The 71,608-nt window shown below is 41.9% G+C and overlaps 4 protein-coding genes across 7 annotated transcripts in view; 1 reads left to right on the forward strand and 3 right to left on the reverse strand.

Moving 5' to 3' along the window:
• Positions 1-6,317: 6,317 nt before the first annotated feature.
• Positions 6,318-8,861, reverse strand: smim24 (small integral membrane protein 24). The gene is made up of 3 exons (XM_079642275.1): positions 8,703-8,861; positions 8,107-8,248; positions 6,318-7,223 (listed from the first exon to the last, which is right to left on the reverse strand). Exons 1-3 carry the CDS (start codon positions 8,764-8,766, stop codon positions 7,145-7,147), a joined length of 285 nt encoding a protein of 94 aa, XP_079498401.1. The 5' UTR covers positions 8,767-8,861; the 3' UTR covers positions 6,318-7,144.
• Positions 8,862-9,947: 1,086 nt separating this feature from the next.
• Positions 9,948-35,280, forward strand: lrrc40 (leucine rich repeat containing 40). 3 transcript variants are annotated; one of them, XM_079642251.1, is made up of 15 exons: positions 9,948-10,095; positions 10,713-10,894; positions 12,419-12,492; positions 28,725-28,854; positions 28,951-29,074; positions 29,220-29,359; positions 29,571-29,743; positions 29,962-30,052; positions 30,273-30,318; positions 30,545-30,647; positions 30,721-30,828; positions 30,940-31,050; positions 32,951-33,028; positions 33,138-33,323; positions 34,848-35,280. In XM_079642251.1, the coding sequence occupies exons 1-15, from the start codon at positions 9,963-9,965 to the stop codon at positions 34,978-34,980; spliced, it is 1,812 nt and encodes a 603-aa protein (XP_079498377.1). In that variant the 5' UTR covers positions 9,948-9,962; the 3' UTR covers positions 34,981-35,280. The 3 variants fall into 3 exon arrangements, with proteins under 3 accessions (XP_079498377.1, XP_079498376.1, XP_079498378.1); XM_079642250.1 differs by lacking the exon at positions 9,948-10,095 and adding an exon at positions 10,102-10,283; XM_079642252.1 differs by lacking the exons at positions 9,948-10,095; positions 30,940-31,050 and adding an exon at positions 10,102-10,283.
• A 10,589-nt stretch (positions 35,281-45,869) lies between these two features.
• On the reverse strand, positions 45,870-69,933 carry pde6d (phosphodiesterase 6D, cGMP-specific, rod, delta). 2 transcript variants are annotated; one of them, XR_013808446.1, is made up of 5 exons: positions 69,646-69,933; positions 51,490-51,578; positions 50,028-50,184; positions 48,108-48,213; positions 45,870-46,951 (listed from the first exon to the last, which is right to left on the reverse strand). XR_013808446.1 is itself a non-coding variant. In XM_079682849.1 (5 exons), exons 1-5 carry the CDS (start codon positions 69,693-69,695, stop codon positions 46,870-46,872), a joined length of 453 nt encoding a protein of 150 aa, XP_079538975.1. In that variant the 5' UTR covers positions 69,696-69,928; the 3' UTR covers positions 45,870-46,869. The 2 variants fall into 2 exon arrangements, 1 of the variants encoding a protein (XP_079538975.1); XM_079682849.1 differs by having other exon boundaries at positions 50,059-50,184; positions 69,646-69,928.
• A 1,295-nt stretch (positions 69,934-71,228) lies between these two features.
• rpl36 (ribosomal protein L36) overlaps positions 71,229-71,608 on the reverse strand; it is a 2,646-nt gene continuing 2,266 nt past the window's right edge. Inside the window, exons 3-4 of the mRNA XM_079651832.1 lie at positions 71,537-71,608; positions 71,229-71,353 (exon numbers count right to left, since the gene is read on the reverse strand). The exon at positions 71,537-71,608 is cut by the window's right edge and continues 63 nt beyond it. Of these exons, the coding sequence (XP_079507958.1) occupies positions 71,264-71,353; positions 71,537-71,608 (162 nt within the window). The 3' untranslated portion in view covers positions 71,229-71,263. The remainder of the gene's footprint in view (positions 71,354-71,536) is intronic.

Here is a 71,608-nt window from a genome sequence, read left to right on the forward strand (position 1 = left end):
AATGAATGACTCAAGTGTCTGTTCATTTTAAAACAAATCAATACAAGGGGGGTTGAATCCTACATGTAAAAGACAGAACGACTTAATACTTTGCAAAACTACTTCCGTCAGTGGTCTTGACCAGTTTGCTTTTATAAAGAATGCACAAATGTGTTTAATCGTTAATGTCAGATATGTACTAAGTAAAGACATTTGTTCCTGCTCAAGATTAGATTCAACTTTATTGTTATTGCACAGACTACAGGTACTGAGACAACGAAATGCAGTTTAGCTTCTAACCAGGAGTGCAAAAAGCAGTAAAGTGAAAAGTAATGTACACAATCTACACATACATTTAGAATGAATTGAATGATGAATAAACAGTGAGGGGTATGAACAACAGGACACAGGAGTGGTTTAAATAAACAGGGTTTTTTATTTACCCAAAAGTCCACCGAAAACATCATAAACCAATCATTTCTAATAACTAGGCCTATATAAGAGGTCAACAGAAAATACTTCAAAGAAACATGGCATCAACTCAACACTTTGGTGTTAACTCAACAAACTGACTTGCTGCAATGACAAACCAAGGAATCTATATAGTGGCTTGGCCAAACCAAGTTGAAACCAAGGGATAATTAATAGTAACAGAAAACACAAAGGACACTCACAAAACCCAAATCCTCCCTTTAACATGAAAGCAGGTGGTTTGTCCCAATTGGCTCCTTGCAGTATTTATGAGTCCTCAGCGCTAGGCCACGCCCTTTGCTGAACCAGGAAGTAAACTCCCCCAATGGACATGGTAACTCAAGAGACAAAGAAAGTAATTAATACAAATAATTTTGTCAGTTAATTTATGTAACCCCAGCCAAAGTTTGACAGTCCGACGTCAGGCCGCTTAGTGAAAAAGCAAGTTAAGCTAACTGTACTCGGCAAGCTTATCAAAATGTCTTACACGTGTAAGGTTTATAAGTTCAGGACAGGGTCCATTCCTGCATGCATTTGGTTGTTTGTATTCAAAGTGTTTTCAAATATTGTGTATTATCTAAGAATAGTGATAATGTATTGGCCAAACAGTGCCTTTTGTTGTGTCTCATGTGTTGGTTATGTTTATGTATTATGTCTGTCATTTCACGTTTAGTAAGGTTTTCATGTTTATTCACGTCATGACAGGTCTGTCTATTTATGTCATTCATCTCTAGTTAAGTCCCTGTGTTTCATGTCGTGTCTCATTTTCCATTTCCTGTTTCATTTTCTACTTACCTCTTGTCTCTCATTTCAGGCCCTGTTACTTCCTCCCTTTTTGTGTTTTCCCGCCATCATCAGTGTCTGCCCCGCCCCTGATTGTTTCCACCTGTTCCCACTCACCTCATGTTTAAATAGTCCTGTCTCCCCCCTGTCCTGTGTCAGTTCATGTTTGTTCCCACATGTGGTCGTGCCAGGCCTCAGCAAAGAGAGGATCGTTTCCAGTCTTGTCAGGTTCTGTTGTTTTGTTAGTTCAAGTTTATTTTAGAGGGAATTTCTTTTCAATGAAATTAAAAAGAAAATGTTTGTTACATTCAAGAATGTATCTCTGGGTTGTGCATTTGGGTTCTCCAGTTTGTGTCGAGGTCGTGACACCTTTTCAACTACAGCACGTCTCTAAAATGGCTTGGCAGAAGAAATGGCTTCATATTCTTTGTTTTCTTATCAACACTGTTTTAAAAATGCAATCTCCATGTTTTTGGATATTAATATCGATTGTTTTATGGATGAAAATATTTATCATTTAGCACAAGAAAATACATTGTCTTGATACCGTTCAACAATTAAGAACACGTTGTTAAAATGTATTGTTTGCTCTCTTCCTGCAGTTATTGGTAAGCTTTAACATTTTGTCAAGAATTTCTGGTAATCTGTAAATTACCAGCATGACATGAAGTATACTATAATAAAAACATTTACAGTTACGATACTGATACTGTAACTTAAAATTATAGCATTAAAGTTTCTATTTTACAATTGAAACACTATTACCGTAAACAAAAATACAGTACTTTTTAAATGACAGTGTTTTATTTTATAATTAAAATACTATTAGCTTAAACAAAAATACAATGCTTCGAAATTACTGTTTTATTCTACAGCTATAACACTACTGCTGTAACAAAAAATAAAGTAATTAAATATTACTGTTTCATTTTACAGTTAAAACACTATTGCCGTAAACACAAATACAGTACGTGGAAGTTACTGTTTAATTTTACACTGTTACTGTAAATAAAAACTTGTAAATACTGTGATTTCCTTTACAGTATTTAACTGGCAGCAATTGACAAGTTACTTACTGTAATTCATTTTACAGTATTTAACTGGCAGCAATTGACAAGTTACTTACTGTAATTCATTTTACAGTATTTAACTGGCAGCAATTGACAAGTTACTTACAGTAAGTAACTTGTCAATTGCTGCCAGTTAAATACTGTGAATTTCACGGTACGTTTCTTACAGTGTGGCTTTACATATCTACATATCTTGACTTATCTTCCTTATTCATTGGGTGCACAATAATGCATATTTAATTAAAAAAATGCATACATTTCTTAACAGACTCCTGGAGAGGGGGGATATTCTCTAAATGTTCAGTTATTTTTTTAAAGTTAAGCCGTTAAATTGACATTCTGTGTCAAAAATACACCAGATTTAGAGGTAAAAAGTATCCAGCTAGCTTAATAACAACTCTGAGAACTGCATAGTGTGGACGTTGGTTCTGGACTATTAAAAGTGAACAGTATGTTATTTTATCTTTTTTTTTTTATCTTGCTAAGATGATGGCAAAAGATGCATCAGAAAACTTAAAAAGTATCTCTGTACTAACACTCATTGTGTGATCATTGTAACCCAAAACAATCTTTCTCTATTTTTTTTTCCCCTTTTCAATGGTTTGCAAAGGCTAAAATCCCAAAGTTCCCTCCAGAGGGAGTTTCTCTCCCGCACACTCCCCCCCCTGCCCGAAACACCTCCATTGGAATCGTCGATTTACTTCGCCGACATCAATATGTCACACTTGCAATTCCATTGGCTAATGCTCAAACAAATTGTGAGCTATATGCTAAGAGGAGGGACATCTCTAATTGGTTGACCAATCACAACAGAGCCAGCAACCAATCAGAGCATACTGGGCTCTGGTTTCAGACAGAGGGTGAAAAGAGGTGCTGCAGCACAGTATGAGAGAATAAAACACTTTTTGAACTTTAAAACATTGGTACAAAAACTAATAGTAACATAAAAAATCATAATAGGGCACTAAACAAAGTCATAAACCAAGTGTCTACATATAACCAAGCCTTAACCATAGCAGATCAGAAAGGGATCATGCTGCTTATTTTTCTTCCGTGAATTGTTTCAGTTCTTGAAGGCAATAAACTCATGTATATTGTTGATGTCAATACATCAAAAACAAACTGATATGCGTGTTACTCTTCCACCAGGAACCCATTGGCAGTGCTTTACCCTGTGCAAACTAGTGTTTCAGGGTGTGGTGACAGTGTGGTCAGGTTAGTGTCTATGTCAGCCCACAGAGCTACAGCTTTACAGCTGAGGGTTCTGCATCAGACCAACCACAGCCTACTGAGGAGAAGGTCAGGGCTCCTCCACCAAATGTCACACTGCTGTTTTAGGCCTGCTTTAACTCACATCAATACTTATGGCAGCATTGCTCGTCATTGTTCTTCTTAGTGGAATATTTCATTCTTTTTCTGTTGCAGGAGAGGAAAGAACGGAAACTTTAACAAATGGGTTTAGTAATGTGAAACAGCCCACCTTCCACCACACACATGGACATAGACTCAAACACAGTCTTGTAATTAGATGTCCAATCAATCAACTCCCATTCCCCCCTCAGTTAATAAGCAATTAAACTCCCTCAGAGGTGTAAACATTCAGCCAATCAGGCTCAAACACAACAGCCATAAGCCAATCATAGTGTCAGTTTCAAAGAACAACAGGACATAAAGAGAGAAAATTACAGGACAGAATACACACACACACACACACACACACACACACACACACACACACACACACACACACACACACACACAACTATCCACTACCCTTACCCCTGAACAGACCTCACACCACTGAATGACAGAGCAAAACAGCCCTCTCTCACTCTGTGGTTCCCATTCTGTTGCTTTTTCTTTCAAAGCATAACCTTTATCCAGTGCTGCTGTGGTCCCAGCCTTCATACAAAATGTCTTCCATGAAAAGATGTAATACTTTTATGTTTCACGTGTTTTTTATTGTTCAAACATTAAGCTTCCAAGACGCAGTTGGGTTGAGCAGGGAGCTAACAGTGACTTCATGTCAACTATAGTGGCTGTATGAGCAGTAGTCACGGCTGTTTAATAGCACCCTTGCCAAAAGTTTGTTTTTGAGTCTTGAACCCCCGCAACAGAACCTGGTAGAGATGATAAATCAAAGACAAGAATGGTCTATATAACGAAATTCATATGACATCGCACTTTAGGACGAATAGAAAATCATAGATCATGAATCTGAGTTACATTATTCAGTGGTCAGAAATACCGCAAATGATTTATTTCATGTGACAGTACAAACTAATTAGCTTTTTCTTCTCTGTCTAGGCGGGGTTAGTTCTGCAGTTGATCTTTACCAATGTCTGGATGATGAAGCAGATTATTATAGACCCAGCAGTCTCTCAGTTAGATAGAATGAGTAAACATATGTTATTCAAATTAAATTATAATATGACTTACTTATGTTTGGGATGCCAATATGTAGTGTCCCCTAAGGCCTAAAGGGACCCTATAATGCAAATGTTCAGGTTCATATTAGTATGTTGTGCCTCTACTTTGACATGTCTCCATGTCTTAATGTTCAAAAAGCTCTTTATTTTTCTCATACTGCCTGTGCTGCAGTACCTCTTTTCACCCTCTGTCTGAAACCAGAGCCCAGTCTGCTCTGATTGGTTAGCTGGTTGTGATTGGTCAACTATTTAGAAATGTCCCACCCCTGAGGCTACAATTCACGTACAATTTGTTGGAGCGCTAGCCAATAGAAGCACAAGTGCTACATAGTGATGTCACTATGTTACAGAAGTAAACAAAGGACTACAATGCAGGCTGTGATGGCCACGGCCACAAAGGGTAAAACAATTACACCGCACACTCACCTCCAGTAGTTATGCTTCATTTCAGTTGCAGGTAAATATGCCAACAATTAACACCATACATTTGATTTAAATGGTAAACTCTTAATTTGCTTGTAACCTGACATTATTTCGTTTATTCTCACACATTTGAGCAGAGCTAACACAAGTATTTGTTTTTATTAATGACTATCTTTGTCTTTGAGTTACCGTGGTCGTTGGGGGTGGTTACTTCCTGGTTCAGCAAAATAAGTGGCTGAGGATAGATAAATACTGCAAGCAGCAAGTTGGGCCAAATTGGGGCTAACCACATGCTTCCATGTCAAAGGGGGGATTTGGTTTTCGTCAGTGTCCTTTTGTATTCTGTTAATCATAATTAAACCTTGTTTTCTATTTGGTTTGACCACTATAGTATATGTTCCTTGTTTTGTAATTGTGGCAGGTCGGTTTGTGTTCTGACCTGCCACAATATTCTGATGACCGCTTTTATAGGCTTAGTTATGAGAGATTCTTGGTTTATAATGTTTTTTTGGGGAAAATTAAAACACTACAGGAAAGGGAAAACCACAAAAAGCATAATATGGCCCCTTTAATAATATGCCATAAGAGGCAATGATAAAATGTTAGGTCATATCTATGACTACACAGAGGCTGTGTGTTTTTGTAAAGTTTAGATTTTGCATTAAGCTCTTCTAAATCATGTGTTCCAGTTTCCAGTCTTTTCCTAAGATATCCTGAAATGTATACCAGTTATTATCAAGCTTTAGGGGGCAATATTGGCATCACAAACGTAAAAACGATTTATATTGAATGTAATTAGAATAACATCTCTATTATCCTGACATTGGTCCGGATCAAATTCAGAACTAATCCCTGGAAGTCTGATATTAGTTAGTCCCTCCTCACTCTTTTTTCTCAATGAATTGATCAGAGTTAATGGATAACTAATGGTAGCAGTTAAATCACAATTCATTCTGCATTTAACTAACCAACGTTCCAGTCTCATGTGTCACATAAAAGAGACTCTGAAGCATTAAGCACATGGCAATGTTGACCTGACATGACCTGCCAGAGGAACAACAGATCGGATGAGTGAGACACAGGAAGAGAATGACAGTTAGGGTAGGGTTAAGGAGGGACGGACAGAAAGACAGAATGAGACAGGAAAACAGACAAGTGATAATGACATTGTGACAGCAATAGTTATTTATAACAGCATGTAAAGTGCATGAATTATTACAGTTATTTTACTGGAGCAGCAGGAAAATGAAAGGATCAGACATGGAGACAAGATGCTGTTCAACACCACAGTGTCAGTACTTCTCCAGATTCTCAAAGAGATATGATGTTATACCGGAGGGATCAACAACATTGTTCCAACAGACATTCCCTCAGTTGTTCTTTTGATGCTGGTGGAGAGCGCTGCATCACTAAATCCTCAAAGGTTGTTAGTTGGGTTGGGATCGCAGATGATTCATCATTTATCTTCTCCAACTATACAGGGAGCTCTGGTGTCATATCAGACAAAGAGCATTGTTCATTTCAATATATTCTCATGAGGAAACTGTATACATTTGATCGTTTATATATTCCAGTCTTTTCTTTAATTACATTTTGTCAGGTATCTCGTTTAAAAGGAATCTATACAAGGACAAATGTGCTATATATACAGTCTTGTATTCTGTGTGGGTTTTTTAGTTTTGGTAGTGAGTGAAATACTACAGTGATGTAAGCGATATCTTCTTGTGTGTAATGGGCCCCTCTGGTGGTGACAAAAAACAACAGCCAGTCATGATGTAAAGTCAAATATTAAAACCCCAAACTGCATGTATATGGCTAGAAAACGTACATGCGTCTACCATTAGTTTGGGTATTTTTTCCGTTTCTGTCAAAAACAAAGATCAGCAGGGACATGAATAACGTTTCACCCTAATCTCATAATTATGGAAGCATATTGAAAGCGGTGTATTGGGAAGGTGCCTTCACTCAGGTGCCTCTTCAGCTGGTTCTCTACAGACTGGTCTGTTTAGTTTCACCTCCCTGCACCTCTACAGTGATGTTCTCATAGTTACAGCTGTTTTCATCCTTCCTGCAACACAAGACAACACAAAGCACACAAGTAAGCTTTATTTTACTTCTCACATTGGGTTACCTGCAGCTATCAGGGAGTTCAAGTGTGTCACACTGCAGGACTCCTGATAGTAGACTGTAATGGGGGCTGGGTGTATTTTATTGTCTAAATGTGGACACTGTTCATCATTGAATTCCACCCATGCTGTATTTACTTCCACCAGTGAGTTAACCGGTAATAATCCTGAAGCACACGTACTTTGGTTATTAACAAATTGGTATATGGATTAAAAATGGTTTAAAATAAACACAGGGAACTTGTAAATTCATTTGATGCTGCTTTCCTCTTGCTTCCATGTACAAGTGCTACTTTTATTTATGAGCGAGTAATAGTGTAATGCCACATTGATGATGAATTATAACAGTTAATGATCATTGTGGTCAATGTAAATAAAATATGGCCATAAACTATTTAATTGTTTATTTAGCAGGGACAATGAATCAATGAACACCTAAAACAATCAAATGTGTCAAGCGTAAATATGCCAGATTTAGCTTTGAGCTAATTTCCATGCGCAGTCCCTCACATAAAACATTTAAGAAAATGAGATTTTACAAACATAGCAAAAACAAATACATGATACTGTATGCAAAAAGTGCAAAAGACCAAGAGCAGCATACACAAGTATTTATGACATGGTCGTAATGGGTGCTTTTTATGGCTATGGTGGAGTAAAGTCATTCACTGTGTGTGTGTGTGTGTGTGTGTGTGTGTGTGTGTGTGTGTGTGTGTGTGTGTGTGTGTGTGTGTGTGTGTGTGTGTGTGTGTGTGTGTGTGTGTGTGTGTGTGTGTGTGTGTGTGTGTGTGTGTGTGTGCGCGCGCGTGCGTGTTTGTCTCTGACCTGTTCTTCCTGAGCAGTCTATGAACAATCAGGATGACAAAGACGATGAAGAGGAACCCGACTACAGCTGTCAGACCCACCAACCAGGGCTGCAGGGTGACTGACTTAGAGCCTGCTGCTGCTCGCAGGCCAGTTTTGGCGCCTGAACATAAACACAAATACACACAGAAAATAATAACTTTGACGCCTATCTAGAGCCATGTTTAGGAAAATGATATGTCACATTGTGATGGAAAGTGAACTCTCCTGAGTATGAATCTTTGGCTGTGTTTAGAATGCACTGAGAATTTTGTAAGGAATCTATTGTTTATTGCGTTGAGAGAAATGTTGTATATGTTGAAGTCAAAGCTGAGAGAACTTAATATTTTAAGGATAAATACACTAAGTTACGACATTTTGAGAAAGATGTCTCAATGTTTGACACAAAAATAGTAAGAGTTTGTATACCAACGGTGGCATTAATACAGCATGGCACATTAACAACACATTCTTTCAGCCACCATCACTGTTTCTTACTTGAATGGGGAATACAAACTCATACAGACACATAACTTCATAGTTATCTAGAAGAGCTGGAACGTAATTAAAAGTCATACCTTTGTCACCTGAGCAGCTGGAGGCACACAGCAGCAAACACAACACAAGAACACACAGATTCATCCTGAAGACTGAAAACAAAACAGCAACGGGACCGGACACTCAGCTCAACAGCAATGCTGACACACACACATACACGCACACACGCACACGGTCAAAGTTCACAGTCCAGGGTGAGGTGTGTTTGTGTTATGGGCAGTAAAACTAGTAGACCCATTGTTGTCCCATGATTGGGGCTGTGCATATGGAATTTATATTTAATGGTATTAATTCAGTTTCAGTTGGAGGTTATGACATTGAAAAAAAAGACTGCTATATAAACTGCTGCTACAAAAGAAGCCTTTCTATTATCTTTTAACTTAAAGACTTCACTGGCCTACAGTCACCTGTCATGTCAGTGTAGTATATCGTGCTAAACAGTATCAATTGACAGCTTTTCATGTTATCACAAACCTATTTCTGCACTTCGAATCTGGAACCTTCTGAACCACTAAGGTCTATGGGCAGAGGTAAAAAAAAAAATAGATGTGAAAGATTAACATTTACAACACAACATTGTTCTCTATCTATTGTGACATTTATACACAGGGTTCCTGAGGGAGCAAAACCTTACAGTGCTCTCACTGCATAGAAGACCCACAACTGATGGTTGTGTGCCATTGCTTCAGTGTTTGCTATCATGTTGTTGATCCTCTAACAATATGCAGTATGTAAAAACAAACTACCAGTGCTGACATAACTCTTCAAGAGGTCTGGTTTACCACTCCCTGTTATATTACTGACTTCTTAGTCATGCACGTGGCGGTCTGTACTTTGAGGTCCTTGAGCAGAGGTCTTATTTTCTATGAAAACTAAAGGGGACAGAGTGTTTGCATTCCGGTGAACCGAAGCTCTGGAAGGCACCCGAGTTAGTAAAGTCCCCGCTCAAAACAGAGCCTTGTTTTGATTGGAGAGCCTTTCCATTTTCAACTTTCTAATTTCTCATTCCCTTTCAAATGTCTCCTATTTCCTTTAAATTATTTTCCTATTATACCTTTTACATTAACCCTGATGACACAATTAGTATTTCATTCTGGTTGATTTGTATTAATTTATCTTGTAATTATTTATCTATGTTTTAAAAAGGAACTGGTCTGGCCAAAAGACTGTTTCCTCCCTTTCGTTTATCTATTTATTTTCATGCATAACGTCAACGATTTCCCATTGGTGAAATGTCTTTGATAATGTCTTGTTCAACACTTGTCCAGTAGGTAGCGGTAATGCACTGCAAAACTGGTCAGCTAACCGAAAATAAACACTTTACGCAGAAGAAGAATAACTGCTTTTGCGATTGGTGGTGGGCCGTGGGCGGGAAGCAAAGTGGGTGTGGACCAGTGTATGGTGTGGACTTAGGTACATATGTAAACACTTGGCCAATTTCACTACACATACGGACATGTCTCGATTTAAAAGAGCGAGTCAGGGGGGCTCTCTAGCGGGCTTCAAGACAGAGGAGACGGAGCCAACCGTCCCCTCCGGTCTGCTGAAGGCGGCCGGGAAGAGCGGCCAGCTCAACCTGTCTGGTCGGGGGTTGAAAGAACGTAACTGTTTGCATGTTCAAGAGATACAACAAGGGAACTGTTAGCTGTCACTGTTAGCATGTTCAAGAGATAACACAAGGCAACTGTTAGCTGTCACTGTTAGCATGTTCAAGAGAAAACACAAGGCAACGGTTAGCTGTCACTGTTAGCAGGTTCAACAGATAACACAAGGCAACTGTTAGCATGTTCAAGAGATAACACAAGGGAACTGTTAGCATGTTCAAGAGATAACACAAGGCAACTGTTAGCATGTTCAAGAGATAACACAAGGGAACTGTTAGCATGTTCAAGATATAACACAAGGGAACTGTTAGCATGTTCAAGAGATAACACAAGGGAACTGTTAGCTGTCACTGTTAGCATGTTTTAAGAGAATGGGTCTCATATATTATCAACTAACTTATTCATCCATTTATATTTGTGTGTCAGTTCCTAAAGAGGTGTATCGTCTAAACGTTGACCCACCTCTGGATGCCCAGCAGAATGTTTCCTTTGCAGAGTCAGATCGCTGGTGGGAACAGACTGACCTCACCAAACTGCTGTTGTCGTCCAACCAGCTCACACAGCTGTCTGATGACATCAGATTACTGCCTGCACTCATGACACTAGATGTAAGTAACACCCTGAGCTCACTAGTTATAATGCATGGATGCAACCTTATTGGTGCTTTTACTGAGAGACAAAAATGAGCAAAATCATTCATGACAAAGCACATGAAGAATTGCATTGATTGCACAGACAGGTGTTATCCTCTTTAGACAAGCTAATTCTGAAAAACAAAACGGTAGCAGCATCTTCCTGTTTGCACTGTGCAAATAACTGAAAATGTTGCCTTTTCCAAATACGACACACAGACGTTACGATTCCGTTTGGGTATGCGGTACACTTTTGTATGTGTATGTTTTTTCTACATAGTAAATCTTATCCATCTTGAATGTATTGGTTATCCTGTCACAATTACTCTTTTGCTGCTTACTGACCATAGGTCTGGAGTATATCAAAAGAGAAGAAAAGGGAGTGAAAAGGTGCCACCCAAAATGATTAACAGCGATTTACCCACTGTGTGAGCTGAAAAACAGTAGAATCCCAATTCTCATTCATTAGTGTATAATTAAACAGTGGCAGTGTAGTGTGTTGAAGGCCACCAAATTATGCTTTTACAGATAAAATATTATTCTTTTTTAAACAACAACACCAACCAATCAATAAGAAGCCTGGCTTAGTTGCTCCTCCAACAGGTGAAACCCATTGCCGTTGTTTTCTTCCACAAGCCTGAGTAAGATCTGATCAAAAATCTGTCAAGTTATCAAAGCTTCTTTTAAATGAACAATACCACAAATGACTAAGTCAATGACAACAACAAATAAAAAAACACATATGGTGTAAAAACCCTCAAAGTACACCCTGTAGCGAGTAAAAGAAAAGACGTGTCTATGCTGCACTAGAACGCCTCGTTGGAGATTTCTCTTTTTCCATTTTTTTCTTCCTGAGTAAAGTGACGTGACCATACCCAGGTTCAAATGGACCAATCCGTGGAGCTCCCCACAGAGTTCGCCACACACTCATGTGTGTGTGCTCAGGCTGAGTTCCTCGGTGTCTTGCTGTCTCGCAGACCCCACGCAGCAACCAGGAAACAACATGAGTAATACAGCTCACACTGTCCGCTCCTCGAGCCTCAAAGGGCGAAGCAGCGAGCCCTGCAACGTCCCGCCAACACGGCACCCAGACCCCACGCAGTATTCTCATCTGTTTGTCATCACTGGTGTCATTTTCTGGTTGCTAATGCTATTGTAACACATAATCACACATCAGAGCACAGTGGGCTCATAGGGAGGGGGGGGGGGGGGCAGGAGCTCCAACAAGGCGTGTAGGACAGAGAGTGAATACCTGGTGAATACACATACTTTGCAGAGATGCTGTAAGAGAAAACCAATGTGAGTTTGGAGCATTGAACAATGTCAATCTATTCTAGTAGACCTCAACAATGGAATTATGATCAGTAGAAATGGCCATGTCATGGGACCTTTAACACAGTAAATATAAAGAACACATCTTAGTACTTAGAAGTAGTCACTCCAGAGCATTTATCATTTACATTTTTGTTATTAAAATGTAATGTTAATTTTTTCTGGCAGCTCCATGACAACCAGATGAGCAGCTTACCCAGTGCGTTGGGAGAACTGCAGGAGCTCCATGAACTGCGACTCAGGTACACACACACTCACACTCACACACAAAGTGAAGACCTAAAAATAGGAAAAAAAAGACTAGTCTTTGTATTTCTGCATAAATGTGATCATACAGATGTAGCACTTAATTTCAGACTCCAGCTTACAGCTTCCTGCCTACGACCTGCCTAAAACCAGTATAGAGGAATGTTAAGCCCTCCCACTATTTTCCAAGAGGGCGTTGCCAGATTTCAGGTTTTAACCAGGAGATGGCGCTTCATTCACAAATACAGAAAGACAAGTTCTATTTCGTATATGGCTTCGCCCTCTAAGGCTATCGCTATTGGCTAATCCCCCTGCGCCCCCGCGCAGCACTTGTAGTCCACGCCCACCCTCGGGCCTCCTTCCGGTATAAATAGGAAGGAGGCCCGGCAATCTGCTCCCTCTTTTTTTCAGCAAACCAGCACAGTTACTGAAGCACAGCAATTGAGAATCATCATGAGCAACAACTGCGTCCATGATTGTCCCTCCTGTGGCTCTGGGTTCATAATGAGTTATGACCTGCAGAGATAAAAGCAGTATGCGAATCCTGCCGGGGGTCAGAGCACGCGTACGTGGCTCTAAACCAGCAGGTAGCATGCACACACTGCGCTCGTCTCCCCTCGGGCGACAGGAAGCGGAGAACGGACACTCTTGCTGCTGTGGCCGAGGAGGACAATTGGCCCGTCCAGGCTTACGAGCCCGCGGACGGGGCCTCGTGTCCCTGGGGCAGAGTGCCGGGCAGGAGTCCGAAGCAACTCCTGCCCCGCCTCCCTCCACGGTTCACCGTTCGGTTCTCCCCTCCCTCCTCTCCCCCGGACGGGGGAGACAGAGTCGGAGCAGGGTGCCAGCTTGGCGGCCGAACATGCTTTCCCCCTCTGTCACCACAGCGCGGCGGCGTCTGTTACGGGGACAGCCAGAAAAGTGCTACTGGACGCTCCAATCAGCCCGGACGGGCTGTTCGGACCCCAGTTCCACGCCATGGTGGAGTCCATGAAGACGGCCGCGGAACAGGTGGACGGCATTCGCCAGCATGTACAGCTGGCTCCAGTCGGCTGAGCTGCCACAGCGGCACCAACGCCCGCAGCAGCCGCGGCGTCCACGCCGGCCACAGGAGGCCGCAAGCGGAGAGACGCCCACAGCAACCGCCTCAGCAGCTGCAGGGGCTCCATCCCACGTCTCCGCTCCCCCGCCACCCCAGAGACAGGGTCTCCCGGCGGCGAGTCAAAGGGGAGTGAGGCTCCCCCGCTCCTGGTCTGCTCCGCGAGAGCCTCCGAGAAAGCGGAGCCGGTAATTAAGCCGGCTGCCACTAATCTGTTGATTAAGTAGACAGCAGGGCTCCCTGCAGAGGCCTGCTGGTTTTAACCTATCGGTTAATAAACCTGCAGAGCTCGCGGCATTCCCCTGTCCGAGATACGCCTCCTACACACGGTCATAATAACCCATGAGCGCCGGTATAACGCCTCATGTGGACAGCACTGCACACACCTCCACTCATCCCCTGAGCGTGTACACGCCTCATGATGACAGCCGGAGTGAAACGCAGCGTGTGGAGGTTTCCTCGCAGCCCTTTCGCCTCACGGGCAGCGGCGGCAAGGTTAATGGCGTGGCTGGTCACCATGACGACCATTACAGCACATCACAGAGAAGCCAGAACGGGGGAATGAACAGTACTCCAGGCTGAGTGCCCCCAGCGGAAGCGCCCGCAGTGCCACGGCGCCAGGGCTCGCTGCAGAAGCCTGCTGGTTTTAACCTATCGGTTAATTAACTGCAGAGCTCGCTAATTAAGCCGGCTGCCACTAATCTGTTGATTACCAGCAGGGCTCGCTGCAGAAGCCTGCCCGTTTTAACCTCGGTTAATAACCTGCAGAGCTCGCGGCATTCCTCTGTCCAAGATACGCCTCCTACACACTGTCATAATAAACCCATGAGCGCCGTTATAACGCCTCATGTGGGCAGCACTGCACACACCTCCATCCATCCCCTGAGCGTGTACGCGCCTCATGATGAGAGTCGGAGTGAGACGCAGCGTGTGGAGGCCCCCGCGCAGCCCGTTTGGTCCAAGCCCACCTGGGGTTGCCTCACGCCCTGTGTAAACCAGCTGCCTATAACCTGTTGGTTAATAACCAGCCGGGCTCGTTGCTAAAGCCTGGTTTTAACCTGTCGGTTAATACATTTCAGAGCGCGCTAATTAAGCCGGCTGCCACTAATTTGTTGATTAGTAGACAGCAGGGCTCGCTGCAGTAGCCTGGTTTTAACCTGTTGGTTAATAAACTACAGAGCTCGAGGCATTCCTCTGTCCGAGATACGCCTCGTACACACGGCCTTAATAAACCCATGAGCGCCGTTATAACGCCTCATGTGGGCAGCACTGCACACACCTCCATCCATCCCCTGAGCGTGTACGCGCCTCATGATGAGAGTCGGAGTGAAACGCAGCGTGTGGAGGCTTCCTCGCAGCCCTTTTGCCTCACAGTGGCGGCGAGGGCAATGGCATCACAGAGAAGCCAGAACAGGGGAATGAGCAGTATTCCAGGCTGAGTGCCCCCAGCGGCAGCGCCACGGCGCCAGGGCTCGCTGCAAGAAGCCTGCTGGTTTTAACCTATCGGTTAATAACCTGCAGAGCTCGCTAATTAAGCCGGCTGCCACTAATCTGTTGATTACCAGCAGTAGGCCTGTCGCAATAATCGATAAATTGACTTATCGTACGATAAATAAAAATGGACTCGATAACTTTTCTGAGCTCGATAAATTGCCGTTTACATGCGTAGACAGCAGGGCTCGCTGCAGAAGCCTGCCGGTTTTAACCTCGGTTAATAACCTGCAGGGCTCGCGGCATTCCTCTGTCCGAGATACGCCTCCTACACAAGGTCATAATAAACCCATGAGCGCTGTTATAACGCCTCGTGTGGACAGCACTGCCCACACCTCCATTCATCCCCTGAGCGTGTACACGCCTCATGATGAGAGCCGGAGTGAAACGCAGCGTGTGGAGGCTCCCTGGCATGGCTCGTTGACATGACGACCACAGAACATCTTGAGCATGTGCGCCCACTCTTAGTGTTTCTCTCCTCGCGTGTGTCGAGGATACGTCCTGCAGTTCGCCTCTCTCCCCCCCCCCCCCCCCCCCCCCACAGTTCAATGGGATACAGGAAACACTCCTGTCCCTCCAGAAGCTATGTCTTGCGCTCCAATCCGAGCTGCTGGAACTCCTTGAAAGAGGATATTTCCAGATGCAGCGTGTGGAAACTCCCTTGCAGCCCTTTTGCCTCACGGGCAGCGGCGGCGATGGCGTGGCTCGTCACCATGACGACCATTACGGCACATCACAGAGAAGCCTCTCCCCCCCCAGCAGTTCAATGGGATAAAAGAAACACTCCTGTCATCCCAGGAACAGTATCTTTTCGCGGTTTTTCCTCCGCTATTTTTCTAAATCTCGGAAAAGAACGGGGGAGTCGCCCCGTTGTACAATCAATGTGTTGATTTGCACAGACAACAGGCCACGGCTATGGAAGCAACCTCCCTCAATCGCCAGGGAGGAGTACGATCTGTGCAGCTTCTGAACGCAGCCAGGCGGCTGCTGTTCTGGGCGCGCACACATGTTGCTCTTATCAGAGCAATGTATATTCCCGGCGAATTGAACCGAGGGGCTTGCAAAGCGCAGCAGCCATGTTATGCGAGGAGTACGGAGACTCAGACCTGTGTCACGCACACTGGCGCCTCAGTGGGATTTGGCTTTGGTGTTACGCACACTAAGCAAAGCCCCATTTGAACCTTTAGACCAGGTTCCCCTTAAACTGTTGTCAGCCAAAGTAGTATTACTTTTGGCTCTATCAGCGAAAAGGGTGAGTGATTTGTCTGCTCTCTCTGTGGCTCCGTCATGCCTCCGGATCCAAGGAGATGGCAGTTCGGCTGTTTTACGCCCTAACCCGGCTTTTATGCCAAAGGTCATCACAAGCTCTTTAGAGTCGAGAGTGATCACCTTGGATGGCTTCTTTCTCCCTCCTTACAGGTTGGAGGAAGAAGCCACGTCTCATCTCCTCTGTCCTGTGCGCGCGCTGTCTTGCTATGTGGCGCGCACGGCTGCCTTGCGCCATTCTCAGCGCCTGTTTGTGCACTATAGAGAGCGCTCGATCGGGCAGCCTCTTTCTGCACAACGGCTGTCACACAGGTTGTGTGAGGCTGTGTCACAGGCATGTCTCCTCTGGGGTGGAGCCCCCGGAGAACATCAATGCGCACTCCACCAGAGGAATGTCCTCCTCCACGGCTTTGCACGGAGGAATGTGGAGTGGAAGATATTTGCACTGTTGCATCTTGGTCTTCCCCCTGTTTGTTTATTCATTTTTATTTGAGGGATGTCTCCCATTCCTCTCTGACACACCCTGTACTGGGTGTCCTGTCGGAGTGAGTGACGTCAGGGATCCAGCTGGGCGCTCTCCTACCTGTCTGACACGCAGAGAGCTGCTGTTCCCCTTCTATGATCGCTGGACAAGGTGGGACCTTCGTCTCTACTTTCTCACAGCGGCCGGTATGTATTGTTCCCAGCCTTCACCCCGTCGGGAAGATAGGCATGTTTTGCTATGTTCCAGGGACGGTGATGCGCCATTACGCATGGCACAACAGGAATGGGATGTTATTTAGCAGGTGTGTCTGTGCTTCTAGTGCCGGGCGGATCCAGTGGGGCGCAGACTACATCATGCTTCGCCCTTAACCCAATAGCGATAGCCTTAGAGGGCGAAGCCATATACGAAAAAGAACTGAGGTTACCTACTGTAACCCCAGCTTCTATGAGTAAATGGCGCAGCCCTCTAAGCGCTGGGCCCCACTGGCTCTACGAATAGCTGAAGAAAAGTTAATTGGTATGGGAGCAGATTGCCGGGCCTCATTCCTATTTATACCGGAAGGAGGCCCGAGGGTGGGGCCCACCTTGCGGGTGGGTGTGGACTACAAGTGTTTCAGTGCTGCGCGGGGGCGCAGGGGGATTACCCAATAGCGATAGCCTTAGAGGGCTGCGCCATTTACTCATAGAAGCTGGGGTTACAGTAGGTAACCTCAGTTTCTTGGACTTGCAGTTGTGTTTTGAAGAGCATTTGAACACATCAATATTTTAGATCAACTAAAGTATATCTAATCTTGTAATTCAATAATATATAGTCTTTATATATTAAATAATCATAATAATAATAATGTAAATGTTTACATTACACTTCTTTATTTGTTATGTTCATACTTTTACCTTTACAATCGTTTGCTTTAATATGCAGTATATTTTTGTGTTTGCTTCCTCCTGCTCCCTTTCGGACACATACTGTATGATTTATTATTATTATTAATATGAAGATATTATTAAGATAAGATAAGATGTTACTTTATTGATTGAACATTTTAGTTTAGAGTGTGCTGTCCCACGGTAATTCAGAAGGCTCACTGGTCACATTCCGACCATTATTTAAAAAAATAGGTGCTTTCACACCGTCTACAGCTTGATTTGTATAGAGGGAGCTCTGTGGCTGAATGGCCAGTGATTAGGTGCGGCGCATTTATCATAGGTGATCAGAGCTAACTGCCTGCCGTCAGATTTCATTTAAAAAATAGATCTGATTTTAAGACTATTTCTGCGCTCATAAAGAATGATAAGAATAAGAGTAATGGGTATTGAACTGGTTTAATTAATTAGTGAGTTTATTTAACACTAGAACCGAAAATTGGGTCAATTTGTGTGATGTGTGTTGTGTGTGTGCAATGTAACTTTTTTTCAATAAAATATTAAAGTCTCCCAGTCCGTGACATTTCCTGAAAGTGTGTTATGTAGCACCCTATGTTGTTAAAAATTGCATTCTAATAGCGGGATTTGACGGGTTTAGGTAGGCCTATACAAAAACCTCTGGCGGTTCTAGTGTTAAGGTAATTAGGTACAGTAGAAGCCCTTTTTTATCAGTAACGAATTTAGCAGTTGAACATAAAAGTCAACTAACTGAGGGTCACTTGCAATTACAGTGTTGTGTCTAACTGTAAGCTTTTCACTCAGAGTAACCTACAATTAATTTAGCTGCTGGAGAAGAAAGATCAGGGGGGAGGGGGGGAGAGAGCTGTGGTTGATGGGCCATTAGTTGTGTAAATACACAGCTGAGAGCTGCCGTTTCATTCACATTGTTTAAAAAACGGTAACAACGGACTATTTGGGATCCTGATCTGCCGACGAGGCTCCATTAAAATATAAATATTTTTAGTGAATTACTGAGTTTAGGCACGTTAATAACGTTTTAATGAAGTTGAATACAGTATATTCATGTGTCAGTGATTTCATGTCAATTTGGCAAACATAAATGATCGTGGTGAAGATGATTAAATTAGGTGTGTGTGTGTGTGTGTGTGTGTGTGTGTGTGTGTGTGTGTGTGTGTGTGTGTGTGTGTGTGTGTGTGTGTGTGTGTGTGTGTGTGTGTGTGTGTGTGTGTGTGTGTGTGTGTGTGTGTGTGTGTGTGTGTGTGTGTGTGTGTGTGTGTGTGTGTGTGTGTGTGTGTGTGTGTGTGTGTGTGTCTTTCATGAAGTGAAGGAGGTTTTCCTTCTATAAAGCAGCAGTGAGTGTCACGGACATGAATTCTTAGATCAAGGCAGACTGGTGCACACACTCTCCTGTCCTGCCAGGCGACACGCCCGTTCTAAGCCATGTCCCTCACTCCTCACATCCCTAGCTGCATCCCCACAATGTATTGTTACATCGTTTCAGATGTTATGTGCAAACTTGTCACCTTTCGGCGAAATTCGCCGTTTTGAATCCAAAATAGGTCGTTTGTGTGATTCATGTAGTTCTGCAATAAAAATATATTTGGGGTATGGGGGGGTCTGGGACCCGGAGTAACTGCGGCCGTGAGCTGTTATGTGCCATCATGACACGCATGGTGTTCTTTTTTTATATATTGTAATGAAGTGCGAGCTGTGTGCTCGAGTCTTCCTGCCTGTCGGCTCTGCTCTCATGGATGTATAATAAGGCTCTGCTGCTCCGAGATGATGGTCTAGCTTCATCAGCTACATTACCTACGGGTGCGTTCGTTAATATTAACTGTGCGTCCGGAGTCACTGTGGCACAGACTGGACCGCTGGTGAACAGCTGTTAGAACGGGCCATTCAGGTGTTCAGAGCAGAGCTCCCTGTCGGAGCGGCAGAGCGTGATGTGAACTGAAAAGTTTTTCTGTGGCAATATTATTTAAGGAATCGTTGAGCTAGCTAGCTAGCATACATGTCACTATCTGCTAACGTTAGCTTTAGCCTTGTATTTCTAAATTTTTTTTAGGGGTGCACCGAATGGGAAATTCTTGGCCGAAACCGATACCGAAAATAGGAAACAGTTGGCCGAAAACCGAATGCCGAAAGGCCGAAAATGATTAATAGAAATATATAGATATAGATATAGATAGATATATATATATATATATATATATATAAATATATATAATGTATACATTTTTTACCAATGTTGTTCAGCTACCTGATTATGGAAAAATAAATGATTATGGCAAAACTTAACTTAAATAATAATCATTATTATGGGTCCATAAAACATTTATTCAGCACTTTTGAATGCATATAGTACATTAATTCCAAGTCAAGTGCATTTTCTTTTCTCTGTAGGATAACTACAACAAAGTGCATTCAGAACAAAGCCAAGGTGCTTTAAAACTGCATACACATCTAGGCCAATAGGCCTACACCACAATAGTGTAAATAAAGACTGTAACAGCCAGGCCTTCAACAACAACAAATGCACCTATACATTTGGTAACCTAACGTGTCGTTGTGATGACGTAATCAAAACGCGGCGACAAGCACGGCGCGCGACCATGCTCGCGGCTGGCTCACAGCCAACATGTCTGCCGCTTGGAGATATTTAAAAATATCAGAGAGAGAGGTGCGGATTGCGATTTGTAAAACGTGTTCAGCTGACATTTCTCGAGGGGGTGTAACTGCAAAGACTTTCACCACTTCCGGATTACTCCACCACTTGAAATCAAAACACCCGGACAAATATGCGGAGTATGATCAACGTAACCCTGTTCTCTGACATTCGGTGATATTTTTTCGGTGCTAAAACCCTTTCGGCCGAAAGCCGAAAAGGCCTTTTTAACCATTTTCGGCCGATAATATTCGGTGGCCGAATATTCGGTGCATCCCTAGTTTTTGTTCATAGGCTATAAACAGAGGTGGTATAAGTGTGTGTGTGTGTGTGTGTGTATATATATATGTATGTGTATATATATATATATTGTACTTGAGTAAAAGTAGAAGTACTCAGATCTTGTACTTGAGTAAAAGTAGAAGTACTCAGATCTCGTACTTGAGTAAAAGTAATAGTCCCAGAGTATAGGAATACTCTGTTACAGTAAAAGTCCTGCATTCAAAATGTTCCTCAAGTAAAAGTAGAAAAGTATTATCATCAAAATATAGTTAAAGTCGCGACAGTAAAAGTAGTCATTGTGCAGATTGGTCCATTTCAGAATAATAGATATGATATGTTTTATAATGATTGATCATGAAAGTGTTCTCAAAGCTGGTAAAGGTGCAGCTAGTCTGAATGACTTTGTATACTGCAGGGTAGCTTGTGGATTTACTCCAGGTGGAACTAAAGTCTGATTTAACACTTGATTATATTTCACATCATTCATCCACATCTGTAAAGTAACTAAAGGTATTAAATACATGTAGGGGAGTAGAAGTACACCATGTACCTCTGAACTGTAGTGGGGTAGAAGAACAAAGTAGCAAAACATTGAAATACTTAAATAAAGTACAAGTATCTCAAAATTGTGCCCAAGTATAGTACTTGTTGAGTTTATGAACTTAGTTACTTTATAAAGATAGAAAGACTAAGCCTTGCACAGAGGCATGAAAATACATTTTCAAAATGCTCAACAGTGCTGCCAAAATTATAAACTGACTGCTACACAATTTAAAATAAATGCTTTTATATATTTCTATTAGATGTGACTCTTTGGCGTTTCTGTTATTATTAACACTGCTGCTTTAGTTGTTCTGCTAAAATCCTCTGTTATTCCTCATTTTAAAGCTGATATTCCGTGGGGTGGGGGAGCCGGGGGCTCGGATCCTTGTCACCTTTTTCATACAGATGAGTTTGCATCCCAAAGCCTCAGTCACCTTAATTCATGTAATAAAAACATCTCAGGTCAGTAAAACTCAAAGCTAAATGTGCAATACCATGTTCAGCTATGTTACTATTTATAATGTTATTGTTGTTACATCAGAAGATGTACATATTGGAATGATTTCTTAACTTACAGTAGGCAATTTTTTTACAATGTGTGTTGGAAGGATTTATTAAATTACTATGAATATTAGGGGTGCACCGAATGGGAAATTATTGGCCGAAACCGATACCGAAAATAGGAAACAGTTGGCCGAAAACCAAATGCCGAAAGGCCGAAAATGATTAATAGAAATATATATATATATATATATATATATAATGTATACATTTTTTACCAATGTTGTTCAGCTGCCTGATTATGGAAAAGACATGATTATGGCAAAACTTAACTTAAATAATAATCACTATTATGGGTCCATAAAACATTTATTCAGCACTTTTGAATGCATACAGTACATTAATTCCAAGTCAAGTGCATTTTCTTTTCTCTGTAGGATAACTACAACAAAGTGCCTTCAGAACAAAGCCAAGGTGCTTTAAAACTGCATAAACATCTAGGCCAGTAGGCCTACAAAAAAATAGTGTAAATAAAGACTGTAACAGCCAGGCCTTCAACAACAACAAATGCACCTATAAGTGCATGCATACAAATGTGCAAACTGGATAAATCCACATGAATGTAACTATTTACAAAATAAATTACAATTGAATCTCAAGAATCTGTAAATAAGACTGTCTGTCCTCATAAGCAAAGTAGTAAACATTGTATAAAGATACATAAAGTGAAAACTGGATACAAAATTTACAATTTACAATTTCAAGAATCTGCAAATAAGGCTGTCTGTCCCATAGGTCTGTCCTCATGAGCAATGTAAACAACATTGTATCATTTAGATACCGAAAGTAGAATATATTGAACACTGTGCTGCTGTCATTTCCCCCTAATAATAACCTGAGATGGTGAATTATAATTCACAATGAAAATTGTTCAGGAAAGTGGGTATAGAGTAGACATTGAGAACTAGATAAGCTTATGATAAGCCAGCCTTGTCTACTTATTAAGGAAAAGTGGGAGGTTCTTTTTAATGAACAGTAGCTTCTCTGCTTTATCAGCCATAAGTCTGTTCCTCTTCTCATCAAGCACATGAGAGGCAGCGCTGAAGAGTCTCTCGCTGTCAGTGCTTGTGATTTGATCTTACTCCGCATATTTGTCCGGGTGTTTTGATTTCAAGTGGTGGAGTAATCCCGAAGTGGTGAAAGTCTTTGCAGTTACACCCCCTCGAGAAATGTCAGCTGAACATGTTTTACAAATCGCAATCCGCGCCTCTTTCTCTCATATTTTTAAATATCTCCAAGCGCCAGACATGTTGGCTGTGAGCCAGCCGCGAGCATGGTCCCGCGCCGTGCTTGTCGCCGCGTTTTGATTACGTCATCACAACAACACGCTAGCTTACCAACGTAACCCTGTTCCCTGACATTCGGCCGAAAGGGCCTTTTTAACCATTTTCGGCCGATAATTTTCGGCGACCGAATGTTCGGTGCATTCCTAATGAATATTGTCATTGTTGAAGAGTTTTAGAGAAGGATGAACTATAAGCCTGAATTAAACAACATTTTACAGTGCATGACATTAAGGATTTTGGGAGATGGCCCTGTGGGCCATCTAAGCTAATTTACAGATGGCCCTGAGCCCAATAGAGATTGCCCTGAAAAACGCGTGCGGACGAAATGCCACAAAGGGTTTGGGGGGCCTCCCCCTAGAGCATTTCGATTTTTGCAGGTCTCAGATCTATGCTGTCTGGTGCATTCTCTAGACTGAATTATAAGATGAACCAGCACAATATTATATTGTAAAATTTCAATGTTATTCTTCATTTCACTTGTTTGTTTGTTTGCGTTTGCGTTTGCTCGCTTGCATGCCCTGCATAGCTATAAGAAATACTTAAGTTGTTGGTCAAGACACTTTCCATCTGATGAAGGCAAATGCCTTCCCAGATGTAAAAAAGTAGAAAACATTACATTCAGTTGTAACTGCCAAAACAAACATTATTTACACTATTATGGCCCCTGTTAAAAATGTTTGTAATGTTATCTACTGTAAGTTGGTCGAACGAATGCCTCCTCATCCGGAAGCTGACCGAGCAGACCCGAGCAGCAGTCGAAAGGAGCCGAGCGCATCCACGAAGCATACAAAATGGGTACGTCAGAGTTCCCGGGTTATGGCTAGAAAGGATCCGTCTAGTGTAAATATGACGTCACGTTCTCGTTGTAACTCTCGTTGCAATCGGAGCGGATTGGAAACACATCTACAGCAGTAACATGCAGCAACATACACATTAATGCAGCAGCAATATTAATAGAGAAACATCAGACTTAATAGTAAAACACTGCAAGGGAACATTTTATTGCACCAGGAGCTATCTTGGGACTTTTACTGCGACAACGTTGACTTGCCTGTGAATAAAAAATAAACCATAGTGTTGGTGATCTACAGTGTTGTCATTCTTCTTTGAACACCAACAAGACCGCTAACACCCTATTTCAACAATCACACTCCCTGTCATTGACATAATTAATAGATAGTTTAGCTTCTCACCATCATTTGCTGTGGCCAACTGATGTTAACGATCATAACTGAAAGGCTGCCTGCCAAACGTAAACATTCAGCCACGTGACATTCAGCCAAACTCTCGCGAGAGTTTTACACAAGACGGGTCCTTTCTAGCCATACCCGGGGAGTGGGGAGAGAGCTGCCGTTTCATTCAGACTGTTTAAAAAACGGTAACAACGGACTATTTTTCTTAGTGGATGCTTGTCAATTTAAATCAATACAACAATTTTTTAATCAATAAAAACATTTTCTAAATCCATAAAAGCATTTAAATTAATATTGGGAGTCATGTCGTTACTTTGTTAAGAATGTGGCCATGTAATAAGCGGGATAATTTGCAGCGAAAATAACAAGGCTCTGTTAAAATATACATATTTTTAGTGAATTACTGAGTTTAGGCACGTTAATAACATTTTAATGAAGTTGAATACAGTATATTCATATGTGTCAGTGATTTCATGTCAATTTGGCGAACATAAACATAAATGATCGTGGTGAAGATGATGATTAAATTAGGATTAAAAATCGAGAGCCGGGCATTTCCTCCCGTTCGTTTTTTTTTTTCGACAAACAACATTATTTTGTTAAATAACAACATGGTAATGTTTTGTATATGATTACATGTCTCTTATTTAGCACAGAGTATGATATCCGTGGCATATGGATCTTAAGAAAGTTCCGCTGTACATCCAGCGTACTGTATCTGACTTTATTTCACATGAGCTCCAGTGTGGAACCCCACTGCACCCCCTGGTGGATCAATGATCCATTGCAGCTGGCTTCATTATAATTACATTTATCTATCACAGGGGCGGTCTCAAGTCAAGCTGGAGGTTTTCCCTTGAGCGAGGGCAGATCACGTACCAATCACGGCCCTCGCGTTTCAAACTGTCTGAAATGAATCGCTACATCTGTATCTAAGTCATAAAAATACATGGAACTAAAGTAACACCAAACATGACTAGTTTTTTTTTTTAAAAGGTACTTTTTGTGAATGATGCTCTTCTAACCCCTAGATTCCACCGGGTCCGTCTGCGGGGCGTTACGGCTGCGCCGCAGTTTTGGTCCGGCGTCATACCCTACCGGGCGCATTTCAGAAGCATTTCAGAAGCGGAGCGTCTTGCCTGCCGGCTCGCAGTTTTTGTTGATTTGGGCATATTTCCTGGACAGGCTACTTTGTACAGACAAAGTTAATAATAATTGTAATATCCCAGTTATAAACGACATAAATCAAAGATGTGTTGCTGTATTTTAGTGGTAAAAAAATGCATTCATCATCATAATTATTCTATATATACTCTTTTACACAGTGTCTGTAAACCGGAGGAGAACGCTGGCATTTCTCCTCCTACTTGAAAGACTACGGAGGGATAGGGTCTGCAAAATTAGTTTGTGTGTGTGTATATATAGGCTATTGTAGTGCCGAGAGATAGGGAGCCAGAGGCGGTGCAAAAGGGTACTATATATATATATATATATATATATATATATATATGCTCTGAACATTCCACTTCCTGCCTGCCTTACCTTATTACCTTACGGCTGCGTCGCGTAGAAAAATAGACTTCAATCCTATTTGTAGGGGAGCCAAGCGGCGAGACGCTTCTGAGCCGTAACGCGGCGCGTCTGGTGCAATAGCACCCATTGACGGGAGTGGCCGCGATCCTTGCGGACGCCGCGGCGCGGCCGTAATGCGCCGCAGACGGACCCGGTGGAATCTAGGGGTAAGTTTAATTATGTTGCCAAGTTAAGATACACACACGCACACACTGTAGCCTGCATTACTTTTCCTGATTTATCACAACCAAAAATATTTGTCATGACATTTAACAATGTTTCTTTGGATGCAAATCTACCTTAAAGGTCCCATGACATGCTTTTCCGGTTATTACCCGTCCCCTTGTGTGTTATGTAGCTTTTTATGCATGTAAACGGTCTGCAAAGTCACAAACCCTCAAAGTACACCCTGTAGCGAGTAAAACTCTTAACACAGAAAAGACCTGTCTATGCTGCCCCAGTACGCCTCGTTAGAGATTTCTCTTTTTCCATTGTTTGCTTCCTGGTCACGGTGACGTAACGATGAACAAATGGACCAATCCGTCCAAATGGACCAATCCATGGAGCTCCTCACACATACACACTCACTCAGCCTTATCTTTTCTCAGCCGTGCTACTCCGGAGTTTCGCTGGCACACACACTCACTCAGCCTTATCTTTTCTCAGGCTGTGAGTGTGTGGCGAACAGCCTGGCAGTGAGTGTATGTGTGTGCTCAGGCTGAGTTCCGCGGTGTCTCGCAGAACCCACGCAGCAACCAGGAAAGGACACCAGTAATACAGCTCACACTGTCCGCTCCTCGAGCCTCAAAGGGTGGAGCAGCGAGCCCCGCAACATCCCGCCAACACGGCACCCAGACCCCACGCAGTATTCTCAGCTGTTTGTCATCACTGGTGTCATTTTTCTGGTTGCCAACGCCATTGTAACACATAATCACTGATGTTCTGCTGTAACAGTGGTGGATTCATCAGAACAGAGCGGGCGAGCTGACCAATCAGAGCACACTGGGCTCATAGGGAGGGGGGTCAGGAGCTCCAACAAGCCGTTTAGGACAGAATACTATACACAGATGCTGTGTGAGAAACCAATGTGATTTTGGAACAATGTAAATCTATTGTAGTATACCTCAACAATGGAATTATGATCAGTAGAAATGGCCATGTCATGGGACCTTTTAAAGTTACAGTGGGGCAAAAAAGTATTTTGTCAGCCACCAATTGTGCAAGTTCTCCCACTTAAAAAGATGAGAGAGGCCTATAATTTTCATCCTAGGTACACTTCAACTATGAGAGACAGAATGGGGGGAAAGAATCCAGGAAATCACATTGTAGGATATTTAAAGAATTAATTGGTAAATTCCTTGGTAAAATAAGTATTTTGTCACCTACAAACAAACAAGATTTCTGGCTCTCACAGACCTGTAACTTCTTTAAGAGCCTCCTCTGTCCTCCACTTGTTAACTGTATTAATGGCACCTGTTTGAACTCGTTATCAGTATAAAAGACACCTGTCCACAACCTCAAACAGTCACACTCCAAACTCCACTATGGCCAAGACCAAAGAGCTGTCAAAGGACACCAGAAACAACATTGTAGACCTGCACCAGGCTGGGAAGACTGCATCTGCAATAGGTAAGCAGCTTGTTGTGAAGAAATCAACTGTGGGAGCAATTATTAGAAAATGGAAGACATACAAGACCACTGATAATCTCCCTCGATCCACGCAAGATCTCACCCCGTGGGGTCAAAATGATCACAAGAACGGTGAGCAAAAATCCCAGAACCACACGGGGGGACCTAGTCAATGACCTGCAGAGAGCTGGGACCAAAGTAACAAAGGCTACCATCAGTAACACACTACGCTGCCAGGGACTCAAATCCTTCAGTGCCAGACGTGTCCCCCTGCTTAAGCCAGTACATGTCCAGGCCCGTCTGAAGTTTGCTAGAGAGCATTTAGATGATCCAGAAGAGGATTGGGAGAATGTCACATGGTGAGATGAAACCAAAATAGAACTTTTTGGTAAAAACTCAACTAGATGTGTTTGGAAAAGAAAGAATGCTGAGTTGCATCCAAAGAACACCATACCTACTGTGAAACATGGGGGTGGAAACATCATGCTTTGGGGCTGTTTTTCTGCAAAGGGACCAGGACGACTGATCCATGTAAAGGAAAGAATGAATGGGGCCATGTATCGTGAGATTTTGAGTGACAACCTCCTTCCATCAGCAAGGGCATTGAAGATGAAACCTGGCTGGGTCTTTCAGCATGACAATGATCCCAAACACACCGCCCGGGCAACGAAGGAGTGGCTTCTTAAGAAGCATTTCAAGGTCCTGGAGTGGCCTGGCCAGTCTCCAGATCTCAACCCCATAGAAAATCTTTGGAGGGAGTTGAAAGTCTGTGTTGCCCAGCGACAGCCCCAAAACATCACTGCTCTAGAGGAGATCTGCATGGAGGAATGGGCCAAAATACCAGCAACTGTGTGTGAAAACCTTGTGAAGACTTACAGAAAACGTTTGACCTCTGTCATTGCCAAAAAAGGGTATATAACAAAGTATTGAGATGAACTTTTGTTATTGACCAAATACTTATTTTCCACCATAATTTGCAAATAAATTCTTTAAAAATCAGACAGAGATTTTCTGGATTTTTTTTTTTTTCTTTTCTCATTTTGTCTCATAGTTGAGGTATACCTGGGATGAAAATTACAGGCCTCATCTTTTTAAGTGGGAGAACTTGCACAATTGGTGGCTGACTAAATACTTTTTTGCCCCACTGTATGTGTATTTAGGCATCATTAAACACTAAGAAAGAAAAATATAAAACAAGTTCTGGCCCCACAGGGCAGCAGCATATAGCCCTGAGTGGGGACACATTTTGAAGGGTGTTTGTCCTCCTGTGTCCCAGTCATAACCAGCTGAGTGCTCTGCCGGTGGAGGTGTACTCTCTGAATAAGCTCTGCAGCATGACACTGCAGCAGAACCGTCTGGAGAGCCTGCCAGAGGAACTGGGACAGCTGGAGAACCTGACCCAGCTGGTAACAACCACACATACCGTCAAATATAGAGACTCCTTCTATTCTGCTGTGTGATTGGTTGACCTAAGTTAACTGTTCGTTGTGATTGGTTAAAAGGACCTGTCCAACAACCTTCTGAAGGACCTCCCCTCAAGCCTGGGCCGTCTCACCTCTCTGCAGAAACTCACTCTGAGTCACAACAAGCTCAGCGTTCTGCCTGACAGCGTGGCACAGCTCAAAAGTAAGAAAATACTAAAAACCTTGTCAGACTCACAACGGATTGTAAAAAGGAATTTACAACTCTGGAAAGTTATCATAAAAGCAACTATTGTAGAAGGAATCGCAGTAATGGCAAGGTGTGACTGACTCCTCTCCTGATGTCACAGATCTGAAGCTGTTTGACTGCAGCAACAACCAGCTGACTGACATTTCCGCCAACCTATCAGAGATGCTGGCTCTAGAGCAGCTCTACCTCAGACACAACAAGCTCCGCGCCCTCCCAAAGCTCCCTGCACCCGCGCTCAAGGTAACCATAGCAATAGCAGAGTTTCCCCAGGTGGAGTTATAATGCTGACCGAGCTTTCTGATCCATCCTCCTGTTATTCATGCAAAGGGGAAGCACAACATGTAGTCCAATGCATACGAGTGTTAGAGGGAAAGTCCTCACAACAAAGTGGACTATGATTTTATGTAATGTTTGCAGTTTGTTTAATTCGGTGTTGTCTGTGTGTGTGCAGGAGTTGTATGTAGGGAACAACCACATTGAGAAGCTGGAGGCGGAGCAGCTATCCTGCCTGAAAGCCATTTCTCTTTTAGAACTCCGAGACAACAAAATCCAGACTCTCCCTGAACAGATCTCCACACTGAGCACGCTCACACGCCTCGACCTCACCAACAATGACCTCAGCACGTAGGTCACCAATGGCACCATGAATCAGCTCTAAAAAAAAAAGAAGAAATCGTCATTGAAAGCAAAGCACTATTCACTAGAAAACTATTGTGGACACATGTTCACTTCCTTTCAATGATGTCTAGATGTTAGGTGATATAATCTGTGTGGTATGTGTAAGCCATGTTCCAGATCAAATTAGACATTTATTAACGTAATGTGAATCTTTCTCTGGTCAGTCTTCCAGCCTCTATCAGCCTGCTGCCTGACCTGAAGGTGCTGCTGTTGGAGGGAAACCCTCTGAGAGGAATCAGGAGAGATCTGCTCAAGGTAGGACACACACACACACACACACACACAGTGAAACATGAATTCACACTAGAATTCACTGCTGAACACACTATCTGACAGATCAATGATTCGCCTCAATGCTGCGAAACATTGTTGACGGCATATCAGTGAGATCTCTTTACTACAACTGTGCGTTTACATCAGCTGCTCACATACATTCAGATTCATTTTCTAACAGCTTCTGTTGTCCTCACCACAGAAAGGAACCAATGAGCTTCTGAAATATTTAAGAGGAAGAATTAAAGGTACAGTTCACCTTTTATGCTAACTCTCAACTGTTTTCTCTACTAAATCTAAAGGGGGCGTTCATGAGACACAAATCCTTCGCTTTGGAAATTCGGAGAGCATTTCTGTACACAGACATATTTCATGGTTACCATCAGTAATCATGAAATCACACCTGAAACTTTGAGATGCATTTAAAGTCGACTGGACCTTCTCATGCTTTATCTCGCTGTGTGTTTGTTGCAGAGGAGCCTGACCAAGCAGAGGAACAACAGACGGCCATGACGTTACCCAGCCAGGCCAGAGTTAATGTCCACAGCATTAAGACTCTCAAGTTACTTGATTACAGGTCAGTTAACAAATATATTTATATAGTAAATGATTTTTGTAAAATACATTTCTGAGTCTTGTTTTGTGTTTAGTGAGAAGCAGGCAGCGGATGTTCCTGAGGAGCTGTTTGATGCTGCAGCAGACACCATTGTCACCTCTGTGAACTTCAGCAAGAACCAGCTGACCTCCATACCCCCCAGGTACACACACACACACACACACACACACACACACACACACACACACACACACACACACTCTCACTCTTATCGGCAAGTGTATGAGATCACTGTGTGTCGGTGTTCCTGTAGGCTGGCAGAGTTTGTCTCTTCTCTGTCAGACATCAATCTGGGTTTCAACAAACTGACCTGCTGCTCTCCTGACATCTGCAAGTTCCTGCAGCTGACAAACATTGACCTCAGGTACACACACACACACACACACACACACACACACGGACACACATTTAGAGAAGAATAGGATGAGCACTAGGGTTGGGAACCGAAACTCTGTTCCAGATGAGAACCGATAAGGAAATGCCGGGTACCCATACAAAATACACAATTTCGGTTCTTATTAACGGTTCCTAAACACGGTAGACCCTGTATTCCACCGGGTCCGTCTGCGCCGCGGCGACCCGGTGGAATACAGGGTAACCAGCGGCGGACTGGCCATCTGTGTGTTCTGAAGAATCACAGAACGGCCGGCCGTAAGCAGGCCGTTGACGGCCGGCTCGGTTTGCTGACGACCGGCATCGCCCTTAATTTTTTTAACGGCATCATGTAAGTTGCGCTGACAGGCGCCCTCATCCCCCGCCCTCCCGTAGACAGTTCACGAGCTCAGTCACTTCATAACACCAAAGATGGATCACGGTAAACGCTCTAAAGTGATGCTCCACTGAACTAAAAAAGAAAAAGACAAGGCAGAGAGCAATGCCTGTGGCAAGTGAATAGTTTGCCACAGGCATTGCTCAGTTAAAATAAAGCACAGTTATTGTGTAATACATTTGTATTGCATGTATATTTTTTATTTGTAAAAATGGCAGTTAAAGGCGGGGTAGGTAAGTTTGAGAAACCGGCTCGAGATACACTTTGTTATATTCCATGGAATGCTCTTAACATCCCGATAGCAATGAATATCTTAAGGCCCTGACACACCAAGCAGTCACCAGAGAACTCGCCGACGCCGACTGTTGCGTCGCCGTGTTCTCCTGCGTCTTGGCCATGTGTCGCACTGGAACACACCGCAAAGACTTCAGCCAAGCACGTACGAACTGCACATGCGTGAGTGGCCATAACTCTCCTTAGCAGCAGGCGGCGGTAGTGTGTATTCGTCATTCAAAAGAGACAACAACCGGAAGACAGAGAAGAAGATCTAAACAAACAACAAATAGCGTGTGCGTTCCTTTTTCACTCTCGTCCATCGAAAACATGTTTCGTGCGGTACTGGAGCTATCAGCCATTGGAGTGTTGCTTGTGGAAGACATTCTCAAGCAACCGTTTCGCTTCTCATGCACTGATTCGCTAGCTGAGCAGCCAATCAGAGTGATTTCTTTGTCCGGCTGCCTGTGGCCGACGCACGTTCGACTCAACATGTTGAACCGAACGTGCGTCAGCCGTGAAAGGCCAAATAAGGCTTGTCACGGCCGACGGTGTGGGACACACCAAATTGAGTTTGGGCGGCAGGGCACGCTTCGTGGTCTGACTAACGAAAACGGACGATTTTGGCCTGGTGTGTCAGGGCCTTTAAGTGCTTTGACAAAAAATCCATTAATAAATGTCATCTGTGGAAGCCGTAGTACTGTAAAAAGCACGGCCAATCGTTTTAGCCGGCCCGGCTAAAATAACTGGATGGCCTACCTGCCTTTCAGCCTTCCATCTGTGCACAAACTTATCTCGTGCCCTCATTGGTCCTGTGCGCGCGGCGTTTGTGTGTGTTGGAGGAGGGGCTCTGTAAGGAAGTGGCAGAATTTATCCGGCTGTGTATTTTCAAATTCTACCTTACTCGAGCTGGTTTCTCCAAAATTACCTACCCTACCTTTTTAAAGCTTAAAAATAATAAAGATATTTTTGTTATCTAAACGTTTGACCTCTTTCTTTTTGGAATCGAAACGGGGAATCGATAAGATCCGGAATCGATAAGCAGAATCGGAATCGATAAATTTCAGACGATACCCATCCCTAATGAGCACGCCCCCCCTAAAGACTTGAGGGTTGTCCACCCTAGGAAAGATAAAATAAAAAATACATCTGTTGCGTTGTGATCCCTCTGATTTGAAGACTGCATTCATGTCTGAATATGTCCCGCCTCTTTCTTTTCCAGGAATAACCAGCTGACTGATTTACCGTCTGAAATGAAAGACTTGACCAAACTGCGGTCTGTTACCCTCATTTACAACAGGTGAGTCACTGTGATGCTACTGTCAATCACATCAGCTGACCAACCAGTAACATTCTGGATGAGAGAAAGTAGTGAATGAGTCCACTCAGTGTCTTCTTACTGATCCCAGGTTCAAGTCCTTCCCTCAAGTCCTCTATGACATTGTTTCCTTGGAATCGGTGTTGCTTGGTAACAACCAGGTGAACGGGGTGGACCCTCATCGTCTCATGAAGTTGATTAATCTGTCGACGCTGGATTTGTCCAACAACGACCTGCTGAACGTCCCCCCTGAGCTGGGCCTGTGCAGCAGCCTCAGGTTGGTCCTGAACATCGTCCCCTCATGTCTCAATGTCTCAGCTCTTTGTGCTCTGTTCTGAAGGAGCGTCTCCAGTAGAAGAATTGGTTGCTGGTCAACATGTCCAAGAAGTTTTCAATGGCCAAGACAAATTGGAGAAATTCCAGTCAGATATTATCTGTTTATATTATTGAGCTTACAAACCATTGATAGGAAAGCTATTCAGACAATGACATAATTGAGACATGTAGATTTATTATCTTATTGAAAAGAACGCTGTTTTAAATCAAATTTAAAGTTCATCGGACTTAATCTGTAGGAGGAGTTTATTAAAGTACGGCACCTGAAAAAGGGTTAGGGTTAGAATCGCCAAAAAACGGAACATGAAATTCAAAATGGCCAACTTCCTGTTGAGTTTATGGTACAGCTTCAAGAGGCTTTTTTTGTGAATGTTGAAGGTGGAGGCTTTTATGCCCAGGTCCAACCCCCTCATTAACGTATTGTCCACACGCTTCCGTCGCGTGCTTCAACAGAGACGCTTCCCATTCACTTTGAATGGGGGGACGTCACACTTTGCTGAACTGCATTGTGCTTCCATTACTTCACTTCGCCCAATTCTGGGTCCATACCGGCGCTCCAGGGTCTGGTTCTGCTGTGCGTTTTTGTGATGTAACGGTAAAAAATTGCAGAATTCCTCCACGGGATGCCATTGCCATTGTACATCACTCAACCCGCGAAATACACACAATCAGTACATAGCTAGACCCACGAATTTGCGGGCACAGCTGTGTGTGTGTACATATAGTCAGTTTCATTGCCGTTCGTAGTAGAGTTGGCAGGGTATTTTTATTTTAACTCTCGTCCCAAAATAATTTTTTATCCTCCCCGACCCTATTTTTTCCGACGACGGGACTTCCTTAAGCTCGAGCCCTGCGTTGCTCGCGCTGAAAGTTGAGAAAAGTTTAACTTTCAAGCTTCGACGGAAGCGCCAGCCAATCAAATCATATGCCAGTACAAGCGCAAGCCAATCAAACCGTGTGCTTGTGTGTCCGTGGCGGGAGATTAATGTGATTGGTCGCACGCCAGACACGCCCACCGGCAAGCTTCAACATGGCGGAACCGTGTGGACGATACGTAAAACTCAATGTTTGTTCGCCAAATATGTAAAAATATTTTAGGAAATAATAATCCTAAAAAACAGTTTCAATAAGTCCTCCATAGCTGCAGAGCGCTCTTTTTACAGTGATGGCATCTTGTTGCTTGGCTGATACCAACTTTCCAACCTATTTTAAATCTACTTTCTTTGGACATCATGACTGGAGATATTATATATCTGTTGTACTTCGACTGGATTTCTCGATCAAAGACCTGTAAATTCCAGCTAATGAAACATTACTCTGTTTGTGTTTTTATGATGAGCCTCAGATGTGACCAGTATTTAAACTGCATCATAACTCCTTCAGATGGTTTCTTAAGTAAAGTCTTTCAGCTCTTTACAGAACTTTAATGTGAAAAGGGCTCAATATGTTTGTTCTTTATTTGTAGGTGTCTGAGTCTGGAGGGGAACCCTTTCCGTGCACCCAGAGCAGCCATCGTGGCCCGAGGAACGGACGCAGTGATGGAGTACCTCCGCGGCCGCATTCCAACAAGATCTCCGCTCACACCAGTTTTTTTATAAATGCTGACATTTAAAAGCATGAACCAACAAACTCATTGTACAACAGGAGGCCATCACACAGTTCAAAGTTTCCCTTTGAGGTGGATCCATATTCCGTGATGTGTTGAATGCTTATATATATATATATATATATATATATATATATATATATATATATATACACACACACACACACACACACACACACACACACAGTCTATGGCTGAATGTGATGAATATTTTTCTTGACAATCGAACTACACATGACTGAAAATAACAAATGACAACACACTTTCAATAAAGTTTTGAAGTCAAGCTGTAGCATTCTGTTGATCTTTGTAAGACAAAGTGGTGGAACAGCAGCTGCACTAAGGGAACAGGGCTGAGGGATTATAGGGTCTGAGGGAGCATGGGTCTAACACAGGGGTCTGCAACCTTTTTGACCAAAAGAGCCATTTTGCTCCTTTTTCCCAAACATTTTTTTGTCTGGAGCCGCAAAACATATTTCATAGCTTGATAGCGAATAAAGTTGTATTTATTGTTATGTCAGACAAAAACTACAGTTTTTTGTATTTATTGGGCTATTTATAACATTATATAAAACTGTTAACCTCTAATAAGAAACAAAGAACTCCTATAAGGAGAATGAAAAAATAATACACAGGCCTACCTTAAAATAAATTAAACACAGCACTTGGGGAGTCCTCTGCACATTTGAAGGGAAAAAAAATATTAAAATGGGCCCACTTTGAAATAAATAAAACATATAGCTGCACCCTAAAAAGAGTTAAAGGTAGGGTAGGTAAGAATGGAGAAACCAGCTTGAGTGCGCTAGAATTTGAAAATACACAACCGGAAAAAATATGCCACTTTCTTACAGAGTTCCTCCTCCAACATACACGAACGTGCATCATCAATGAGGCCACGAGATAAGTTTGTGCACAGATCGAAGGCTGACAGGCAGTTAGGCCATCCAGTTATTTTTAGCCGGGCCGGCTAAAATGATTGGTCGTGCTTATTACAGCGCTACGGCTTCCAGAGATTAATTTTAGTATGTATTTATTGTCAAAGCATTTAATATATTCATTGCTATCGGGACGTTAAGAACATCCCATGGAATATAACAAAAAGTTTTTTCTGAAATAAATTACATACCCCATTGAATTATGACTGAAGATCGTCAGCTGTCTTCCTCTCCCATGTTGTTCCTCGATGCGTAAAGGCTGCAGCACCTTTGACAACTTCTCTCTACATATCAAACATACCGGTAAACCAGCATCGTTTGCTTTGAAAGCATATAACTCTGTCCACACAGAATTAAATCCTGTGTTCCTCCGGTACTTTTCTTTGATTTATCCATAGTTCGCTCATCGAGCAGGGGGTCAGGTTATTCGCCTCCAAGAAAAGGCGCTCTCGCGGGACCGTAGCAGGATGTGACGCCTATTTTAGTTGATCTAATTAAAACCGTTTTGTTTTTTATTTATGTGTCACAGCATCACCTCAAAATACAAGATATGAAACATTTTCAACCATGCAACAAAATATAAATATTCCTACAAATACTTTTATTTAATTTCCTTCTTATTTTTGTCTAAACTCAAGGGAGCCAGAGCAGAGGGCTTAAAGGGCCGCATGCGGCCCGTGGGCCGCGGGTTGCCAACCCCTGGTCTAACATAACATCCCGGAAAGGGGACATTGGGGAACAGCCATGAAGGACATAAAGCTTTCCCTACATCTGTCCCTCCTCCACTCTCCTTCTCCTCCCTATCGCTTTCCTTTGCTGTACTTGTCCTCCTCCTTTCCTCTAATCTGCTCTTTCCTTGCTCTGCTTTCCTCTTCCCTTCTCTTTCACTAGTCTCCATTCCTTCTTCAGCTCTCCTCTTTCTCCTTTCATTTCGTCCCTCTCTCCCCTGGTTTATTCTCCCTCCTTCCTCTCCTTTCTCCCTCCCTCTCCCCTTCTTAACCCCCTCCCTCCATCACAAAGCAGACTGGAGGAGGAGGAGAGCAGCAGAGTGGCTGCAGAGAAAACCCTGAGTGGAGCTAAAGTGTGAAGGGATTGGAGTGATCTTAGCAGGACGTACAGAAACTGTAGAACAAAATCAGGGACAGAGAGGGGTTTGGGGAGCTATAGAGACACTGCACAGGTCGAGGGTGAGACATGAATCACACCACAGGGGTCGCTAGTGATAACCTGAGCACTGGGTTTATGTTACATGTTCTGTCCCCTTACGGCCCACATGTATGTTCTGTGACTACCAAAACTAAGTGCATATGTTTTACTTGGCAGTTTATCTAAACATCTCATCAAGCATGTTGTCATAATCCTGGTGTTGGTATTCATGTGTTTCTTTTTTGATTTAGTAGAACCCTCTCCTTGCACTTTGTCTTGTTCCACTTCCTTTGTGTTTTCCTGCCTTTTTGTGATGTTTGCCCCGCCCTGGTTCTTTCCACCTTTCTTTTAACCCTTTTCAGCTGTTTCTTGTCAGTGCAAGTAGTGCTCTCTGTAGGATATACAGTATATCCGTCCTTCCCAGTGTCAGTGTGTTCTAAATACTTGTCAATGTGTCCCATGGTTTTGTTCTATTTGTCCGGGTTTCTGTCCTTCTTTCCACTCTGTTTCCTCCCTGTGGATTACAGTGGCGTTTTCTCCTGGAGGCCAAGGGAAGCCAGGCTTCCCCTGTTTTTTTGGATTGTAGTTATAATTTTAATAAATAAATAAAAACACTTCGTTTAGTTTCGGAAGATCTTTGTTGTGTGTTGCTGCCGGCCCGTCTCTCCCCCATTCTCATTGAGTATTTTACAAAGAGTGAAACAGCGCCCCTCTAGATGCTATGGTGAAACAGTAGATTGCACTCTCTGTTGCGAGAGGAGGCCAGCCGAAATTTGCTTCCCTTGGTGAAAAAAAAATGGAGGGATTGACCAATCAGATGAGGCTCACGTCATGCCCCTGCCAACCTGTGATTGGTCAGGGCCATGCCAAGGGAAGCCAGAGGCGGCTGGCTTCCCTTGCCTCACAATCCAATCAAATCGCATCAACTTAGTGGTGCAGTGACGCGACCCAAAAAGCGGAAGTAAGCTGCGCTCGGTTTCCCTCGACAAAATAACAATGGGATTTCTCCATAGGATTTTGGAAAGTAGCTCGAAAAAAAGTCAGTGGAAAAAGAACCTGTTAGGTAAATGCACGTTTTGTTCAGTCGGATAATATCCACATGTCTACCCTACTTTTATAATTTTCGAATCATAAATCTAATCGATAGAAGATAGATAGCGTCACTGCACCACTCTCACCGCCGTTAGAAAGTAGCAAGCAACTGAAGCAAGTGCAATTATGGAGGGTGGAGATTTTGAGTATTTAATCAAAAATAATTGTACTAAACTTCCGCTGCAGCAGCAACAACAAATACAATCTGATGACAGGCCAATACCCAAACTGGAGCTGTGTACAGCGAGGAACAAAGGAGCGAACCGGACGTAAAACGTTAAAGGTCTCCTGATTTAGTTTGTGAATGAATGCTTATTAGAGTTTGGGCTGGAGAGTGCGTGCGGACCTTTCGGTCAGTTAACAGGCGCGTGTAAGTCCTGCATCTGTATGATACAAATGTGTGTAAAATGATACCGGGCGCTGTAATCACTCATCTGGTTACGTTATTACATTGACCACCACACCCCCCCCCCCCCCCCCCACACCCAAAAGAAAGGACGTATTATTGGCTTCCCCTAATTTTTTCCCCACGCCACGCTACTGGTGGATTAGCTGCTTGTGTTATCCCGGTTTGTCCCTTGTTTTGTGACTTTGTTACTTATGAGTTTCTTTTCACCACCAGTACATCTCAAATATGTACTGATCCCAGGCCTGTCTGTCTCAGAAAACGAAAAGATACAAAAGCCTGATATAGAGAGGCGAAGTCCCGCCCATGTACTTCCGACCCATGGGACCCCGGAAGCGGAAAATTATACATTGAAGTCAATGGAGAGAGAAAAGTCTTTTTCTTTATGGATATTTTACAAATCACTCACCCTTTAAACTGTATTCTTGTTTTACTGTCATATAGTATTTTATAACTGTTTTTCATGTATTCTCATAAATGGTGACCAAAACGTTTGAGACCCACTGAGATAACTAGACTAAAGTTAACTATCTAAACAGAGAGTCCCTTACCTCACTGAGCTGTATTTATCTCTCAGTCTGACAGGACAGAGCTCTCCCTTTCCTTGTTTTAGAAACAGCTTTTAATATCCGTTAAGCTAACCAGATGCTAACAACAACAATGCAAATAGTGAGTTTGGTAGAAATATACTGTATAATAGTAAAGTTAATGAAGATGATGCCATATTTATGGAAGATTTTACATTATAAATATTCCCCACACTTATTCAAAAGCATATTCTTCCAAACTCCTTGATGTAGTATGACACACAGGAGACTATTGATGTGTGTAGTGAGTTTGGTAGTAATAAGCTGTATAATAGTGATTGAATATTATATATTACTCGATGCTCGGTCCTCGAAGTGCATTTAGAGAAATTAGATGTCCTTCAAAATGGCGCGCTGAAATTCATTTCCGGGTCACTACCGGAGGACCGAGGAGTCGAGGAGGGGAAATTTGAGTATTGAGAAACCTCTAATGACGTCCGCTGGCGCATTATAAACACGTCGGATAGTGAATGTGGAAGGAGGTTGTCACTCAAAGTCTCACGATACATGGCCCCATTCATTCTTTCCTTTACACGGATCAGTCGTCCTGGTCCCTTTGCAGAAAAACAGCCCCAAAGCATGATGTTTCCACCCCCATGTTTCACAGTAGGTATGGTGTTCTTTGAATGCAACTCAGCATTCTTTCTCCTCCAAACACGTCTAGTTGAGTTTTTACCAAAAAGTTCTATTTTGGTTTCATCTGACCATATGACATTCTCCCAATCCTCTTCTGGATCATCTAAATGCTCTCTAGCAAACTTCAGACGGGCTTGGACATGTACTGGCTTAAGCAGGGGAACACGTCTGGCACTGCAGGATTTGAGTCCCTGGCGGCGTAGTGTGTTACTGATGGTAGCCTTTGGTCCCAGCTCTCTGCAGGTCATTGACTAGGTCCTCCCGTGTGGTTCTGGGATTTTTGCTCACCGTTCTTGTGATCATTTTGACCCCACGGGGTGAGATCTTGCGTGGAGCCCCAGATCGAGGGAGATTATCAGTAGTCTTGTATGTCTTCCATTTTCTAATAATTGCTCCCACAGTTGATTTCTTCACACCAAGCTGCTTACCTATTGCAGATTCAGTCTTCCCAGCCTGGTGCAGGTCTACAATTTTGTTTCTCGTGTCCTTTGACAGCTCTTTGGTCTTGGCCATAGTGGAGTTTGGAGTGTGACTGTTTGAGGTTGTGGACAGGTGTCTTTTATACTGATAACGAGTTCAAACAGGTGCCATTAATACAGATAACAAGTGGAGGACAGAGGAGGCTCTTAAAGAAGAAGTTACAGGTCTGTGAGAGCCAGACATTTTGTTTGTTTGTAGGTGATCAAATACTTATTTTACTGAGGAATTTACCAATTAATTCATTAAAAATCCTACAATGTGATTTTCTGGATTCTTTCCCCCCATTCTGTCTCGCATAGTTGTATTATACCTAGGATGAAAATTACAGACCTCTCTCATCTTTTTAAGTGGGAGAACTTGCACAATTGGTGGCTGACTAAATACTTTTTTGCCCCACTGTGTGTGTGTGTGTGTGTGTGTCCGCATCTGTAGCCTGTTATTGTCTCATTATACCGCACTGTGAAAGAATTAAAAGTAAATATATAAGTCATCATGAACACATCTGTCCATCAGACAGAGGGCTGCTGTGCCTCCTGTCATCATTAATGGACGTCTCTTTAAAATGACCTCTCAGAGGAGAGGAGTTCTCATATCTCTAACCACCTGCTGCTTCCCCTCCTCTCTCCTCGGTTCCCCTCCTCGGCTCCTCCGCTCGCATCTCCTGTGGGCGGGACTAAGTATCGAGGATAGGAGTCGAGGAGGGGAGTCGAGGAGGGGAGTTAGAGAAATGAGAAAGGGCCTAAGATTAAAAAAAAACCTGGAATGAAAAACATAAATGAAAAAACAATCAGTTACAAGTTCATCTTTTCATCACTGATGAAAGTTAAGATATATGATCAGTACGACTCTACTTTAAAATGGTCAAACAAAAGTGGGAAAGCCTGACCAGTGACTAGGAAGGTAACTCAGAGACATCAAAAAAACTACGAAAGGTGCTTTATTTACATTGTGCAACCAACTCACCTTGGCTGAATGAGGACAGCTACACACACACACACACACACACACACACACACACACACACACACACACACACACACACACACACACACACACACACACACACACACACACACACACACACACACACACACACACACACACAGTGTCCTCCTTAAAGTGGACCTCCAATCAGATGGAGGGAGTAAATACAGCAGCAAGCTTTGGGACGGCCTCCTCTCTCTCCGGCAGAAACAGGAAATGCTGTAACTGTATGTAACAACGGTTTCAAATCAGCATCTCTTGGACTAAACATTTAAATTAATAACCCAAATAAAACTCCAAACATCTTTCATTGTGTTACTTTTTTGTAAAGCTCTTTTAATTTTAAACCTGATGTTTATAAGCTTCTTAGTTTTTGCAACAGTCTGTAAATATACACAACTTTATAATAAAATGCACACATTTACCTTTTTGTAGACTAAACACAGGTATGATCCTAAGTTAAAACATATGAGGCTATCATGAAGTTGTTAACATCGTAGTTTATCAGTAGATGTTTGCTGGAACTACTTGTTAACAGCTTGTTTCCTGACGGACACACACAGCGTGACTCCGGTCAGATAGAGACCGGTCTCGGGTTGCGTTCGAATAGTCCGTTTAGCTTAGGAACCTTCCTAACCGAGTGAAATGACCCGGAAGTCCCTCAGTGGCAGCCATGATAAGTGCCGTTCAAATTCTCTAGAATGATAGGAAAGGAGGTTTCAATTTCCTTTATAACCTCCTTTAGCTTAGGAACCACTGGACCTCCCTAACCGAAAGGAGAGGAGAAAATGCTGCCCCACAATGCCTTGCAGCCGCAGCATTTGACGTCACACAACAGTCGGCCGTTCACGGAAACAAACGATTATGACGGAGAAATTATATCATGAAAGTTACGGTGCTTATTAAGCATTTTAAAACGTATGTGGTAAGTTGCCAAAGTGCTTTGTTTTGAACGTTCATCAGTATTATAATCAAAAAGAGAAATATGAACATTAGTTTTTCCTTGTACGATGTGAGGGTCTAAGGACAGAGTGTGTCGTATTGTCATACTGATATTCTGTACAAACTGTGAAGTCCACTGAGACAAATGTAACATTTGTGATATTGGGCTATATAAATAAACATTGATTGATTGATAGTTTTTACTGAAATTGTCAAATAAAGTCAACATTTCACTCAGCTGTGTGGGGTTTGTTCAACTTTTAAAAGATGTTTGAATGGTGATATACACAGTGATAGATGTTAAGGACTAACGTTTATTATAAATACATTTGTATTTTCATACAATCATACGTATTGGGATCATTTGTATTAATGTGGACCGGAGGGAGAGGGTGACGAGCACATTTCACTTTCCTTTTTTATTTCAATTACAAATTTGGTCATGAAGAATATGTTTCTCTGTTGTCCACGTTCATAAAGCATAAAACAACAGCATCAGAGCACGTTGCAGAGTCTCTAGGTGAGTTTACAGTAGTCCCTCGTTCTTATTAAACATCCATGTTGTAGTCCGTTGTATAGAAAACTGTAGTTTCCATAGTTTCACCACAGCAGCAGACGCACACAATGACGTCCGCTGGCGCATCATAAACACGTCGGATAGTGAATGTGCATTCGGATTCTCTAAAGTAACGTATTCTTTTCTCCTAAATCCTTTTGAATTCTCCTATCCACTATCCCTGAACCCTGTGACGTTTCACTCAGAGGTCAAGGAATAGGGTTGCGGTCGGATAGTTTAAAAATCAGCTCCTAAGTTCTAACCCTATCTCCTATTCCTTGACCTCTCAGTGAAACGTCACGGGGTTAAGGGATAGTGGATAGGAGAATTCAAAAGGACTTAGGAGAAGAGACTGCGGTACTTTAGAGAATCCAAATGAACTTTCACTATCCGACGTCTTTATGATGCGCCAGCGGACATCATTGTGTGCGTCTGCTGCTGTGGTGAAACTATGGAAACTACAGTTTTCTATACAACGGACTACAACATGGATGTTTAAGAGCGAGGGACTCACCTAGAGACTCTGCACCGTGCTCTGATGCTGTTGTTTTATGCTCTATGAACGTGGACAACAGAGAAACATATTCTTCATGACCAAAGTTGTAATTGAAATAAAAAAGGAAAGTGAAATGTGCTCGTCACCCTCTCCCTCCGGTCCACATTAATACAAATGATCCCAATACGTATGATTGTATGAAAATATCTTAAAATAAATACAAATGTATTTATAATAAACGTTAGTCCTCAACACCTATCACTGTGTACATCACCATTCAAACATATTTTAAAGGTTGAACAAACCCCACACAGCTCAGTGAAATGTCGACTTTATTTGATAATTTCAGTAAAAACTAATGTTCATATTTCTCTTTTTGATTATAATACTGATGAACGTTCAAAACAAAGCACTTTGGCAACTTACTACATACGTTTTAAAATGCTTAATAAGGACCGTAACTTTCATGATACAACTTCATGATCGTTTGTTTCCGTGAACGGCCGACTGTTGTGTGACGGCAAATTCTGCGGCTGCAAGGCATTGTGGGGCAGCATTTTCTCCTCTCCTTTCGTTTAGGGAGGTCCAGTGGTTCCTAAGCTAAAGGAGGTTATAAAGGAAGTTTGAAACCGCCTTTCGTATCATTCTAGAGAATTCGAACGGCACTTATAATGGCTGCCAATGAGGGACTTCCGGGTCATTTCACTCCGTTAGGAAGTTTCCTAAACTAAATGGACTATTCGACTTCAGCCCTGATTTTTGGATTATCGGCACGCAACCCTAGAGACAGCTTCACTCTGGAGCAAAACTGCGTGCGTGAAGCCCCCACCTTTTAGTTTTAACATGTGTGTGTGTGTGTGTGGGGAGATTCCTCTTCAATTCTATTGGCTCCAACGGTCAGAAAGAGATGTCAATTACCAAAATCGACCAATGGGTTCCAGAGAAACGGTAAAACCCCCCATTTCCACCCAAATCACCTCAGAGGTGGAGTTTGTTTTGCTAAACCTCTCTAAAAAGGTCAAATGTCACTTGTTTTGCATCAATCTTGATACAGGGTACTTATATGTCTTACTTTGGATTCCTAAAGCTTTTAGTCTACCTTCATCCAAGGGTAGTTTTCACTATGAGTAAAAAATAATTTTTGGACGGACACTGTAATTTACAGTTTTTTACTATGTTCAATCTGAATTTTCTTTAAAATAAAAAAACATCTATATTGATTCTGACTTTTCTACATCCAACTCACAGGTTTATCATTACTTTGAGAAAAAAGATTATTAATTTAACCCTTTTAGAAGGGAAGATATGGTCATTTGTTCTGGGAATGTAATTTTCGAGCCTGAGACCTGAAAAACAGGCTTAGGGCTAAACTGGTTAAAGCCCATTCTTTAGAGATTTGGGATATGGAGGAAAAGAGAGAAGGTTGTGTTTTCTGACACTTGGTGAAATCCCTGACACACCGGGGACACATATTCATGTATAAAAGACGTACAAAGGTGCATTTTGCATGATAGGTCCCCTTTAAATAAGTCCTAGAATCACAGTGCAGTTAAGGTCCTTAAGCTTCTTACACACCAAACTGACACCAAAGAACACGTCCCGACGGAACGTCTCCTGCTTCTTGGCCATGTTACGCACTGGAACACACCGCAAAGACTTCAGCCGACGGCCATGTTGCATTTACGAACTGCGCATGCGTGAGTGGCAATAACTCTCCTTACCAGCAGGCGTCGATAGTGTTTATTCGTCATTCAAAAGAGGCAACAATCGGAAGACAGACTGTATGATACACCGAGAGAAGAAGAACAGACTGCGTGATATAAAAAAAAACAAATAGCGTGTGCGTTCCATTTTCACTCTACAACGAGAAGCTCATGGGGCTTTCCCGAACCTGTGTCGAGAGCTGGAGTTAAATGAAATCTCAGATTTGCCTTCTTAATCGTTTGTTTGGGTCCCTCACTTCCGTTTCGCTTCTCATGCACTAATTCGCTAAGCTGAACAGCTAATCAGAGTGATTTATTTGGCCGACGGCCTTTGTCGAATCAGCGGCGGAAGGTGTCGGCACGGCCGAAAAGACACAACGGAAGTGGGGGACCCAAACAAACTATTAAGAAGGCAAATCTGAGATTTCATTTAGCTCCAGCTCTCGACACAGGTTCGGGAAAGCCCCATGAGCTTCTCGTTGTAGAGTGAAAATGGAATGCACACGCTATTTGTTTTTTGTTTATATCAAGCAGTCTGTTCTTCTTCCCTCGGTGTATCACGCAGTCTGTCTTCCGGTTGTTGCCTCTTTTGAATGACGAATACACACTACCGCCGCCTGCTGGTAAGGAGAGTTATTGCCACTCACGCATGCGCAGTTCGTACGTGCTACTTGGCCGTCGGCTGAAGTCTGTGCGGTGTGTTCCAGTGCGACTGTTTGCCAAGACGCAGGAGACGTGAGGCGACGTTCCGTCGGGACGTGTTCTTTGGTGTCAGTTTGGTGTGTAAGGACATTAGTCCCAGTTTTGTTTAGCTGCTCTCATTTCACACTCCTGCTGTGCAAACCACAAACTATGTAACACATGTCCCTGTGTTTAATTACATGATCAACCCAACAAAAAAAACACAAACACGCTGCATGTTATTACAACATTGGATAACTTTAATCCACAACGTCTGTCATATTAAAACACAAGTCTATTTTACACAGCTCAGTTAGCAGCTAAGAAAAAAAACGAAAACAGTGAATCGGAATGGGAAGTGAGAATGTACAGAGCGGAGCCAAGTGAAGAGATAATGAGAATAAAAGATGGTTTGGTTGAGAGTAGAGTATTTAAGCACATAAAAGCCTCCTTTCACACGTGTCATCATAACAACAGTGTGCAGCTTCTCATCCCAACAATACAGGCAAAAAGAAGATTCCAGATAAAGCAGGAAGTAAAGAAGTGTGGTCCTCCATCACCACACTGATCTACTGGGGCTAATGGAGCAGGAGACGGGACAACTGTTTCCCACTGCAGAGGATTGGACCACCATTAATGATGCATTAAGGGGTCATTGTCAGCGTTTAAACTTAAGAAGCCCAAATATGTCTGTATAACTTGATCCATTTCTCTGAGAATAGATTTTCTGACTACAAGGAAACGTGAACTGACTAGTGCAAAGGATCTTGGGATTTTGAGTCTGGGACTTGATGATGTACTCTGCCACAGGAAGTGTCCTCTGGAGTGGGACACAGCGAGAGGAAACGCTCAGGAGACACATGGAGAGCAGAGCAGAGTTTTTAACAGACAGGTTACACGTCTGATGTTCTGTTCCTGAGTTAATGCAACCTTAGAGTGAGGGTTGGGGGGGGGGGGGGTGTTTTATCTCAGGGTGGCTCGCTGGCTTACTGGAGATAATGTATTTACAGTGTGGATCATGGAACAGAGGAAAAGTCTCTCTCCTCCTCTCCCCTGTCCAAGGTCTTTTCAGGTGGACACAAAACAGAGAACAACCAAACACTTCACTGACTGTGGGAAAAGTGATGATCCAGTCAGCCGTGAGACGTTTACTGCTCCGAATTGTAGCTAACCTTTGTAATTTAAAGACCTTGGCAGGACGTCAGCATTTTGGAAGGTAGAGTGAGGGGTTTGGAGGTCAGACGTAGAAAAGCCGTACTTTGGAGGTACTGACGTGGAGGTCGTCATCGAAGAACTTAGTCTCTATTATCACGTTCCCGCTGAAAAACAAAGACACACGGCAACATTAACGGATGATTTCACTTAGCACGATATATCTTAAGCACTGTTTCTGCAAGATTTAATGTTTAAGAGACCTTTCAGCTGATTCCAACGTACTTTACATTCCTGCTTCTTATGATAACACCACAGTTAGGATGTACCTTCAATAAAATCTGACGGGCCAATGATCTAAATAACCTTCAGTTTATAAAAGCTTGCACACAAATAAATCTGTGCACAACACTACAGACAGGAAGTGGGACAGGACTGAACTGTGACATAACCAGTCAGCATAATACAAATTAGGGCTAGTTCCGTGTTTTTTTAAAAAAAAACTTTTTTAATACCACAGTTAAGAAATACAGTTTTAATTAAAGGTCCCCTATTATACTGTTGGGTCTCCGATATATGCAAAACGTGTCTCTGAAACCTTGGTTGGTTATTGGCTAATGGTTATACAAGCAAAACATCGTTATGACATAAAGTGGCCAAAATCTGATCAGCTCAAGGTCTGTCATTCCAAATGTTACATAAAGAGTACCTATTATGCTTTTTGGAGTTTTCCTTTCCTGTAGTGTGTTATCTGACTTTTCCTACACATGTCTAAGTGTTTGACCAATCAGCCGGTGAGCTAACCAATTAGAGCAATGAGCAAAATAAAGACCTTTTTGAACATTAAAGCATGTCACAGTCGAGACACAAAATGCAGATATGAACCTGAACATTAGCATAATAGGGCCCCTTTAAGTAAAAGCACATGCTTATTAGCATCAAAAATATACTCAAGTACCAGAACTAAATGTACTCACTATGAAGAGTGGCCATTTGATGTCCTATTTCACTGCTTTCTAATTAATGATGAATTAATGTGAACAACATTTTATTTTTGCAGCAGGAAAATGCCTTTTTTACTCTCAGGTATCTCAATCCATAATCGAACACTAAAATAGTCAATTTAATTTCTGTACTAATAATATTAACTTGCAAAGTAACTGATTACCAACATTACATTACCTCCTTATTTGAAAGGCTGTACATTATCCGTATCCTTCAGATATTGACAATGGGAATACTGTTAATGTGCACATGTTGTGTGTCAGTGTGTGTGGGCTGGTGTGGCTGCTGTAGAGGGTAAATGGAGAGGCTCTGACTCACGTTAAAACATTGGCTGGCATCATCTGGGACTCTGGAGCTGCTTCTATCAGAGACTGCCATGTGTTGGTGGAGTTGGGGATAACAAAGCCGAACTCAAAGAACCATTCTGGACAGAGACACAGAGAGTTCCATATTAAGACAAGGTCCATACAGTACGCTAGTGCACCAATATATAAAGACTCGAAAGGCAGCATGGTAAACACGTTGTGTTGAGAATCGGGGGTGGGGGTGTTTTGTTTCCTGGGGCTCTCTGTACGCTCACCTCTGCACAGCAGGGCCTCAGGGAGCTACACACTACAGACCTGGGGTTTATGAATCAACTGCTGCTTCTTAGGACCCATGTTAGGGACCCGGCAGAAAGCATTGGAGGCACACTTTAAACCTCCATTTCTAAAATGCCAATCATCAAAAATACTTCTCATACCCCTTTTTCACCATTCTGTGCTAGTTCCCTGTTGGTTTGGATAGCAGTTGGTTTAACTTACGAACAAAGTGAAAACCAATTTGCTTTCCCACCCACCAGAGCTCTGGATGGGCTTCATCATGACTATTAAACGTGCGAAGCCAAAATAATTTGTCATGCACGACTTCTCCACCTTTATACTCTTCTTTTGCCAAATACCATTTGTATATATACGTGTAGTAGTGTTTTAGCCGCTTTGCGGTCTTGGCGCTCCTATTTCTGCGACAACTTTATACTCTTGCCATGAACAGCTGTAGGCGTATGTGGCTCTGACCACACTTCTTTACTTCCTGCAGAGAGCTGGCGTTTCTCCAGTGAAAACACCAAACACTGGTTCGCAATCCTGGAACCACATCGTTGAAAAAGAGGCGACAGTGGGTCCTGAACCCCCCCATAGAAATACTAGAGCATGCCGTTCAGCAGCGTAACTACACAGTGTGCACATAACACTCTACAAATTTATATTCCAGAAGATCTCAGATGCGAAGCCCAACCATTTACTATAAAAACCACGCCTGTTTTGCACATTTGAGCCACGGCCTATGGGTTTTACAAGAAAACCAAAGTTGGTTTCTTGCATGCAGAAATCTCACTTCCTTTTTCAACGATTGGCCAAACAAGTAGTGCAACTAATACATGTTTTATTTCCAATCACATTTGTGGTCTCAGATGTGTAACCAGTGTAGCATTAAGCATGGGCCGAGGAGCCTGCAGGTTAAAGCAATGATAGAGCTGCAGTGATTAGTTCTCTAAAATATGCTATGTTCATTCATATTTAGGATCTTTTCAAATTAAAACAGTGTGTTCACAAAGACATGTGGGTGGTAAGGGGGCTTCTTAAGAGGGACAAATAAGAATAGGTAAAACACATCAATGGATTAAATAAATGTTGGAAGGAAAAGATTATATTTTAATAACCATCTGGCTAAGGGTAAGACAGGTACATTAGTTTATTCAACACCAAGAAAGGTAGTTTAACATCCCTGCATTCTGACCTTGCAGATGATGTCATACAGATAATTTGTCTGTGGCTGGAAGAGTGCATTTTGTTGCAACAGGTACCAATGAGTCTGGGTTTAAATAGTCATCAGATCCCGAAACACAGACACACAAGATGAGAGCAATAGTGTTAAGCATTGGGATTCATAGTGTCAACAGTGGTCAGAAAGGCACAAGGTCCCCTATTACACTCTTTTTCAACAATATATTATAGGTCTCAGATATATACAGAACATGTCTCTGAAGTGTCTGTCTTAAACACCATTGTAGCTCATTGTAAATCATTGCAGCATCCCATAAACCCCTCTGTTTCAGCCCTGTTCCTAAAGTGCTGATTCTGGGTATGTAGATTTAAATGCTAATGAGCTGCTGCTGGCCACGCCTCTCTGTGATGTGATTTTTTTTTTTTTTTTTTTAAACTTCAGGAGATTGAGGTGATAAAGGTGGGCGGGTGTCACCTTGGTTGGTGCTGTCCATAACTCAGGTTACCTTCTAGACACTGTCCTTTGAAGAACACTTTCTGCTCCAGTCTGAACTTCTCCAGTTTCTCTGAGGAGGAGAAGTTCAGTTCTCTGGACACAGCTTTACACTTGAGGATCTTCTTGGGGACGCGAGCTGCAGAGAGAGGGAGGAATCAGAATTCACTGAGGCAGGAACGCAAGCAGAGATCAGAGAAACAGAGCACTTTGAACTTGAAGGCTCCTCCCCACTGAGAGATGAGGGCTTGTAATGACCTTAGCCGCTTTCACACCAAGTACTTTGCCGTACTTAGTTCCCAGCACTTAGTGCCCAGCACTTAGTGCCCAGCACTTAGTACCCCCATGGAACTAAGTACAGATCGCGTTCACACCGGAATAAGTCTCTGAGGGAAGATTACGCAAATGAAGCCGCTGACGTCACTTCTTCTTCTTCTGCTTTGGGTTTACTGGTAGGCCGCAAACAACTTCACGGCTTATACTCCCACCCGAAGTCCCCGGCCAGAAGTCCCCGAAGTTGGGGACTGGCTTCAGTCGAAGCTGCTGGGACTCCCAGCAGCTTCCACTGAAACCTTCCGAGTAAATCGCCAGAACACCGACACCTTCTCTCCACCGCTCCCATGTTTTATTTTGTGTTGCCATAAGTTAGTCTCTCTGCGTTGGTGCGCGGGGACAATGCTAATAATGCTAATGCCAACAAATACAACGGCGGTTTCAAAAAACTTTTCTGAGTTTTACGGGGCGCTGTTTGCAATTCGCCCAGCCAATCAGAAATTGGTCCTTTTTTCTCCCCAGGATAGTACCACCTCTCTAGCAGGCACTACAAATGGGGGTTAAGGTTCTCTGAACTAAGTTCTCTTTCCAGGCACTAACGGAACTAGTACGGGTAAAAGTACTCCGGTGTGAAAGCGTCTCTTGTTATAGCTGATTTGGGAGCATTGTTCTTTACATCAGAATTGTTTTTCCAGTCAAAAAAGGGTTGATTTGAACTCAATGTGAATACCTTTCTTCCTTAATAAAATAAAAGTAGCCATCACATGTGAAAAGAAAAATACTGCCATGAATGACTCTTCTTGACTCGTATAATGATGTTGGAAATAGGTCAAACGGGTGAATCTAGTTCAACCCGGCTATCTAAAACTAATAAATGTGCATGAGCTCAGTACATCATCCGTCTGTGTGGCATATTGTCCCCTGTTCATACTTTATGCATATTTATTATTGATTTCATACATAATCTTATATTTTAATTTGCCTTTCAGTTCTTGTGATCGGTACATTTTACAAATATCTATTTGTATTATTTGAATATTATATTTATATATATTTATTATTTCATTGTTATTTTTAGACCAAGTCACATGATGTCTCACAGCTTACCTGGCTTACAAAGAGCTTGTGCTGTATGAATGTGATTAGTATGTGGTAGGCGTGTGTACTGTACCTTCATGTTCTACCCCCGGTACCGAGAGGTCCTCCGTTCCCTGCCACAGCACTTTGCCCGTCTCTGCATCTCTAAGATTCATCCAGTTTCTGTTGGGAAGAAGTTAAGAGCCACCAACAGAACCAGAACAGACAGAATGAACTGAAATACACAAGGAATATTTGAACGGAAAAGACCTTAAACAACTATTACCAGTTAATATTAATATCAGCTAGATGGTTTAAGGAGTTAACAGTAAAAGGATTTCGCAACACTTTCTGATAAAAAGGGTCTCATAAAAAGGCAAGCGATCCATTCCATGACATTTCAAGCTGAAAGACAGTACTATAGCATGTGCAATCATTTAAAATACCCCACCGTCCTCTTTCCATGGGATGAATGCTGTTGAAACTAAGGGCTGAGGGGAGGGGAATAAGTGGAATAAAAAATAAAATGCTGACATAGTAAATGTTGATGTTTCATTTTTAATGTTAAGACGTCATGTGACCAGTGATTTCATCAAGCTGTTCCTGAAGAAAAACTCTAAATGACCCTAACCCTGACCCTTTTAGTCACATTAATGTAAATGTAAAATGTAAAGACTGCTTTGGGAAGTCCCCTCCTATTCCTCAACACCATTGGGATATTATTTATTTTAAATCCTCTTGAGCAGAGAGAGGAGCTGTGGAGGGGCGCTGCGTTGAAAGGTCAAAAACACTAAACTCACAACTTAAAATGAAAGTTTAGTTTGTTTAATAAAAGAGCACATGTTCAAAGTGACAGTAGATATAGATTAGCTGCAATTTGGTGCTATATATATTATACAAATTAAAAAAAAGAATTTCAGGGGGGGGGGGGGGGGGGCGCGGGGCGCTGCGCCCCTCCAAGACAATGGTAGGGGAAACACTGAATCTTATACGTAATTCGTGACCAAACCGTTTGAGACCCACAGAGAGATAACTAAGACTAAAGTGTGTTCTCTCTCTCTCTCTCTCTCTCTCTCTCTCTCTCTCTCTCTCTCTCTCTCTCTCTCTCTCTCTCTCTCTCTCTCTCTCTCTCTCTCTCTCTCTCTCTCTCTCTCTCTCTCTCTCGACCGTGAACGCAACACTCCGCGTTGCATAGAAACCACCAAACCACAACCCAGCACGTTTTTTGAAAGTGCATCTAGTGGTGCTAGTAACGGTGGTCCTATGATAGCAACCAGGGCCGCCCCTCCCTACAGGCCAATCACGCAGGCTGCAGGGGGCCCCGCCCAGAGGGCCTCAGCTGCTGTGCGCAGTTCTCCGCTCAATTCTCCGCGCACCCCCCGCAAGAGTGAGAGGTGACGTCTGTAACCCGACCAATCACGGCTTTGATACGGCCACTAGTGCAGGTGAAGAGATGACGGTGAAAAGACAGTTTCGGTCCGGCGCAAGCAAGAGGGGGAAAAAACAAAACATGAAGAAACTAGAGCATCACTCGAAGGTGGGTTATTGTACGAGTTAAAATGTACAACTTGCGAATGTTGTATAAGTCAAATTGCCAATTGCCATATTAAAACATCAGCTGCAATTCACGACATGAAGAAGGCAGTCTCTGCATAGCATATAGGCTAATGGAGATGCAGTTATTTCCAGCATTCTTTATTTACCCTTCCTTTAAGTATGTTATGCCTTTTATCCGCTAATGTACAAGAGGAAGAGTGATAAACTGTCTGTCTAGTTGGCTTACATAACAGTTAAAGTTTACAGCCTAAAAATTGAGCATTTTTTCCCCTTTTATTCATTTTTATGTCAATTTGCACATTTCATGGTGATGCTCAGCCTCTCCCCTTAACTCCTAACAGTCAACATCATGTCAACCACAACACAGAGAAATACTGACAGAAATGTGTGTGTAGTTGTTGATACATTGCTGACAGAGGGAATTACATTTGAATACAGATTTAAGAAATATCAGTTTTTTGAGCATGTAATAAGCATGTTTTGTCTTGACTATATTACAACTATATTATAATAATATAATATAGTATTTATATTATTGAATTGATTATGATTATTAGTTGAAGTAGTTTATTTGCATTAATTATATTTTAATCTTTTTGAGGCTAGTATTTGGCAGGAAATGCAGAAGTATTCACCTGTAAACGCATACTGAACGACATACATGCATATTTACCATTTACCTCACTGCATAAAAAAGTAACTGTGTTGATAATAATAATAAACAGGAATTATATTTGCAAAGTAGCCTACTTTGTTCCGACTTGAGCACGGGTCGGATGCTGCATTTTCCGACGCTCCCCAAACACATCACATCTCCGGCACAAATCACGGATGTGATGAAAGATTTCATTGCGAGGTTGAAAGAGAACTTTGCCGGTGTCGGTACCAGATGTGTTCGGGGTACCATATGTGTTCGGGGGCCGTCTCTTACCAATGACGTCACGCATTGTACGCATTGTGATTGGCTGTACGGTAATTTACCCAGGGGTGCTCGGGGGCAAATCACATCTACAGATCATGACGAACCGAATTGAATTATTCCTATGCTCCTATCGTGTGAAAATGTTTGTGAAAAACATGTTAAAAAAACATGAAAACGTAGCAATGGCTGTACGCCATTGGCTGTACGGCAACTCAAGAGGACCATCATACACGGTCAAATTCCGAACATTTAAACATAGCCTACACTTCATTCTTTACTTTGTCCGTTATTATATGTAGAAGATGAACTACCTCTCTGAAAGGTCCCAATGTGTTCATTTTGATGGGCTGCCTTCTGAGTGGTTAAACATCACTAAAGATTTTCTGACTTCTGACTGCTTTGGATATATAATTACACCACAATAAGGTTTTACTATCACAGTGCACTGAGATTTGTGACAAACTGTAATAAATAATAATAATAGATTTAATTTGTTAGCGCTTTTACAGGTGCTCAAAGACGCTTTACAGATAATAGTGAAGAAAAAAAGAAAAGAGAAGAAAGGAACAACAAATAAATATATAGTTAAAGTTAAAGTCAAATAATACAAAAACAATCACACATGAAAAGCCAGATTGAAGAGGTGAGTATTTGTGAGTTTTTTGAAGGTGGTGAGGTCGGTGCAGTCTCTGATGGGTTGTGGGAGTGAGTTCCAGAGGGAGGGGGCAGCGACGGAGAAGGCTCTGTCCCCCCAGGTCCGGTGATTGGTGCGGGTGGGGATGGATAGGAGGTTGGCTTCTGATGAGCGGAGGCAGCGGGAAGGGGTGTGGTGGTGCAGCAGGTCTGTGAGGTAGGGGTGGGCCTGGTTGTTGAGGGCTTTGTAAGTTAGGAGGAGGACTTTGAAGTGGATTCTTTGACGGACGGGGAGCCAGTGGAGGTTCTGGAGGATGGGAGTGATGTGGTCTCGGGAGCGGGTGTGGGTGAGGAGGCGGGCAGCAGAGTTCTGGATATGTTGGAGTTTATTGAGGAGGTTGGATGGTATGCCATAGAGGATGCTATTGCAGTAGTCGAGTCGTGAAGTGATGAATGCATGAATCAGGGTTTCAGCAGCAGAGGAGGAGAGTGATGGGCGGAGACGGGCAATGTTTTTGAGGTGGAAAAAGGCGGTCCTGGTGATGTGATTTATGTGGTGGTTGAATTTGAGCTGACTGTCGAAAATGACTCCGAGGTTGCGGATGTGAGGGGGGGAGATAGAGTGTGGCTGTCAATGGTGAAGTTGAAATTCTGGATGTCTTTGATACGGGATGGGGGGCCGATGATGATGATGTCTGATTTGGCACTGTTCAGTTGGAGATAGTTTGTTTGCATCCATGCTTTTATTTCTGAGAGACAGTTGGTGAGAGTGGAGTGTGTTGTGGGGGTGATGGTTTTTGTTGAGATATAAAGTTGGATGTCATCGGCGTAGCAGTGAAATTGAAGGTTGTGGCGACAAATTATTTTGCCAAGGGGGAGCATGTAAAGGATGAAGAGGAGGGGGCCAAGCACCGAACCCTGGGGGACGCCTTGGGACAGAGGAGCAATGGAGGAGGTGCAGTTGTTGATGTTGATAAACTGATGTCTGTCGGTGAGGTAGGATTTCAGCCAGGAGAGTGCAGTGTCAGTGATGTTGAGTGATGATTCGAGGAGGGACAGCAGGATGGTGTGGTTGATGGTGTCGAATGCTGCGGTGAGGTCGAGGAGGATGAGGATGAGGATGTTCAGGTTGCCGGAGTCAGAGGAGAGGAGGAGGTCGTTTGTGATTTTCAGAAGAGCTGTTTCTGTGCTGTGTTTTGATCGGAAACCGGATTGAAATGGCTCAAAGAGGTCATTGGAGCTGAGGTGGGATTTTAGTTGTGAGGCAATGACACGTTCAAGTATTTTTGACAGAAAGGGGAGATTTGAGATGGGCCGGAAGTTGGACATGATGTCAGGTGTGAGTCCAGGTCTTTTGAGAATGGGTGTGACAGCAGCCAGTTTGAGAGAGGGGGGAACTGATCCAGATCTGAGGGAGGAGTTAATGATGGTGGCGATGAGCTGGGACATGGCAGGGAGGCTCTCTTTAACAAATTTGGAGGGCATTGGGTCAAGTGTGCAGGTGGAGTTAATTCCAGTCATGAAGTTGGACAGTTGCATGGGGGTCACAGGGGAGAAGTGGGACAGGGGCTGTGAGGTGAAGGGGGGGGAGCCAGGAGAGGAGGTGGGGGGTGCTGATGAGGGTGTCAGATTGCTGTAAAGCACTTACGCATCACTGTACACTGTAAACCAAGGCGGTTTTGCCATCACTGTACTGAGGCTCAGTCACTGGTACATTTTCATTTACAAAGCCATGTTGGATAAAGTAACATCTTATATCTGCTCCCTGATCTCTCGGCAAATTGAAAGTACTTATTGCCTGAGATCTCATGCTGTGGTTTTATTAAATGTGCCAAGTGCTAGGACTGTCTTAGGGAAGAAAGCTTTTAGATGTGCAGCTCCACTAACTTGGAACAGTCTGCAAAAAGAATGTACAATTACCAAGCTGGTACCACTACATGTTTTTAAAGCTCGGTTGGATGCAACACAGTCAGATGCTGTTGGTACCTGTACATGTGGATAGATATCCACATGTCTTTCCCTGTATTTTTTGCTGTATGATGTCCTTTTGTTGTTCTGTTGTTTATGTTTTTATGTCTTCATGTGGAACCTACTGCTGCAGGTCTCCCTTGAAAAATAGATCATTGATCTCAATGGGATTTTACCTGGATAAATAAAGGTTTTGAATTGAATGTCGAGCATTAACTGCAAGTCACTCAAATGCATAAACTGGAGAATAATTATGTTACAAGTGTTACAGAAAACATATCCAAGTGTAACAAACATCCAGTATTAACCTTACTGTTTTTTTACTAACAGTAACCAACTAATAATTTTCATAAAGAGCATATTTATTCCAAACTCACAATATATATATATATGTAATAAAACATAATGCACAATGGTACACAGTATCCAAACTCTTTAGGCACTGGTCAGAGGCATTCATGTAAAGCAGATCACCAGAATCCAATACTGGTAAAAACGTTGCAGAGATCAAATGTTTCCTTGTCTGAAAGGAGAAACCTAATTTTAAAACAACATTTTCAGTGTGTGACTTGAAAGATAAGTTCTGATCAATAATAAAAACCTAGATATGTGTATGTAGTGACCCTTTCAATGTCAATGTCAGTCCCTTGAACAGTACAAATGTTGGGGAGAAAATAAGTTAACTTTTTGCGATTTGAGAATATCATGAGTTTGGAGTTGTCTGCATTTAATACTAACTTGAGTTGAGATAAATGGGATGGAATAACATCAAAGGCAGACTGGAGGAAATCAAGACTTGCTCTATAGAAGAGGATGAACAATAAATAACAGTATCATCTGCATAAAAATGGAAAGCAGCATTTGAAAGATTATTAGAGATTATTTACATACAGTATATGGTGAAATTATTGGTCCTAATATGGAACCTTGGCGCACACCCTTTCAAATCAAATCAATCAAATCAAGTTTTATTTATATAGCACATTTATAAACGATTTTTGGTCGAGCCAAAGTGCTGTACAAATAATAAAAATACCCTACAGTAAAGACATTTTACAGCTAATACAACAGCAGTTTGTTCAGAATATCAGTATGAGAAGAAAACGACACCCTTTGTCCTTAGACCCTCACATCGTACAAGGAAAAACTTCAAGAGAAAACCCACAGTTTAAAGGGAAAAATGGGAGAAACCTCGGGGAGAGCAACAGAAGAGGGATCCCTCTCCCAGGACGGACAGACGTGCAATAGATGCCGTGTGTAAATCGAGGAGATAATACATTTGCAACATAGGTAGACCGAATGTTAGGAAATGCATGCGTCTATAATAATAGGATGAATCCACGAAGATGTCAACAATCCTGTGGGAGCCTTCAGGGAGGCAGCACGACGAGACCCAGGCAGGACCGCAGAGACAGGTTCAGCCACGACCCGAAGCCCACGACTTAATCCAGAACTCAGGATAGAGGATCCAGGATGCGGGACCACAGCAAGAGGATCAGCCTCGACTCAAGATCACATCAAGACACAAAAGAAGAAAAATTTGGCTGGGTTAATCGGAACATGAGAATACAGATACAGACAGACAGAAGGAAGAACAAGCACTCCCTTTGGAGTGATTTTTTTTAAATATTGAAGTTAAATGCATCAATCTGGTGCACTTTGAGAGCAAAATGAAGAGATATATGGATACCTCTCAACATCCATATGAAACAACTGTAAACAGATTTACTTTGTCTTTATGGATTCGATTGTGGACTTGATTGTGATTGCTGCACATTATCCCTTACTTAATAAATACTTTTTTTGATAATCTATTATATAGAAAAGTATATCATATTGATATATAATATATAATTTATTGATAATATATAATATAATCAAATATAACAATCAAAACGAAATAAGTAGTATTAAGTATTAGGGCTAAGAAAATATTGTACATGTGAAATAGTTGTATGTATTGATTTAAATTGACATGCATACGCTAAGAAAAATAGTCCGTTGTTACTGTTTGAACTAACGTACCAACGGCACTGAACATATTACATATTACCTACCATATTACGTTATATACTTCTTACCTTCAATTTCTCTTGTTCTTCTCCTCATTCGTCTTTGTTTTTCTTCAAGTTTTATTGTATTTCTTCAAGTTTTTATCTTGTTGGTCGAATGCACTTAAGCGTCAGCTAAATACAATGTAATGTAATGATCAAAAAGCCTCCTCTATACTAGTCTAGACAGCGTGGGTAAATTACCGTACAGCCAATCACAATGCGTGACGTCATTACGTCGTGACGTCACTGGTAAGAGACGGACCCCGAACACATATGGTACCCCGAACACATCTGGTACCGACACCGGTCGATTGGATGGACTTGCTCTGCCCACAGAGCTGATGATGGGCTTTGCCAGAGACCCCTTCACTGTTGCAATAGAGGGGGATGTATCAACCAGAGCAAAGGAAGTGGTCCCCTGCATCGACAAGGGGAAATATACACTGGAACTTATTGACATGCAGCGCAATAACGGGCCAGCGAAGTTTTGGAGTGATGTCAAAAAACAGCAGTTCCCTAACGTTCAGAAAGTAGCGATCTGTGTGCTCAGTATGTTTGGATCAACATACACATGTGAATCAAGCTTTTCACACATGAACTCAATCAAAAGTAGCACTCGCTGCTCCCTGACTGACAGCACTCTTCACCAATGTCTTAGGATTGCATTGACATCCTATGAGCCAAAAATCACTGCTCTTGTTCAAAACAAAAAAATGTCCCTTCTCCCATTGAAAAAGTCAGCGATGACAAATCACAAATGAGGTGATAGTAAGCACCTAGTTTACTATAGTAGACGTGTAGTGTAGTATTAATTCATAGAGTTACCCGTATCCCTTGTTATGGGTTTGTGCACTGAAGGGTTTGACAGTTCTTTCTGTATTCATTTAAATGCACTTTGTAATGTGTCTGGGTCAAATGTGACCAAAACGTATGATTTATTTGTTATTACTTGAAAAGTGAAAAAATAGTATTGCTACAGTACTACCTCTTTGTGTTGCATTGGAGCTCTTTAGCTGTTTTTTTTTGTATGTGAGGACATTTATTAAGACTGCTATTATTGTATTCAGTAAATGCACTTTGTGATGTGCCTGGTTCAAAAAACATAACCTGAATATTTGACTTCTAAAGCAAACAAATGTAATGCTACAACTGTGTACTTTTTTTTTCAGATTCTGTTAAATTAATGCTAATTTGTTGTGTTTTTATGCACTTTTTGACCTACCTTTGTTAGATGAACAATGAATAAAAATTGCATGTTTTTCATCGCAGTAATATGTGTTGGTTTAAAATGTGTCACTACCCGCTTTTTACAGGCCGCTGAATGTCTGGCCCAGCTGAATTTTGTAGTTATAAAATCTGGCCCAACTGAATGTGTAGTTGAATAGTCCTGCCCTACATGATGAATTGTCAGCCTTTAGAAAAATCTGTATACTGCAAACAGTTGTAAGTGGAGACTGAAGCTCCACATGCATTCAATCCAACAAACAACACAGAGCTAACGTTAGCTTTAGCCAGCTGCCATAACACTAATATATCAGATTAATATAGGTGTGTAGTAGTTATCTGTACCATTAACACTGCAAGCCAATGCTGGGAGTCATGTCTATTGCAAAAGTTAACAAGTTAGTTAATGGTGTTGTCTGTTTATGACCTGGTATAATCTGTGTTCTATTCCCTGACAGAATTTGACTACATTTTAACTTTAGAGAAAGCTTAGCAGTGAGGCTGATCAGTTGACAGGCAGTGACCAGCTGGTTCTTATGGTCATATTTGAGCAAATAAATTCAATTACTGGTGCAATCTTTCCCTTCAGTCAGACGTCTCCCTCCACTTCCCCCAATCTGCTACTCTAACAGAACAACTAAAGGTGACGTGCGATATGTGAATATGTAGGGAAAGATGGTCTGGATTAAAAAATACATTCAGTCAGAAATGAAAGTTAAACTTCCAGCCGTACCACTGGCACCTCCAAACCACACATCCTTTAGACCAGGGGTGTCCAAACTTTTTTCACCGAGGGCCAGATACAGAAAAACATACGAAGGGCTGGGCCACTCCCTAGGAGGTACATTGCCTCATAAGCTCAGTTATAAGTTAGCAAATTCTATCAAATGTAGGTAAATGATGCTTGTGAGTGTTGGTAGCTCATCCCTTAAAAGCAGAAGCCTCAGATTGATTATGATAAGGAGAAATAGGAAGGGTGTATTTCAAGCTTGTTATGTAAATAAGTCATTGGTCTTTTTTCTTATCAACTGGGTTAGGGTTAAATTGCTCCAAAACAAAAACATGAATTTTAACTTCAATTGAGATGCAGGGGCAGGATCTTAAACGGGCACTATATGCTTGAAAACTATCAAATGTTGCGAAATGAAAACAACAACTGCAGTGAAGACAGGGATAAACCTCCTTTATAGAACACTTAAACATCTGTTCTCAGGGTGTGTTATATAAGGGATACTGTAGCAAATTAGGGGATGCCCTTTTTGAAACAAGCTGCATTGTCTTTGCATGAGTACTATTGTAGTAGTGATTAGACATGACGTCAGTTCTATGAGCAAGGAGAGGAAGAGGGAGTGGCAGAGAGACAAGTACCATGTCTACATCTCTGTCCTCTCTGGGGGAGTAGAGTATGTTCAAACGTAATCAATGGCAGACCTATTTTATAAATCAGGATCTTTTTACAAGTCACATCTTGCTGTATAGCGGCAGCAACAGCATGCACTGATGTTCTGTGAAGCTGACTGACTCTCTGTCTGACAGGATGATAAATGGATACAGAGCAAAGCAGATATGTGTATGCTCTAAATATAGACACTGCCTGTGACACAATCATGCAAATACTCACACAATATCTTGCCCTAGTAAGCCACATTGGTCCACATTTGCTCAAAGAGGATGAATGATAAGAAGCTTGTAGGTAACTTAAAGTCAAGAGAAAGGCGGCTGGAGGAGCTGTCCCATCAGGCTGTCGGCTGGTCAGCTGCTCCTGACCCCCACACTCTCGACAACACAATGCAGCCATCAATCACAGGCATCCTTTGTACACTACAGCAGTATCCAATGGAAAGCATCTTAGTGACACACACATCCATCAGAGTTTCCGTCAGCCTGTCTTTACTGAACTTGAAAAGTCTCTTGAAGTCGGACAAATGTATAATCTCTCCAGGCATCACGTCTGGTGGAAATAATATCCCCCAAGCAAAATGTGAAGTGTTTTAAGAATAGGTTGAATAGATGAGTCAGCACTAGCCGCTGTCCTCTTTGCCACAGGCTATGAGATGCCAGTTATAGGGCCTTCAATAATAAGTGATTTCTGCTAAATCTATCCAGAGTGGGCCCCCGGATTTTCTCTGCAGGACAGAATCAAAACAGCGCCTGATTACATTGTATGAGCAAACAAGCCTGTATTTCTTTTGGTTTGTCGACTTTATTTGATATAAGAATGTGTATGCTTAAAGCTAATGGAAATGTGTTGTATTGTGTATTTATGTATTTCTTTGTCATGCATGAGTGTCTTGATGGGACTTGTTATATTTGAAATAGCCCACTTTTCAATCAAATGTCAATCTTCATGCCCTGATGTCATTTTGTAAATAGCCTTCTTATTATTGGTTTTCAAACTCAACATTAACGCATCATTTTTTACCATATTTCTCACCCGGACACGTTGACCGGCGCTCTTTTTTCAAACGGTAAAACGCTGACATCCATCCGCAGAAGTCAGAGTTGAATGTAAGGAGTGTTTAAGTGTGTGATGTGATGGACATGCTGCTGCAGGAGTGGAAAAGAGTCATGGGAAGGACTGATTCTGATCTTTCACTCTTAATATGGTCGTCATGGTTTCCGCCATGCATTTTGACAATTGGCTTTGGGCCGGCTCAGGAGACAATGGGTGTTTCTCAATGTCGAGTATGCTTGCTTGGTAGCACATGTCTTCCGAGTCACTTGCTTCAGAAGCGAGGCAAGAATACTTCCTGGCATTCAGAAAACGAAGAGTGGAACACGCGAGCAAGTGTTTTTTCCACCACAGATTTGGGGAAATTGGTCCGTGCGCAAAGCATTGTGGGGATTTTAAGACCGCGGAGTCTACACATGTGCAGCCTCGAAATTTCTCTCTACGTAGTACGCCAGGCTCGGTAGAATTCCAAGTATGCTGGACATTGGCACAGTCCTTCGGCGGCACTCGACGACGTGGCTCTGGAGCAGCTTTACTCGACATTGAGAAACGCCCAATGTGTAGCTCTGTACTTCAGTCTCTGTGGAAACAGCGCTGCTTCCACAGGGAACACCTCCTCTTTTCTCTTTAGATATCAGCCCTCTGTTCCAGAAGATTCTCCACTCAGCATCCTGTCACACTCAGACACTACTCAGTGTCACACACACACTTGACTCCACACCATCTGTGGAGTCCTCCATTCCCAACGGCCTGAAAACACAGCCTCCATGTTAGCATACTGCTACATGAGATACAAAACAGTCATTTAATTGCACTTATATTACTGAGTCATAAATCTGTAGTCAGAATGTTATAAAACATTATATAAAGATGTGTAGATGTCATTTATTGGTCTAAGATTTAGTTTTTCCATTCGTTTCAAAATGAACAGGAAATACAATTTGGTTTTTCATCAATTTATGTTAGTATTTTTACAGCAAACACACAATCTACACTTTTTTTGTACAATCTATTTATAATTAGTTTACATTACCGGCTCCTTCACTACTCTTATTATTTGTTTATTTAAAGTCTAGATCTATTATTATCTCCTTCTCCTTTTACCTGCGCCTTACCTTAGCTGTTGTAACTCCAACATGTCCCTGCTGCAGGACGATTAAAGACAGTCTGATTCTGATTAATTGTTTCATGTCTTAAATAAATGACATTTCCCAAACGGTTAGGAGTAGGAGTATGACAGGTGTAAAAGCACCAATAATCTGAAACAGCCAGGTGTATAAAATCGTGATATAAAGTATATAACCATCGTAAAAAGTCAAATCTAACATAATTTGTGCTAAAATATTAGTAGTTTCCTCAATAAACAATCTGACATATAGTCTGCTCCCCTCCCCCAGCTCTTCCTCTGGCTCTCCAGTTAAGTCTGCTTACTTCGATGCTTTCTCTAATCCTCTCAAGTCTAACTAAATCCAATCTGCTACATCAAACTCATCATCCTCAACCCCTTCAAGAGCAGCCCAGGCCTCTGCTCTTCTACGGTACACTTAACAAAAAAAAACAAGAGAACACATTTTAGCAGGAGGTCCCTAAAAATAGTGGATTTATAAAAATCACTTGTTCCTATTATCACGTCATCGTCCTTATTTGCCTGTCAGATAGCAGAAACTAAAGCAATTGATTTCAACACCAACAACATCATACCAAGTGTAGCATAGTCTCTTCTTCCCCCCCCAGAGTCTGTCGGAACACACACACCCACACAGTTAATGAGCCCCCAGTGAAAAGCTGCTGGCACTGTTTGGTCTGGGTTTCTTTTTAAAGACGCATTAATGGCAGCTTCATGACCCTCTGAAACAACAGCAGCGCGACACAATCAGAAACACTGTCATAGAGGAGACGGTGGAATAAAGTCAAAAAGGAGGCACGCCTATCGCAGAGAGGACTGAGCCTTCACAGAGCGGTGACATCGTGTCGGGCTGCATCAACGACAACAACCAACAGGCTGCTTTTCATTATTCAAAGAAAATGAGTTCTGCTGTGTCAGTCATGTCAGACCAACGCACAACAGCAAAACTATACATTCTTTTTTAAGTTGAGCGATGGATTACTATGCACGCACAAAATATATGAATTAAAGCACTTTCAGTTATATACAATATATATTCAAATGTATTCAAGTGGTATTGCATATTACATCACATGTTACTTGTTAGACACTTTTATCCGAAGCAACTTACATACTCAATACTGTGGGGATTGAACCAGCTATCCTGATCCAGAGATCAGCACACTATCTCACTGAGCCATAACATCCCTTTGAATGTATAATTGTGAAGGAAAATGACTTTCTGCAAGAGATCGATAAGGGGGTCAAACTGATATAGGACAGCCTCAACACAGACTTTGACTACATTCAGTAACTTAGACATCTGCAGCTAATTATCCACAAGAGCAATCATCATCATCATCATCTGGAGGGTTTCATATTCATTTGCTACTAATGACTGTAAGTGTGCCTCAGTGGATTTGGCAGACAAGCACCCTGTGGTCCAACTATTGCGTTCCAATTCCTTCTCATTTTCAATCAGAAAAATAAAGACAAATGGTCATCTTACTTAAAAAGTTCAATGCTAATGAGGTAAAAAGGTCACAGGGTGTGACTGTGCTAAAGGCACGGAATTAGCCTTTTGTTGGCAAGATGATCAAGACAAATAAATACTGATGTGTTCACTGCACTTAGTGTTTAAATATCATGTTTATTTCATCATGTGTAATCATCGCTTGAGGTACATCTGCATGTATATTGAATGTTGGGGTTGCCCTCTTTAGTTTCATAAATGACATCATGTGCAGTAGTTGGGCAAAGAGCTCAAGAGCTACAATATGTAACGGTTTTTCAGTAAATACTTTTAAACCGAATTGGATCTTCTGGTCTGACCTGTGCCTTTTTTTTTTACAATGTATTAATAATGTGTTCACTTTACCGGCTCCTTCAATGCTAGATGTATTATTATCTCCTCCTTCTTCTTTTGCCTTTTCTTTGCGCTGTACCTTAGCTGTTGTGGCTCCAAGTGTCCCTGCAGCAGGACGTTTAAAGACTGTCGGAATATTTTAAAACTGGATTGGATCATCCAGATCATGGTATGACTGAAGTTACTGAGCCTTTAGCTCATTTGAGACTTATTTGATTTCTGTACCAAACTACTATTATTATTGTTGACTATGATATTTCTTGTTCTGATGAATTTTGGAGTTTTCATCCCTTTGAAACTATCTCAGAATGACTATAAGTCAGTCACACTCTGGCTTTGAATACGTGAGACTACTAAAAACCTGCATCTAGTCTGTTCTGTTCACTGACACAGACCCTGTTCAATTTAACAACCAGATGCTGTATTTTCATTCAGAAGGAACGTGACATGTTGCTTTTACAGTCTAGAAAAATGAATATGCGTGTTGTTTGTTGTCTGTGCTTCCTTTAATAAGGCAGAATGGACAGAAGGTAGTAAATCCCTGCTCACTAAATCGTGGATTTAGGCATTACCACACTCCAGCAAGAGCCCTGACCTTAACAGGAAGCATACACACAGCTTCATCTTCAGGATGGACTGGGATCAGTGGAATACAATAAGGAGGACACGTTTTATACATCACAAATGAATGAAGTTGCCTGCTGCAGTGCTCTGCTGCTTATTTGAGAAGATATGACCGAGGCTAATCTGCTGCTACAAGACACAGAGCAGAGCGGAGAGCCCACACACACCCTCACATTCTACAGATCTGCAGTGGGGAAGTGGAACTGTGCAAACATTTCAAAGGATGCTTGATGTTATTCAGAACATTTACAGTGATACAAATCCATGCACCTGCACAATCATTTCAAATGCAACAAACGTACATTTTTACAAACCATAATGATTTCAAAAACAGTTGTTTGTCGAGGAGCCAAATTTAAGCTTTTGGAACTACTTTTTTTTTTACCTTGGAACGATATTGTCCAGCTTTCCTCATTATTTCATTAATTTCTTTGTTTTAAATTGCAATATATTCAGGCAAAGACCTCATTTCCGTGTAAGAAACAGACATAAGAAGCAATAACGAAAATAATGCACATGCAAATAATCAGCTAAAACAAAAAAACAAGAAAAACTAAGAGTGAAATTAGGAAAAATAAATACATTAAATTGCGCATATGATAACAAATGGATTGTTCTGCATGTTGTTCCACGCTGCAGCTGCACAATGACAACAAATGGATTCTCTAAAATGACTAAAAACAGCTGACTCATGCAATCCAATCATTGAGCGTGTTCGATAAGGGCCGGCATCAGGAGAAAGCAAGGAAGTCAAGTATGGGGGTAAGGGTATTATAAATAAATAAGAGTCAGTGTCTATTCACTGAGAGAGAGAGGGCAGCTTACATGTATAAAATGTCACATAATCCAAAAGAGATAATCAAGTTACCTCAACAAGCATCCTTCTAACACAAAGAGGAAAACACATTATTCCTATCATGTAAAGAAAATAGTTTTCCTTAACATGCTCACAAGTTCAGTCTTATGATATCTAAAAGTGTCTTCTCCTCCCACCCAAACCCAAAGATACTTGTTCTCTGCGACTCATTCATTATTCGTATCCTTCTTGGTCGAGAAGATGAGATCATCAGAATTGATATTACTGGCTCAGGGGAATTGAGTGTTATCTGCATTGATAACTAATTCATGGTTGTTGAGAGCAACTAGAACATCAGCAAAGCAGCGCTGAAGGGATTCAACTGCAGAATGGACTGTTTCCACATTACAGTCCAACATGAGCACTTTGCATAAAGCAGGCATGCATCCCTCTGGCATTTTATAAATGTATACATATAGCCTCTCACATATGTTAATTTTACTATTTCTTTATGAAATTGCAATTGTGTGCATTATGTTTGTACTTGGTAAATAAAATGTATCTTCAAAAAGTATGCTGCTGGTGATAAGAGTCTTATCAATAAGATTCTATATTCAGTCAGAATAGGACACTGTGATGCGTTTCACAGACTGAGTTTCCTGCAGGAGACTGAGGCAGCTTTCTGCAGCAACTTTGATGGACTATTATATTTATAAAAAGAAGACTTTAACACTTCCCGTAGTACACTGTACAAACAAGCTTCAGTCTGCAAAACTGCTTTTGGACTGGTCTTTGCATCATCATCTTTAGACGGATGAATCAAACCCATACCCTTGTGGAGCCAGGGAAGCCATGCAGATGGTGAAAGTATTCCTTTGGCTTAAGTGTGTCTGAACCCTGTCCAAGGTGTGGACCTCGGTTCTTCCAGGCCACTGATTTACTGACGGCCACAGATTCTGCCACAGACTCTAATACTATAAATAAATAAAAAACGATGAAAGACTTCGTTGTTCGAGATTTTAATTCAGAAAGTTTGGCAGCAAACTCAGCTGTTTATGTCCTTGTTTGCACACACACATATAGTATACTGATGATTGTAGGCAGCATTTGGCTCCATCCTACACCTTTTTCCTCTGAACTTGAATGTTCAATTGATTGACAGACAGAGTGGATTGAGCTGGCAGATGCTGTTTAAGACGGGCATTAACTAACTCTGTGGGACTATCATCTAATCTGACGATGAAAACACTTTAGAATGTCACTCTTCCAATTAACATCATGACATTTTTCACTGCACTTCATCATTTCATTAAGAAGAAAGGGAAACCCCTTACTTATCTTGGGTAAAGACTTTGCAATGAAATGGGTCCCTGAATTGTAAACCATATTTAAGTAGTGTTAATGTAAATGATCTATGCAGTTAACGCAACCAGGCAAATAAGTGCAACAACATGAGTAAAGAGCAGTAAAAGGCATAGTAAGGGACACATGCTACAAATGCAAGTGGCAGGACTGTTGTAATATACATATATGCATGTTATACCACTTTCTCTCTTCCTCTAATTCCTGTTGGCGTCTCTTCAGTATCTCATAAAGGAAATGTTCAAATGTAATAAAAAGTGTCTTTAGGATTGTGTGCGTGTGTGTGGAACATGCATAAATCCTGGGTTAGGTCTGCCAGTGGGCTGACATCAATTCACTTGTATCCAAGTTGCTTTTAAAAAAGTTACTTTTTTGAAATGGCTAATGTGAGAACCTACACACCGTGTATATACAGTCTATGCTACAGACCTATAAATAATACAACACACGTTATGTCACTGTGACAAGAACAGAAACCAATATCTAAAAAGTAATACAAGTATACGTGACTCCACTTCCAGCAATAAAAAAAACCGGGAAAAAAACCGCAAAGCACTTATATACTAACTAAGCACTTATATACAAACTAAGCACTTATATACTAACAAAGGACTGGCTTATCTAAAGCCAGTTGAGTAGCACTTGAAATGTTTTGGCTTTATGAAACCTGATGTACTTATATGATTCTGTTTTCTTCAAGTTTGTATCTTCTTGGTCGAATGCACTTATTGTACGTCGCTTTTGATAAAAGCGTCAGCTTAATGTAATGTATATTTACTAAATTACCATATTTTGGAGAGTATTTTGAAGAACTTGTAATTAACTTGAGTATGAACATTTTATACTACGAAAATACTCCAGGAAAATGTAGAGGCAAATATTGTACTATTTATTCTTCTTTATTTATTTTAGAAACCTGAAAAATTATGAATTAACTTATAGATTATGTTTATTCATTAAAGTAAGATCCAACTTTACCTACTGCAAAATAATGTTCACATTAATGGATTGATAATTACAATCTAGTCAAAATAAATAGTCATTCTGCATAATAAGTACTTTTAGTTTAGGAACTTCAAGTAAAGTAAAGTAAAGTAGTCAACTTTTTGAATGCAGGATTTTTACTTGCAACAGAAACTGTTCCACAACTGCAGTACACTGGTGTGTTTAGGGCAGCATTAAAACGGGAGGATTTATAAGGAAGTTTGGGATTTATATATTCATATTCCCATATGTAAAGTTACAAAACTCAAACAGCAGACAAGTCATACAAAACGCTAGCTAGGTTACTGACTAGATTATGCATGCTATCCCCCGTGTCCTGTCACTGTCCCTTCAGTGCAGTACACATCATAGCGTGCACAGTATACAGGGTGTGTGAGGGTGCAGCTGCAGCACCGCGCACTGAGCAACCAGACAGACACACACTGACCTCCAGAGAGGAACAAGAAGAACATGTCCATGTTGTCCCATCATATAAAGACAAACACTGGTAGCTGACCGTATCACACTGACAGGTTAGCCGCAGCAGCTAGCTTACCTTACTGTAGCTAGCAACAGAGTCAGACTCACATATGCTCCCACACGGTGCTAATGTAAAGTTGTCATGCTAGGACAAACAATAATAAAAATACAAACGCTAAGGTTACGTGTCCAACCCTTGCAGAGCAACAGTTCAAAGGATACAGTTTGAAGCCCTTCAAAATCTCCTTGGCCCTGTCTTCGTCTGAAGACATTTCTGAAGTCGACTGTTTTCGTTGCTTCCAGAAAATAAATCCAGGATGTGATGAAATAACAAAACTGCTGCTGGTGTTAGCTCCACTAACGTGAGTTAGCTAAATTCTCTGTCTGTTAATATTCGCATGAAAACAACGTAAACTAGGTATAACGTTACTTAAGTCTATATTGTTGGACTGCAGGTTAAATCTGATCCGATAATGCAATCAGCTAAATATACCCAGCTAACTGACAGACAGCTAGCCTAGCCAGTAAACGGCAGGGGGGGGCGCCTAACAGCCAATCACTGGCCGAAAATAAGAAGCCTGGGCGGGACCCAGTAGATAGAGACGCGTCACCAGGGGCAACGCCGCCGCACACAGTGAAGGGCAGGCAAAAAAGCTACACCTCAGATAACACAGGTAGTAAGGGAGTAAGGTAATGAGGTAGCATCATAGACTGTATATATATATATATATATATATATATATATATATATATATATATATAGGGTAGCATGCATCAAATAGTATTGATGAATAACAGATTCCAAAATGTGTTACTGCTTTTATTATACTAGTATTTAAACTAGCTGCTACCAATGCAAATTGTAAACTGTAAATAAAGGGGTTTGTTGTTATGATCATATAGCCAAGCTGTAGGGGATCAGCGGCACAACTGTTCGACATATACTTGTTAAATACTCTCCATTATCCATCCACGAGTACGTAGGATTACTTTTTTATAGATACATATAATTGTTTAAAAATAAGTGTACCCATGAATAACAACTTTCAAATGCCTGTACGAAGGTCCTGAATAAAAATAAATTAAAAATATGTCTTTTCACAAGACATGGAGAACGATAGGTCAGTCGGGCTGAAACCAGCTGATCACCTTAAGTTATCATTTCCACATTGTTACTACCACTTGTAGACGGCTTGGGATATTGTATATTAAATAAAAGTATAACCAAAAGTGAGCATTTATTTAGGGGGGCTCTGGCTCTAAAAGTAATAAGTCCTGTCCATTGCATTTCTACATATCGGCTAACATGCAACTCCCAGTAAGACCATAAAGACAGGAAATCAAAAATACAAGCATCTGAAAGTAATTTCAGTATTATGATTGTAGTTGTTAAGTTGAATGTCTATTTCCTTTTCTTAGTTGTGTCCTTGTTGATGTTGCAAAAGGAGTTGCTGTGATGCTAATGACATCTCCCTGATGGCACCCATAAACACTGAAGTGTCTGGGAATCAGACAGGGTGGATTGTGGCTGCAGATGTTTCATCATGGAGTCAGAGGGGCCTGAGCACTGACCATGAAGGGGCCAACAACAGCCTGCAAAGTGCATCATCCAGACCTCCACCACCTCTTGATAGTGAGGAGCAGACCTCCAGGGAGGTTTTATTACACTGGTCAATGCAACATTATATTTTATGCATTATTGAACAGTAATGAGGCATCAGTTTTCACAAACAGTGTTTAAAAAAACAAAAACAAAAACATCATAGAAAAGGCGCAAAGCAGAAGACAAACGACACCAGTCTGGCTTTCAGAGTTTAGAAAACGTTTATTAAGTGACAGATTAGTCCTTCTTGGCAGCAGCTTTCCTCATGGCAGCCAGAACGTTGCTCAGCTCCTCCCTCTTTCTCTTGGCACGGATGTGAGTGCCAATCTGTGGAGGAGAGAGAAACATTAGACTCAACACCCTCTAGCCTACTATCAGCACATGCTACAGACCAATACAAGCTCTGCAGTAGATTGTACAGCTGCATGTACAAGTTGCTCTGTCACCAATGCAATGAACATGCTGCTTTGGCTGTGCAGCAGCACTCTGACTTGACAAACACTAACTTACCCTCTTCTTAATGAACTTGAGGGCTCTCTTGTCCTTGGACACCTTGAGCAACTCCATGGCTCTCCTCTCATA

Source organism: Notothenia rossii (assembly GCF_949606895.1).
Source record: "Notothenia rossii genome assembly, chromosome: 1".
Taxonomy (NCBI): Eukaryota; Metazoa; Chordata; class Actinopteri; order Perciformes; family Nototheniidae; genus Notothenia; species Notothenia rossii.

What these genes read in the sequence shown, in the direction of transcription:
- smim24 (XM_079642275.1), bottom strand. Translation starts at nt 8,766, where the DNA reads ATGAATCTGTGTGTTCTTGTGTTGTGTTTGCTGCTGTGTGCCTCCAGC. An exon ending in CAGCTGCTCAGGTGACAAAG is followed by an intron (nt 8,249 to 8,702) that starts GTATGACTTTTA and finishes GTTTATGTTCAG; the next exon opens with GCGCCAAAACTGGCCTGCGA. An exon ending in AGACTGCTCAGGAAGAACAG is followed by an intron (nt 7,224 to 8,106) that starts GTCAGAGACAAA and finishes CTTGTGTTGCAG; the next exon opens with GAAGGATGAAAACAGCTGTA.
- lrrc40 (XM_079642250.1), top strand. Translation starts at nt 10,139, where the DNA reads ATGTCTCGATTTAAAAGAGCGAGTCAGGGGGGCTCTCTAGCGGGCTTC. An exon ending in TCCCTGCACCCGCGCTCAAG is followed by an intron (nt 29,360 to 29,570) that starts GTAACCATAGCA and finishes GTGTGTGTGCAG; the next exon opens with GAGTTGTATGTAGGGAACAA. An exon ending in GGCCTGTGCAGCAGCCTCAG is followed by an intron (nt 33,324 to 34,847) that starts GTTGGTCCTGAA and finishes CTTTATTTGTAG; the next exon opens with GTGTCTGAGTCTGGAGGGGA.
- pde6d (XM_079682849.1), bottom strand. Translation starts at nt 69,695, where the DNA reads ATGTCTTCAGACGAAGACAGGGCCAAGGAGATTTTGAAGGGCTTCAAA. An exon ending in ATTTTGAAGGGCTTCAAACT is followed by an intron (nt 51,579 to 69,645) that starts GTATCCTTTGAA and finishes TCTTCCCAACAG; the next exon opens with AAACTGGATGAATCTTAGAG. An exon ending in ACCGGGGGTAGAACATGAAG is followed by an intron (nt 50,185 to 51,489) that starts GTACAGTACACA and finishes CTCTCTCTGCAG; the next exon opens with CTCGCGTCCCCAAGAAGATC.